Source organism: Idiotropiscis lumnitzeri, chromosome 8 (assembly GCF_059441095.1).
Source record: "Idiotropiscis lumnitzeri isolate Australia: NSW breed Sydney's pygmy pipehorse chromosome 8, RoL_Ilum_1.0, whole genome shotgun sequence".
Taxonomy (NCBI): Eukaryota; Metazoa; Chordata; class Actinopteri; order Syngnathiformes; family Syngnathidae; genus Idiotropiscis; species Idiotropiscis lumnitzeri.
Window position 1 is genome coordinate 14,549,832 of NC_142398.1, and position 53,017 is coordinate 14,602,848.

Below are 53,017 nucleotides of genomic sequence, written 5' to 3' on the forward strand. Positions count from 1 at the left end.
CCCCAGGCTCATTATTTGTATACAGTGGGTGTAAAAAGTCTACACACCCAGGTTCAAATGCCAGTTTTTGTGAAGAGAAAAAAAAAAAAAACAAATCAGTCATTTTCAATCTGTTTTCGCCTTAAATGTTTATTTACGGCCGCTGCCATGTTCCTCAGTCAGGGCGCTTCTTTAGTTGGCTACATTGCATTCCACCTCATAATTTACAAAGTCAAGACTCGAGAGTAGTCGACTTTCTCCACGCATATGAAGATTTTTTTTTTATCATAAATATTGAACAGATTCAATATTTAATATTGTTCAACCCATTTTGGATGCTGTTACTGGGATCAATTTAGGAAAGAGACAAAAAAAAGCCTGATTAGCATTATGTCTGGGCAAGATGCTCCGTCATCCGGGAAGGGCTCAGAGTCGAGCTGCTGCTGCTCCACATTAAAGGTGCCAAATGATATGACTCAGACATCTATTTAGGATGCCTCCTGATCATTTCCTGGTGAGGTGTTTTCGGTACGTCCTACAGGGAGGAGGAGGCCTCGGGGAAGACCAAGGACATGCTGGGGAGACTCTAGTCCGGCATCACCAATTGGACCTCGGAAATCGTTCGGACCGGACCCATGGCCTATCTATGATGAATTTTTTTCAGGGCGCATTCCCAAACGTTGGCGCTGCAATTCTAGTAAATACGGAAAAGGCGTCACTGATTTGAGCCAATCAAATCTTTTGTTTACGATCCACTGCCGATTGCGCAGCAGACCGGAAAAGAGTGCTGCTGACAGTATGCCTTGCTAAAAAGTTAGCGAGGTCGATGCGTCTTGTTTTAAATGAATGGACGGAGAAATTTAGTTTCGATCTGGCTGCAGCCAATTCAAAACCAGTGTGCATCATATGCTCCGAAACCGTCGCAACATTGCGAAGCGCCACAACGAAACAAAGCACCGCCCTTTTGTGCACAGTTATCCGCTGACGTTTGAGGTGAGCGCACGCAAAAACATCGAACTTCGAGTGCAGTATAACAGATTTTTACATTTTCGTTTACATCGGCATGCAAACGAATATTCAGTAAAAGTATCATGGATTTTGGGGAAACATAAAAAAACGTTTAAGTGATGGGGAAGTTGTGAAGGAGTGCTTAAATGTGGTTGCACAAAAATTATTTGAAGGAAAACACTAAGCCCAGATGTGTGAAATAATCTACCAAATTCCAATGGCCCTGACTCCGTTCCAACCCAGATTTAAGTCACTGGCAGGGCAGTCACAAACTCATTTTTCTCATTAAGAGAAGTTAAAAAAATATTCAAAGGAAAAGGTGGTGTCAAAGCCCATTTTGAATTAGTTTTTCATGAGGACAGCCATTTTTATTGATTGTGTACTGAACATGTTGACCTGGTTTACTCGGATAATTAGGCTTTCCGTTTTTTTTAGGCTGATAACTCTTTGATTTAAAAAAAAAAAAAGATAAAAGATGTTAACTCAATGCTTAGCACTGGATATATTTCTGCAGGAGATATTTTACAGGTTTTTTTTCTGGAAGTGGCACCCTTAAATTCCTGGAGCCACATTTTCTTGAATGTGAAATAAATGCCTTATATTTGTTTGATTGGCAAAGGTGCTTAATGGGAACATTGCTAAATATTTAGTATATAAGTGCGCTCTGTTGAAAATGACTAAATATTGAAACTATATAAAAATGTGACCCACACACTCACTCAAACCATGTGATTCAGGTCCAATTTGTAATGAATCAAATCGCACACAGCAGGACATCAAAAGATCCCATCAGGTACCCCCTGGAGTTGGCGAGGTCTATGATGGTGGCTGTCCTCATCACCCACTTTTGCCAGAATTAGCGTAGAGCCAAGAGAAAAACATTTTACTACTTCAGATAAGTCAAAAAGCGTGCTTACTGAGCCAGATTTTGACAGAGCCTTTTTATGACAGGTCTAAAGAAATTTGCGAATAAAACCCAATGCGGCCTTGCTCTTGTAATTCTGAGTGTGCTCCAAAATGGATTTATATCTTTATTTGTCCCACCTCAGAATTCGAGAAGTATTTTTGCATGATTTTGCTACACCTTACCTTGATGGAAATAATCATTTTTCAGTATGTAGAACACGCTTTGTTTAATTTTCGTGCCAATAATAGCACCAAAGCCAACAATGTAGAATGTTACTTAAGTACACTCTAGATTAATGGTGGACAAAATTTTTGATTCATGGGCCACAACGGTTTCTAAAATTTGACAGAGGGGCCGGACCAGCAGCCGATGGATGGGGTGTTTTGATAACCTCACCTCATTGAAGAAAAAAATACATATAGTATATAGCAAAAACATGTTTTAATTTTAAATGAAAATCAACAAAAGCATTACAATAATATATCCGTCTTAGAGTGTGTCTCCTAGTGGGCACACATCAGACTCACAGAGAAAATAAAACATTAACAAGGTTTATTCATTAAAAAAAAAAAAATCAAGTTTGGCGGGCCGGATTAAAACGTTTAACGGGCCGCATGTGGCCCCCGGGCCGCAGTTTGCCCACGCCTGCTCTAGATGTGATTTCACTCCAAAATTCACTTGAGATATTGAACTGTCAGTGAGTTGCTGACAGGTATCACACACTCAAGTTCATATCGAAAGTTGTCACTTTCACGCTTCTTCTTCATGCAGAATTTCATGAGTTGACTGAAGGGGTGTCATAAGTGGAAGAAAGGTGATAACGATTTTATCATCTCTGGCAGTGCCCCTGCAAAATAATATTTTCAATGTGCAGCATTGATGATTTTATGTAATCTTGTTTTTTATGTGTCCGCAAATCCCTGAGGATGCCTCTGGTTGGCTTCAATTTTCCCTCCTCTAATCTTGCACGCTCACAGTTCTGAGGTTCAGGGTGTTGAATCTCGTTTTCAGGCTTTCCTGTGTGGATTTTGCACGTTTTACCCGAGCTTGTGTGATTTTTTTTTTCACCCCAGTTACTCCAGTTTCTTCTTTCATAAAAAAAAAAAAAAAAAAAAAAGACATTAAGTAAATAGAGCGTGTGAATGGTTGTTTGTATGCATGTGCCCTGCTATTGTCTGAGTACCATTACAAGGTGTAGCAGTGTTAGGCATTAACTTACCCCGGACCTTAATAGGGTGCTCAAACCAAAAATCTAGGACAAGGTGTATAAAAAAGGGATGGATGAACTCTTTTGCTGTTCCGTATTATCGTCACCTTGAATTCACACATGCTATCTGTCACCCTCATTCATACTCACATGAATGCATAATGTCTTTTAGTGTGCACAGCCTGCTCAGAAATGACCCATCATGGGAAATTGCAGCCATGAAACACAAAGTGAACACTCAACCTCAAGGGGAGAATAAAGAATACACGCTGACACATAAAATGAATTGGATTCATTCTCTGCTTTGGTTACATCATCGCTCTAATTGGCAGCGCTTGTATCTTGACATGCCCACGTTTTTGCGGCCCAAAAGTGACTGCAATTGAAATAATGAGGATCAGCAATCCAATGCAGAATAATTAATGTTTGCCACTTGATAAGTCTTCGTATTCTCTGATGTCTAAATGGTCTGCCTCATTCCCGCATGCAGTCTACGCAGTGTTTCATTCATTATGAATTAGGGCCTTTGATTAGGCTGCATCGATTTAATAATTCGTGTGTTCAAACTTCTTGGTCTGACCTGTCGAATAACATTAATTAGGAATTCTAGAGATGCTAATTTGATCTCTGATCTACATTCATGTGTGAAAGTTGGAGGAACATATGGAGGCTTGTACAGATCTTTTCATCTATCTGCACCTGTTTGGTTTTCACACACTGGACATAAAGTAGTCACTTATATCAGCACCAGACTGTCTGAGTAAAATGGGAGGATGTTTGCCAGAGCACAAGTTGACACTTTTATGGTCTAGATCCTTCATAAATTCTGCTTGCAGAAACACTATTGCTCTTGGAAATCAAACACTCTCAACATTTAAAATTTGTACAGGATAAATGACCAAACTCTGTTTTGTTGGGGAAATATTGAATGTTACGTGGCCAAGAAACATTTCTGTTTGATTACTGAAGAATGAAGATGAATGTAAGACAAGAGATCAATGTATCAGATTTTTTTTTCCAGGTAATTAAATCATTCTGAGCTTAGAAGGAAATATTTGTAGCAAAACAACAAATTCTGAGGTGAGCAAAACTATTGAATTGATTTTATTGGTGGAAGTCAGTAATTTGGTTGCAAATTCATTGTCACAATAATTATGTCATTTCTAACACTAAACTGTTGCATTCTTCATTTTTTCACGTTTTTTCATGCCTTCACCAAAGCAATCAGTCATTTTGTGCATTCTTAAAAACGTGAACTCTCTGCCACAAAATGTATACATGGATATGCGCATTGTGCAACAACAGAGATTGAATTAGCTTTTTAGGCCCCTTTCCCCGCTCTTAAACTGCTGCACTCTGCGGCTCATATTTCACTTCCTGCTGCTTGAACATGCTCCGCTCTCTATTTGCTTTTAGTGACCTGGATAGTCGGTGGCCTCATCTCACCTGTTCCTCCACCTCATTACCCAGCAGCACATTTGGCAGTCAGCAAACTTGCAGCTCCAGCTTGCTGCACTGATGCACTCAGTCTAACAACAGCAGCAGTATATCTGGAGAGTGGAAGTTATGGCTCGTTGGGTCTCCGTGTTAGTACATGTTCGTAAGCTATTATGCAGGGTCCCGAAATATTTACTGATCAACGTGCAGAAATGATTATAGTCAATGTCATGGACGAAGATGCATGAATATAAATCCTTAGGGAAGTAAGAACCTTTTTGTCACACTGGTGGTCTAAAGAAGCACAAGTAGCGATTTTAAAATGGTAGTGGTACTTTCATTTGCCCATAAATTAGGTACAACTACAAAATCCAGTCAGGTTAGGAGATACAAAAAAAATAGAATGATGTTGTTATTCAGTGACTTGTGTTGAGATTCATGGCTGGTGAGCCAGATTTACACATTTATAAGCCGAATAGAGCGGTCTAATTACCATTAGATTAGCAGCCAGACATTTAAAAAACATTCAAAAATAACATTAATAATCATATCAGCATTCTTTTTACACACATTTGGCCACAAAGGTTAATTTGTGGGCGGCACGGTGGGCTACTTGTTAGCAGGTCCGCCTCACAGTTCGGAGGTGCAGGTTTCGACTCCAGCTCTGACTTTCCTGAGTGTAATTTGCATGTTCTCCCCGTGGCTGGGTGGGTTTTCTCTGGATACTATGGTTTCCTGTCACATTCGAGAAACATCCAAGGTTAAGTTAATTGAACACTCCAAATTGTGCATAGGTGTGAATGTGAACGTGATTGGTTGTTTGTTGACGTATGCCCTGCGATTGGCTGGCAACGAGTTCAGGTTGTACCCTGCCTGCTGCCCGAAGACAGCTGGGATAGGCTTCAGTACGCACGCGGTCCTTGTAAGCAGCGTGGATAATGGACAGATACATTGGTACCCACACATCAGTAAATTTGAATTTATTCTGTGGTGTCTCCCAGGGTTCAGTGTTGGGCCCCAAACTATTCAATCATTCCATAGCTGATTGATGATTTAAAATAGTTTTCTTTCTTGAGGACGCCAATATGTTGTGTTCTGGGATAACCTTGATCAGCTGTTAGATGTGACCAATGTGGGAGTCAAAAAGATAAAAGTGTGGTTTGAGTCCAACAAATTGAATGCGAATTTGAGTAAAACTAAATTGATATTTGGTTGGCATTCTAAGCAATCAAATGAACATGTACAAATAGAACTGTCATTAAAGGAGTGGAAATAATCTAATTTCTTGGAGTAATAATCAAATACGATAGAACGATCATGTGGAACACATTGGGATCAAAGCGTCACATGGATCGCAAATCACTGTTTATAATCTAAACCGCTTTTCTCACAAGGGTCAAGGGCACACTTGAGCCAATCCCAGCTGTCTTTGGGCAGCCGGTGGGGTACACCCAAAATTCGTACAATATATAAAAACATTTTGTCCTCTTTATGTTAAATATAAGATTTAATTTTTTTTTCATTTGTTCAGATAATGTATTAAGTTATTTTTATTTTTTACCTTCCTAGGCAACACTCATTTTCTGAACAAATGCTAATACAAAAAAATCAACTATTACATATAATTTTGGAGATTACATTATTTTCAACCGCAGTCGTATGGTGCATTCGACGAGACTGGGACATCGGACAAATCCCACTTGGATTGTGCGAGTTACGACCGCAAAGTATTCGATGTGAATGTAAATAACAAAGGTGGTTGATTCCTGTAAAATTTTCGTTGTTGTGGTTCCTCACAACACATTTTGACCTCGAGTAAACCTTCTTCATAATCTTGTAAATTACATATTTTGCCATTCGCGGTCTGTGTCTTCATGACGTCAGATTGAAGCCGGTCGGTGTCATCAGAGTCCTTTGTTTTGTCCGATATTGCAACTCAAAGGGACGTTCTTGTTTACTTTTCCAAGTCGAAGGTGTATTCAAAATCCCATTTTCATCGAACGCAGCAAGAGTAGTGCGATACACACGCACAGCCAATGGGAGGCACTGAAGTGTCAAAAGTTGGGTCACCGTCACCTTTCAACCACACCAGAAGAAGAAGTAAAGCAAGCGAGACGGAAGCATCGCAAACGCAAACAATTGATTAGCTTTATTAAGTTATTCACGAAAGTCATACAGACATTTAATTTGTGACGAAAGGCGCAGCAGCAAATTGCTGTTTCATTTCAAAGGGACGACTTTTACGGTCGTCCTCCCGGATTGAACCCCGGAGAGCAGCAGTATAGTGTCTGTCTGGTAAGCACACTAGTTTGCTAATGTTAGATTGAAAACAATTTCAAAGTGACTGACAAGCTATTATCGTTCGCCGAATTGGTGCGTATCGTTTGCTGGTCATTTAAGAAACAGACACGGTTAAACGGTTATCTGGGGGGGGGTGGTTAGATAGCGCGGTATTCGCAAAATGTAACACCTATTTGCAGCTAGCTACATCTCCTTTTGTAACCGGATTATTTCAGTCATATTTGAGCTCACACATTGGCGTGGACACCCTTTTTTAATTTGGACTAATTTAATGTTTGTGCTAACCGTCTTAAACATTCTTCGTTTTATTTATGTTGACATAATCTCTTTTTTGCATGCAGTGTTGCTTGAAAGTCATTCGTGTCAACAATGGGAGATACCACGTTGTTCGTAACTTTAAATGAACCAAAAGCATTTTAAAGTGTCAAATCTATTGGTGCTCAACGTTTTATATTATATTTTAAATTGGCCATATTATTAGATTCATTGATGCCCCATAGCAGTATTTGGGTTTGGAGCCTGGAGGGTGATGGGTTGAAATCCAAAATATGATAATTGGGTCGGAGTTGGTTTAAGTTTACGTCCCTGGTACTGTTAAATTGCCAATAAGTAAGGTACCCAGCTCTCAAACGCTTCATACCAATTAATTCTCGTGAATATTTCTGATTTGTAATGGTATGTATAAAAAGTGTATAAAATGCATGCGTCCCAATGATCCTATGTGGAAATTAAGCCGCTGCTTGGGTCACCCAGCGAAAACGAGTTCTAAGTGAGGTAAAAAAAAAAAAACATTGGCTCAAACTCCCTCTATAATATTACAGACAACCTTTTGACCTCAGAGTACTCAGCCTCTTTGGGACACTCTTGGTTGTGAAGGGATGCAAGATATGGTGAGAAGCTTGTTAGTCTCAGAGGAGGCTAGGAGTAGAAGAGCTGCAGAATCTGATGAAGTGACTCCAGCATCTAGTTAGGAGACCTCCTGGACGCCTACCTCATGAGGTGTTCCAGGTGTGTCTCCCCAGAAGGAGCCCCTGGGGAAGAACCAGGACATTCTAGAAAGACTGTCTCTTGGCTGGCCTGGGAACCCCTCGGGATCCCATTTGAAGATCTGGACCAAGTAGCTTTGGAGAGTAAAGTCTCTTGCTTCCCCTGCGACTTGACCCAGGATATGGGGAAGTAGGTGGATGGAATGATGCTTATGTAGGAGATGAAAGCACAATACAACTAGCGTGGAAATGACCAGAAAAGCTTGCGAGTTTCCTTTGGTCACTACGTATAAGGGTTCTTCAAATGTTTCGTAACTTTAATTCATTTTGATTTTATTTCTAAATGATTTGTTTAAAAAAACTGAGATTTGCAATTGCCCATAAACATGAACATGAGTTTGACTTAATTTTGTTTTGTCTGATATGTTCTCTTGTGAGCAGTCCAAGATGTACCTTGCCTCTCGAGCAAGTCTCCTAGGATAGGCTTCACTTACTAACGAGCTAATGAGAAAAATGTGTATGTATGAATAAAAACAAATGCATTTCACTTTATTCCGTTCAGATATTTCGTTCAGAATGGATCCTGCTCTACTGAGGGAAAGGGAGCTCTTCAAGAAAAGAGCTTTGTCCACGCCGGTTGTTGAGAAGAGACCAACTGCATCAGATTCTGGATCACACAAGAAAAAGAAGCCCAAAATAGAAAAGGAGAGCTCATCGGGTTCTAAACAAAGTGCTGGTGAGTTAATCATGAGACTTGTGTTTTAAACTTTTATAACCTTCAGTTTTGTCTGTAAAATGACAATTTATGCAAACCCAGTTGTCATGCAAAATGTATATATGGATATTCCTTAATGAAGTTTATGAGCTTGGATACCAGCAAATCAGAGTACTGAATAATACAACGTCATATAATAGTACAGAGAGAAGACTTTTGAAGGGCTCTTTTTGAAAGGTCTCAATATTCAAGTGCACGTATGTTATTCTCGAGAAATTATGGTAATAAGATTGTTGCCATGCTCAGGATCCTTCAGATGGGTATCTCCTCTTTTAAATCTGTCATCTGGAGTACAATGGACCACCGCTATTCCTGGGATAGGTCGCAGGCCACCCCGCAAATAGAGAAAAAAAATTCAGATTTTTTTAAATTTTTTTATTTATTTTTTTTAAATCTGCGGATAGGTGAATCCGCAGGTGCCGAACTGTGGGTCTGTAGGCGGGGGTCCACTGTAATATCTGGGACCAAAGACAACACTTTGCTTGTTGTTACCATGAGATGTTGTCAGCATCAAACAGGTTTTAACTTGGTGCTTTTTCGCTCCCTTTGTGATCAATTTGAAGCTAAAATACAAATTCACTCAACTAAATTTTTCATAACTTTACAAATATGTTTACAGGGCCATTTATCATCATAATAATACATAAATACTGTTGAAAATATGATTCTTGTACTATTGCTACAGGGTACTGGTGAAAATGGGCATTTCGGGATCGTGCGTGTAAGAAATGTAGACAACTTGTCCGTGATGATTTTTTTTCTTTATCTTTTTATTGTCCTTTGAATTCATCTTGACTTGATATTCAGCAACCGCTTAACCATTTGGTAGTTTTTGGAAGGTTTGTGTCCCTTCCCCAATTGCTGCTTTCCCTGCTCTATGTGTCTTCTATACCACCTCCGTGAGCGGTTCAGGTTCATTGCAAATTTCGGTCATCAGCGTGCTGCAGTTGCCTGACTCCACTGTACGTAGTAGTTGTTGTTCTTGTTGTTGTATTTCTTGTTGTTGTTCTTGTTGCTGCTGCTGCTCTTGTTGCTCCCCCTGATGCTGCTCCTGCTCCTGCTGCTGCTGCTGCTCCTGCTGCTGTTGCATTTTTTCTTTGGCAAAGCAGCCGCAGTCTAGCAGCTCATAGAGTAGGGCCAAGGCCGCCAGGGAAAGCACGGTTAGGATGAACAGCATTATGATAACGAAGCAGGCCACATTCCAGCCTTGGTGCAGGGGGACTTGGGAGAGAAGAGAGGTTTCTGGTTTCCAGGGCTGATTGTTAGTGGTGTTCGTTGTTGTAATGTTCGCCATGATTCCTGGTTGGAAATGGAATAAGCAGAAAGAAAGTTATAATTATTGATTGTTTTTTTGCGGGGGTGGGGGGGGGGCTACAAGACATGATTTCTAGATGGGCCAAACAATCCATAAACCGCAATATCGACCAGTACGTTGGCATTTTATTCATTTTGATCAATAGCTGTGTCATGAGGTCATCTTTTCTCTCCTTTCATGCACTGCTGCAGTTTTATTTAAGGGCTAATTTCGCTGAATGTTTTTTTTTTTATGTACAGTGCTTCTCACTGCAGGACTACAGCTAAAGTGCTGCTTTGGGTGGCCACGGTGTGGAGCAGACACACTGCACCTGCTCCTCTTTAATAATAATAATAATAATAATGCCTTTATTAGTCCCACAATGGGGAAATTCGAGATTCTAACCCAGGCCTCCTGGGGAGACTGGGTCCTGAACGCGGCGCCTTAGACCACTCGGCCATCCTGGCAGCCACGAGATTCGAACCCAGGCCTCCTGGGGAGACTGGGTCCGGAACGCGGCGCCTTAGACCACTCGGCCATCCTGGCAGCCAGTTGAAATGTTTAGCCACCCATCATGTCGCTCAGTGGTTCCAGATTAATAAGCAAGTAGGTTTGACCAACAGCATACAAATATGAGCAACGATGTAAGATGGACCCGAGTGTTGGCAGAAAGGAAAAAGCGTGCCATGTGGCCACGATCTGCAATAAGGGGGTAAATAGTGTGCATAAATAAGACATTTATTCAAACGGTTGCCTGTTAAAAAACGGAGCTGCAGAAACGGAGAGGACTGTCCCCCCGGTTCAGGACTACAGTAGAACGGAACATCAAGCAAAGTTTCCCGTTTTGCAAAAGAAAATATATATTTTAATAAGAAGAAATTTCATCTACAGATTGACCTGTCGTTATTCCTTTTGAACTAAAGCCTACTGTCGAAAATCCTCAATGGGCAGAATGCCAGCGTCTACACTAATACACACACACACACACACAGACATTGTAAGCCACGTACTGCAGTTGACCCAGTTTCGTCAAGCACGTTTCCCTAAAAAAAAGAGAAAAATATGAACCTCGCGGGTGCTTCTTGTTGAAACACATGTTTTTCATTATGGTGAGATCATGCTGTTTGAGTGCCTTTTCATTGTTAACTGAAATGGTGACATGATAACCTTGTGGTCGGGGACACTGTTGCTTTTTTTACGAGGTCATATACGCTTTGGCCTAGGAAAAGATTGATACGCTCTGGCCTAATTTTCTATTTCTAATATTCAAGTTACTCCATTGTACATAAACGAATACTATTGCTAGTTAAAGCATTTGATGCACCCACAATGCCGAGTGTATGAAGTTAATGTTTTTTATGTCAGTCAAAACTATTAATCAGTATCAACGATATTCGTAAAAACAGGTTTACAGTACCCAATGAGGTGGCTTTAAAGAAAAGCTGTGTGATTTTAGAAAATAGTTGAATTGCGATGATTCTGACAGAATCATGAGTGCGATGATGAGGGGTGCGTGTGTGACCCTGGGGAACATGCTATTTTTCCGCCGTACTACAATAAAGTGTAATTGCACAGCCACTCCTGTCGTTGGCAGTGGTGCGCTCATTGCCTATTGTGCGCAGCAAGTATTTACTCTACGTCTACGCTGTAGGTTTGTTTTGCAATTTATAATTACGGTGGAGAGTAGGTGGTGGGATGGGGGCGTGAATTGTTTTCTTCTTCCTGGGGGGGGCGTAACATAAAACGATTGAGAAGCACTGGTGTAACCTGACCACAGTAGCATTGGTGATCTTAGAAGATGAGAGTGCTTTAAATCGTTAAATGGCGTCGTCTCAGATCGCAGTTTAATGATATATTGATGAGCCCTACTGGCATTATTATATTATCCTACACATATTACGAAATAGGAAGTGAATACTATAGGTAACTCATTTTCCATTGGGCCCGTAATTGCTTTTGATTGATGTGTAAACAATTTATTCATTAGTTCTGATAATAGTATGTTTTTCAAATCTTTGCCAGAGAAACCCATAAAATATAATGTTACCAAGCTAATGCATCTACTGACTCTAAGTGAGCCCCACCCCAGTTCCCCCAAAGGTGCTGTAAGACCAGTTCGCTGGACACACACGCGCACACACGGCTGTTGTCTCACACTCCTGCACTGTTCCCCAATGACTTGGCTCCTCACAGCTGTCATTCCATCATTGATTTGTCTGTGAGGGCTTTAGTTTCCTCCTCCGACTTGCACACGAGTGCGCGTTAATGCTTGGCAGCCTCGTAATATGGTTCATGTTTGTTTTATAGTACGCATGTTTCGTCTTGGCCTAAATGTGCGCTAAGCATGGCTGGCTTCCATTCTGCATCCATCTTTGCTAGTACATATATGTTAATATTACCCTGGATTTGAAAAGATGGATTATGAAAGCTCTGCTGCCGCATAGTCTGAGAGCAGCCTGCACGCCTCACATTCCTCTTCCATGTTTATCTAAACAGAAAAAAAGAGAGAAGAAACCCACCTGCGTATTTGGTCAAGCGAGGACGCAAGTCGGTAGATGCTCTTTCTTCCTTTTGCTGCCCCACCTATGTCCTCGCCTCCGCTGCCTCCCTCCCTTTGCGTTCACTCATCCTCAGTGCTCTCATGCAGCACCGGCCGCCACTCCTCACCGAGCCTCATGGCTGCGAACCGTCTCCTCTCAGTCATTGGCTGTTTTCGCCTGGCTCTGTCTCTGAGCCATTTGTTACCTAGCCTGTCACAATTCCAGCGGCCTGCCCACTGAGCAGCTCGACATTCGGAGTTGCTCCCGCCCACTCTGTTAATCATTCATGAATCAGTGCATCTCTCTGCTCTGATTGGAACGTCTCTGCAGTCTCCACGGGCTGAGTTCTCTCATTGGATTCCCTGCATGTAAAGCGATGAGTCGAGAAGGCTTAGGGTTGTTTGATTTGCTTACGTTACTGCTTTGCAAGTACACACAGTATACATTATTCTGAGTGTAAAATGGATCGTAGCTTGATATCATGCATTTTCTTGAGGCAGCACATTTGTTGCGATTGAATCAACACGTCTGCTGGTTGCGTCAAATAATGACTCCCATTTTGCTTCAATTGCCTGGGCTGCAATTACGCCAAAATAAAAAATACTTAGATGTCAAATTAATTGAATTTGCAACATAACTTATTTCTCATTTTAGTTCAATTCAAATGCACATTGTTCCTCATTTTTAGCTGAACTTTACTTAAAGAATAATTGAGGTGATAAATACATTTCCATTCAGAGTAATATTCTAAGTTTCGTGTTTTCTCCACAGCCTTTATCTAATTTCCTGACTCCTTTCTGAGATTTTTACTACACTTGGTGTCCTTAAATCAACTGGTTGTCACTTCTGTTTTACTGTTAGCGATACTGTTACTACTTTTGAGATTCTAGTAATTAATATTGTATGGCGTTTTATTCAATCTCATCGAGTTTTTTCTTTCTCAACTTTCTTTACAGAGTCTAGCAATGGCAGTTTCAACATTAAGACGAGCTCCGGCTACAAGTTTGGTTGTCTTGCAAAGATAGTCAATTACATGAAGGTAAGGTGGAAACTGTTTGATCTCCTCTAACGAGAGCTACTCTCTATTCAAGAGGCAAATATACTCACACCGAAAACATAAGGATTAAATGTGCTTGCTCAATCTAATGAGAGCCTGCGAAAAAAATTGCCAATAATCAAAATGCTGTACTTGCATTGCCCATTTTGTGATTGATTGCCGTCAGATATATATTCATAAATAATGTGAATGAATGAAAACTTCTACTGTATTTTTTAAATCTGCGATAGAGTTTGCGTTTGCACATTTTGCTACTAAACTGAATGTATCGTTCAACTTTGTGCGGATCTGTTCGGGTTTCACAGACAAGACATCAGAATGGCGACACACATTTCCTGACATTAGAGGAGATTCTGGATGAGACCAAACTTCTCGACATCAGCATGAAACAAAAGCAATGGCTCATGACTGAGGTCTGCATACGCCAATTATCCAAACTATTGCCACTCCTCATTTGTCTTTGCTATGTTCTGCAAGGGAAAATACTAACGCCGCTTTTCCTTTTGAATCTTGGACGCGATGCACTTTCTCCTCACTGCAGGCTTTGGTCAGTAATCCAAAAATTGAGGTCCGGGATGGCACATATGGCTTCAAGCCCAAATATAACCTGAAGGACAAAAAAGCTTTATTGAGGCTGCTGGACAAACATGACCAGCTGGGCCTGGGAGGAGTGCTGCTGGACGAAGTCGAGGAGGGGCTGCCCAACTCGGCCAAGGCCATCAAGGTAAATCCAATCAAACATCCCCCGTATTTTGGTCATTTCCTTTAACAACAAATTACATCGTTACAATGCTATGTAGAAATTAATTCTCAAGTGATGGTTTTTAGGCATTGGGGGATCAGATCACATTTGTCACAAGACCAGATAAAAGGAAGATTCTGTTCTACAATGATAAACACTGCCAATTTCTGGTGGATGAAGGTCAGTCTTTACATGAGTCTGGGTGTGTCGGTCAGTCACTTTTTTTGTTGTTGTTTTTAATATGGCATAAATGCTGATATTTTAGTGATTGTAGTATAAAAAGTAACATTCTACCACAAAATGGTAAACTCTATTTTAACAGTGCTTCAGCCCTATCAATGTAAGATGGTTTATGACAATGGTGAAAATCTCTGTGTTTCAAATCCCTCATGGTAGAATTTCAGAAACTGTGGAGGAGTGTGCCAGTGGATTCCATCGATGAAGAGAAGATTGAAGAATACTTGAAAAAGCAAGGCATCACCTCCATGCAGGAATCGGGGCCAAAGAAGGTGGTCAGTGTCTTATTGGTTTCGGATCAATTTGATTTGCACATGTAGATGAGAATGAGAATTTTCTCTCGGTCCCAAAGAACTCAATATTGTCCCACATTGTAACATTTGAAACGCGCCACCAGAAATGGCTTGCTTTAGGCTGCTCCAAGAACTGTTTTGAAAAGTGCAACTCCGATAAACAGCTTCAACGTCATGATCTAATCATTCAAGTAACACATTGTATAATTTGGCAGTAAACTTTTCTTGTGATTGGAAAGTAATTAGATAACACAATGAAAAAGTAATGCCATTAACTTATAAGTTATCACCCTTTTATTCCATCGCTAAAATTTGCAAATGCACACCCGCTAAGATTACTAAATAATTTGGACTTGGAGCCAACATTAAAAGATGCTGATTGGCCTAGTTAGTTTTTGAGGGGACACGATCTAATCAGCCTGAAGCTCAGAAAGATGGATTCCTATAAGTCCATCTGCCTTTGAAGGTTTGGCCAAGCTTCTGCTAAAGCTTTAATTGTCGCTCATATTTTTGCTGGAAATGCATGAACAACAAATGTTTGTTGTTGCCAAGCCTGCACTGACTGTTATGTGCTCCCTGTAGTTACCAGTTCAAAAGAGGAAGAAGCAAGCTGGTCAGCGAAAGAGACACTTCAAGACCCACAACAACCATTTGGCAGGAGTGCTGGAGGACTATGCAGATGGCGTGCCAGTCAAAAAGTGAAATTAAACACTTGGAAGACGGATGGCTCAAATACTGTATTAGCTTGTTTTGCTCCTTTTATGGTCCTTGTGAATAGTGACTACTTTGCGGTATCCAATTTAGCCGTTGAGCCAGAAGGACGTTTGAAGACAGGATATCAATTTTACCCAAGATCCTTTCAGAAAAAGCCATCATTGAAGGGGCGAACACCACTTTACAAACAAAACCAGCCTGACGTGTGTAAATAGTTTTTCTTAATTAGCACAAAAGTGTGCATTTTTTGTTGTGCGTCTCAGATGTCATCCAGCATGGATCATATTTGATGTCAACATGAGTTCATATTTCAGTTGTTTTACTTTGCGGGGCCATTCCATCCTGCTTTTAATAAAATAGCATCAAACTTGTTTGACATTTCTTTGTAAGTAAGGTCTTCTAAAGTGTGTCTACTATGATGCATTGTAGGTTTTGCGGAATTATATGCAGTAAGATACATTTGCTGCATTGCCTGTATATCTCTTTAAACTGCAGTATCATTATGAATTGTGAATTGCCATACTAATTTTGGTCAAAATTGATTGGTATTTATTTCCTACAGTGGGTCTGATGAGTAGAAAAAAAAATATCAAGTAGCCATAGCAACAATGTACTGTTATACAGTCAGACAGTAATTTAGTAGGTAAATTGGGTTTGAAAACTGCTAACATTTATCACTAAATTAATCTTAGAAATGAAATCAATGTATACATGTTGTAGATGTACAATACACCATGAGTTCAAAACTGAGCATATTTACTTTATTAGATTATATTAGCACAATAGGTTAAAGGTGTTGTGGTTAGTAGAAAATACACGCAAGGAAAAGTACAGGTGAAAACAAAGTTGCCTAATATGTACATGTCATTTCATCTTGAGCTACTTCATATGTTTGCTTTTCACAATTCCAACGTTGGGTGCTTAACTAGCAGTGTGGCTGGCTTTAATAGTTTTCTTCAGGTGATGGTAGTTGGGCAAAATCTTCATTAGGAAATCTAGCTGAAGTGTTTGTGGCTGTAAGACAAAATAGAAGAAATGTTTATGCAGAGGGATGACTTTTCTTCCTTTTGTTTTTAACAATTTGACCAAAATTTTTAAGGCAAGCATCCCTAGCCATCTACCAGTATGTGCACCCATGTACCTGTGGTCTCTCAGTCTGCACCCGCCTCATGCAACCAGAGCCATAAATGACTCTGTTCTCCAGTATGACCTCGCAGGTGTTCACCTGGCAGAAGGCCCCAATGATGCAGCCACTGGTTAGGATCACGTTCCGACCTACATCAGCTAGACAACACAATCAAAGACAGTAGTTATAATATGCTGCAATAAAACCAATGCTTCTATGTCCAATCAATGGAAGTAAAACTCACCTTTTGATTCTATAACATTGTTGTCTCCGATTTTAAGGGCTTGTGACACTGGGGAATCAGTTAAGGCAAATGTGTACTGTTTGGCCAGGTGAAAAGGTTCACAAAGGTAAATTATTCGGAAAGATCATGACAAAGAAAGGATACAACAGCCAACTTCAAATACATTATTGATACCAATGGTCATCGTCTTTGGTTCTACTTCAACATCTGGTGTGATGTTTTCTGGGTAACTGTTAAAGTAGAAAAAAGTACAACAGATGCTTACGTGGGTATTTTATGATATGAAAAAAAATAACTAGGTGACTTTGGCAATCATTCACTCATTCTCTTATCCCTTTATATAATTGTATCGTTTGTTAATCAGTCAAATGGAAAGTAATTTTGAAAACAAGCTCAACGAAAAATCAGCTTTTCCTTGATAAATCTTCTCACCCGATCCATATCTGGTGCCACTAAACAGTAGAATTAGACTGAAGTCCCTCCGAACTGTATTCTCGCAGCCAAACACTTGACAAGAATTAAAATATTTTTTTGTCATTTGCTATCAAATTGTTCAATTAAAAAGTTCAATAGGTATCACAAGCAAACAATTTGCAGAACTCCAGCACGGTGATTGCGCATGACATGCCTTGTATTGTATTCTTACATTTTAATAGCACAATTACATATGTAATTCAGATATCTATAATGCGGGTTTGCCTAGTCAAAACATTTTATATCGAAACTACATTGTTCCTATTCACAAGTGGCATTTCAAATACATGCAAAGTCCTTTACCCTACGACAAAATACGTAACAGTTGCCCAACGTGTGTATGGGCTTCGTCCCTACAGATCACCCATCCATTATCCTGTTTTTATTATATAGTTATATCTCCTACGTAAGTATGGCTATCTGGAAATGGAAAATCATCTGAAAATGAGATCTACAATTCGGTATAGCACAACTGAGTAGACGGGGTGACTGCGAGCAGGGGGTATTTGTCAGATTAACAACTTTTTTTACACCAGTTGTCACTGACATCTCGTGTCACCTGTTAATGATGACAGCTTGTTCCTCGATCAAATTGCCTTCTCCGATCACAATGGGTCCCGCTTCTGCAATAATTCGTGCTTTTGGGTGAACCACTGTCCTTGCGCCTGAGCAAACGAAAAGGAGGAGGGGGATACAGAGCAGAAACTGTAGTTGCTTGTTGTGAATCGTGAGCTAGCTTGTAAAATATAAAGCGAAGCATCATACCTATCGTAACATCTCCCTTGATCTCACTTTCAACACACACCACAGCTCCTGCTGCAATCTTAACGCTGTAAAAAAAAAAGAAAAAAGAAAAAAAAAACACATTCCAGACACGTTAGCGAAAAATGACGAACATCATAGCACTGCTAACAGGCTACATAACGTCGCCGCCCAATTTAGCTACAAGTCTATTTATTCGTCCGTTGGTTGCTCACGAGCACCAAACAAGCCCGGTCGTGGTTTAGGGGTACCCTTTTCTCTCCTCACCTTTTCTGGGAGTTTTGTTTATCCGTCATTGTGATGAAGGAAATCAGATGGTAAATTGCCGTACTCGACACTCGACTGCACAACAGCGTTCGATAATCGACTTGACGGCCTTAACCATTAAAGGGACATGCGCAAAATATTCCGCTTCTAGGCATGTAACAGATTTCCTTATCGCTCTTCTTGATGTTGTGTAATCATTGCACATCTCGGATATTTTTACACGCACCGGAGATTCAATGCCTCCATGTTTTTTCGCGATTAGTACTTTACAATGAAGGTAACAGAAAGTGTTCACAAAAGCAATGAAACGTTAACCAAATGCCTTTCCGTACGAAATCCCGTTGTATTGTTGTCCAAATGATTAATTTACCAACACAAACGTATTCACCATCGACAAAACGCAGTTCACAGAGCAGTAATGCCAGGTTGTTGGCACTGCCAATGTACTTTGACCCTTCTCGCTTCCACTAATACCGAAAAACAGGATCAAATCGGAAGTGATATCTGTCTGCTATGGCCAAAAGGAACCTAAACAAAAATATTAAGGAAGTAACTTCAGTCGCCTCGGCAAAAGAGACACAAAAGAGCGAAATGGCGGACTCGAAGAAATATAGCATGTTTTATTATTCGTTTATCGCCTCACTAATGGCCATTTGTGTAGCACCACTAAAAGCTGAACTGTCTTCCTGTAAGTATATTTGGTAAAAGTGAACTTGCGCTTTGACTTAATTGACAATTAGCTTGCAAGCTAATAGCTAATTAAATCACAGCATTCCCCACGGGTTAATTTTGCCCATCTTGAGAGATGATTTCATTTCATTCATTCTTATATATTTACTAATTGTATGTATTTGATTCAACCACGTGTGATCAAGATAACACATAAATGTTAAAAGTGAGCAGCGTCACTCCATGCATGCATTCAAGCAAATCCTTAAAATTGACCTTCAGACTTTCAAAATTCCCTCTCGGGGGTATTTGTCAGATTAAACGAGCATGTGACTGTGCAGCCGTCACAAAGCCAGCCCACTAGCTCACATGCTTCTTTCTTGAAGGCATTAGCATGAACACTGTCATTTCTCTGTCTTCTCTTTTTGTTCCACATCATATTTCACAGCAGTCTCATTTTGAATATTAATCTAATAATGCTGATAGGAAGTCAATTTTGTGAGGTAAGTTGCAATGCATTTGGTTTCTAATCGGTTTTAGTACTCCAAAATAGGCTTTATCTGATTTGTGCAACATGTAATTGATTCTGCACGTTTCAGTTTGATACATGTAATGGTTTGGATCAGATTTGATTGAAGTAATGTTCCTGTTGTTGGGGAAAAAAACTAAGTGGGTGCGGTCAATTGCTAAAGAAAAGGAGGAACATCATCATTGCATACTTGGTACACACAAACATACACGCAAAGTAGATGGTGTTACTCATTATGTACTTCTGTTTCTCTCAACAGTTGAATTATCTCAATCTAAACAACACTCAAACCTAAAAATGGATGAAGCTTTTTTGACAGTCATCAATGAACTGGATACTGACGCGGCAGTGTCCTGGGTGTCACAGCGATGCTATCAGGTAAATGCACAACCGCATGCACCTAATTGTCCAAAACTGTACGTAATTGTTCTTGCTTTTTTTCTTTGTCTTAGTGTCTTTATCAACATCTTGGGGTTGTCCTTGCTGTGACAAGTCCAGGTCAGCCAAGCTCACAAGAGTTCATTGTAAGCACACAGCATGAAATTACCCTCCAGGTCAACAGCACCCCTGTCAGCCAGGAACTCTGCTCGTAAGTTGAAGAAACCACATTAATAATGTTGAACCTGACAAAGTGGAACAGGTCCAGATTATACTGTAGCACCGTCCTCACAGGATTGCAAAAAGACATAATGACAACATCAATTTAAAACTACATCTTTTCTTCTTGATACAACCCATTTACTCCAGAACAAAATATCTGGACTCATTTGACGGTTTGAACCTGTCTATTAGACCAGTCCAAGCCCAACTTTTTTTTGGGTGGTTTTATCCATTGCTCCAAAGTAGATCTTGATGCTTAACATTCTCCATTCATTGCTCCGTCTGCCAATCTTTATGCTTTCTTGCTGATTTAGGCCTTTTTGTGTCGCTTAGTGTTTTTTTTTTAAGAATAGTCACCACCAATTGTTTTGAGTTCTTTCTGCATTATGTGACAATCAAGTTTTCTTTCATCTGCAGAGTTCCGTTCCACTTTGGGGAACAAGGCAACTATTCTCTATGGCTGAAAATTATAAATAACTCTGCGGTCAACTGCTCCATTGTGACTGATGCTGACCCAGTAAATACTTACATGCGTAAGTCCGTCACACAAAATGTACTGATAAGCGTGATTTTACATGTTGACTTTTTGCAGTGTAAATAATGTCCTAAAATCTCCACAGCCATTTTGGTAGCATTCCTCATCTTTGCTGGAGTGGGATTATTGTCTGCTTTGGGAAGAGCGATATTAGCGTAAGTCATGGCATGAGCGCAAACATAAATGATGGCCTAATATGAATAGTTTTGCCTGTGATATGGATTTTATAACCAAATACGTGTCTCTTCAAAAGACTTGATTTAGTAAGGGGTGTCCTCTTCCGAATTGGTGGTACCATGGAGACAGAGAGGCTGATCAACTCTGTGAGTATTTAAGTACTTTCATTTTAAGAAGCACTTTGTGTGTATTCTACTTTACTCACTGAACGAGGTAGCATCTACTCAGTGTTATTATTAGCTGAATCTTGTTTTTTAGGAGCTGGGCTCCCCTGGCAGGATAGTGATGCCGGTGACTGACAACATCCTTCCGCCGGCCCCCAATCCCAGCAAGAGGCTGCGATCTCTCGACACATTTAGAGGGTAAAACTGTCTTATTTTGTGTCACGTGGCCCACTCAACTACTGTTCTTACTTGAGGTGTGCTTGGCAAGGAGTATACACTACCTTCTGTATTTTTAATTTTTAACCAGAGTTAGCGAAGTGTTGATTTGTAACTAATTTGGCTCAAGGTGTCGTGTTAATTACTTGGCAGGATCTCCTTGATTATTATGGTGTTTGTGAACTACGGAGGAGGGCGATATTGGTTCTTCAGACATGAGAGCTGGAATGGTGAGGATTTGTTGCATTGTCTTTAAAAACCTCTCGAAAAGAGAGCCTTACTCTGAGTATTCCTCTGTTTTTGTTCATAAAAGGGATTCTTTGCTCTTTGTCTCATTCCAGGCCTAACTGTTGCAGATCTGGTCTTCCCTTGGTAAAGATCCAAGTTTCAACTGTCATGTCCACTTTTATACAGTTCCTATTTATGGTTGTCATGATTTCTAAGAGCTCACTTCTCTTTTTAGGTTTGTTTTCATAATGGGAACATCTATCGCACTTTCAATCAATTCCATGCTGCGCTCAGGCTCCAGCCGCACTTCCCTGCTGAATAAAGTAGCGTGGAGGAGTCTACAGCTTTTTATTATCGGCATTCTCGTCATCAATCCCAACTACTGCCAGGGTTCTTGTGAGTTTGAGAGTGTCTTTGCTCCTCAACTGTCTTCAGCTCTCTAAGTAGTTATACTCCATACTGCAGTGTCATGGGACAACCTGAGGATCCCCGGTGTGCTGCAGCGCCTCGCCTGGTCATATCTTGTTGTAGCCTGCCTGGATCTGTTGGTGGCAAGGGGTCATCTTGACATCCTACAAACGGTTAGATACTTTTTATACACTAGAGAGCTACGGTATAAAGGTAGACATTCCATCCCGACTGCAGTTTTGTTAATGTCTTTGAGGAAATGTATGGCTATGTCTTTTCCCCAGGATGCATGGTGGTCTTCTTTCATTGATGTATTGCTCTACTGGCCAGCCTGGGTATTTGTGCTCCTTCTAGAAATCCTTTGGCTCTGCCTCACTTTTCTGCTTCCTGTGCCTGGCTGCCCAACGTGAGTCAAAGATGGTGGGCTGTTTGTATATACAGAATGTGTACATACGGAATGTGCCAAGTAATTAGCAGAAAAGATGGATCACCACCACTAAAGGTGTGGGTTATGTTTTTGACTGGTTGGTTTGTTACCCGTATAAACCAAAAAGTTTTCCATAACCAAAGCGATTTCCATATGGTGTAATAGGAATCAGCGTGAAATTAGAACACATATTAAAACTTTTTAAAGGCCTTTCTATTGTTTTGAATCCATCCTCTCTTGTGGAACAGCGGCTACCTTGGTCCAGGTGGGATCGGTGACATGGGCATGTATGCAAATTGTACTGGCGGAGCTGCTGGTCTTGTTGATCGCTGGCTGCTTGGAGAAAACCACATCTACCAGACGCCCTCCGCAAGGGTTAGTGACTGACAAATACAACTGGCTAACTAAATTGTACCCATGCCAGACACATGAACATTGTTGCTAACTGTGATGACTGAAATTATCTTCCATTGAAGGTCATTTATGCCACTCGCATGCCATATGATCCCGAGGGTGTTCTTGGGAGCATCAACTCCATCATGATGGCCTTTTTGGGGTTACAGGTACATCTTTTATGTCTCTGTTTGAACCATTTTGGTCTTATACACAAGTTCATCCAAATCATTGTGTCACTGCTTTTAAAGAGTGAACAACCCACAATGGTCGCTGACAATATTGGAATTTGCCAAAATGCATATTGACAGGCCACAAAGCTACAGATGCAAACATGAAGCATACAAGGAAAATAAATATCCTACTGTGAAGCAGAGAGGTGGCTTGGTTATGTTCTGGGGCTGTATTGCGACACCTGTGTCTTGATTCTGTGCAAGATGCAATGGAGTGTCACATAAATCTGATCAATTGCTTGCAAATGCTTTGCAACAAAATATTACGTTGAGTGTACCATAATTCATGTCCAGGCCAGTTTTAAAAAGATTATTTTAGAAGATAGTTCAATGTGTGAGTTCCATTCATTAATTTTCAATAAAATATTACAATATCCCCAGCCCCTCAAGTTACTTTTGTGACCATTGTGGGGTTTTTTTCTTTCTCAACGGCAAGTTTGTAGCTCATTAGAGCAAAGAGGAACTTACTGCAAACGTTTTAACCATTGTCTATTTCACTTTCTCAGGCAGGAAAGATTATCTTACACTACAGAGATCTTCATTCAAGTATTTTATCAAGGTTTCTCATTTGGGGTCTCTTTTTGGTGAGCACATTTTCTGTCCATTTTTACTGGCCAATTCTAGGAGTAGCGGAAAACATGTAATCGCGTTATGTAAAGTGGATACACTAAAGGTAACTTTAGTTTGTTATAGTTCCAGAAAAAAAAGCACAATCAGAGTATCGGCGCATTTATTAAACCTTGGCATTCCGGAAAACGATTAAAAAAAAAATTAATTCATTAATTAATTTAAAAAAAAGTGTACATTCATTCCAAAATATTAATTGTCTGTTACAATGTTTTCAATAATCATGTGGTAGTTTTGACATATTCCCATAAAATAGTTTTCGAAGGTCAATTTTTGTGGGGGCAGTACTTAAATATTATAGTACAAGTGCACATGAAAGTAGACGACTGACTGCAAAGTATATTGCCATATAAACACTTATCTCAATGTCAACAATATTCATCGTTAGTATCTCTCTGAAGGCTGAATTTGTGTATTTTATCTTCCTAGAGAGCACAGGTTAAACTTATTTTATTGGTGGTAAATATAGATCACATTGGCTTTTTTAAGTAGCTGTAAACATGTTTCCATCTTCAGGACAATCTGGAATAATATAACAATATTTTCTGTAACACACAGGGCATTATATCAGCTGTTCTCACCAAGTGTTCCACAGACCGGGGATTTATTCCTGTCAATAAGAATCTATGGTAATTCTGTAATTCTGATGTTCTATGGTCTTTCAAGCTTTTGGCTGAAATACTTACAGTATACCGTTTATTTCTAGGTCGCTATCCTATGTGACAACACTCGCTTGCTTTGCTTTTGTACTGCTTGGTTTGGTCTACTACACTATAGATGTGAAAAGGTGGTGGTCTGGAGCGCCGTTCTTTTACCCAGGTGAGAACATTAGAATAGACTAACATTGGGTACACCGGCATATTCGAATGAAATTTAATACATTAGCTTTGTCACATATTCCGCCGTTATTAAGATGGTGTGTGTTCCAGGAACTAAAAAACAAAAACAAATGTAAACAGTTTCACAAGCATCATTTGCTTGTGTTCAACCTCCGTTTTTTTTTCCAGGCATGAACTCAATCCTTGTGTATGTGGGTCATGAGGTGTTTGAGGACTACTTCCCCTTCCGCTGGCGCATGGTCAACTCTCAGTCCCATGCTGAACACCTCACCCAGAACCTGGTGGCTGTTTCCTCTTGGGTTCTCATCTCCTACGTGCTATACAGGAAGAAGATATTCTGGAAAATCTAAGAGGTGCTGTCATTTTGCACTCAGCCTTGCTGGATTATCTTCTAAAATGCTCGGGAATGGAAACAAGTGGACTTCAACACATCTGGGCTATTTTTCATAATGTGTATTGCTGTTCTGTTTTCATGATCTTGTTTCTTCATGTTTTGCTATTTTGCTCACGTGTATACTGTAAAAAGGACACGGAATGACTTTCGACATAGCTTTACAGCAGCTGACTTATGCTAGATATCTTGTGACTCAGGAAGAACTGGGACCAAAATAGATTGATATACTGGGAATATGTTGACGGTCAGATTTAAGCTTTGTTTTCCTTAACACTAAGAACTAATTTTGAATTCCTCATTTTGCACGGCCTGCAAGTATGGGAGTAATCACATGTAGCTGTCTAGCCCCTTTGTAGGCCACTTGGACCTCCCAGTCGCCACCTAGTGTATTTCTATTTCATGGAAAATTTAAATTGGTTGAATGTATAGTAAAGAACCAAGTGCTATTTCAGATCTCCACGATGCAGTAAATTCTCTATTGATGTTATTTTTGTATTAAAGCTCTTTCTTCCCCCCCTGTTTAAGTTTTACAGCTGTGTCAGTGTTTGCGCGCGTGTGTCTTTTTATTTTGTGTTTTGTTTTGCTCAGGTATCCAAAAATAGTGACCACAAAATATTTTTTGTGCTGACTCAGTTTCTCAGTTAGTTTCTGTTTGAGTAGCACATTAAAAATGTATCTTAAATTGAGTGACTTGATTTTGCCTTGACTGATTTTTTGTTCGATGTGTTTGCCAGTGTCTTGTCAACACTAGATTCACTGTGGCCCCTTCCTAAATATTGCTTGGTCATACACAAATCCAATTGCTGTCAATGACATGATTTAGTTTTGTAATCTTTATTTTTACTGTTCATCTATTGAAAGGATGTTTATGTTAAAAAACTATTTTTTTTTCTAGTAAAAGTTGATGTTAAAAGTGGGTTTCAAAAATGTTTGCGTGTTTACAATGTACAGCTAAAGAATTGATACACCGGTCATATCTATGTTGTTCAGATGTATTTGGCATGTCTACATGAAAGTACATTTTGTTTGATGAATTTGATTTATGTGTCTGCCGACTGTGTCAATTTGCAGAAAGAACGCAGGTTGCTTTTTGTGGAACCTGTTGACGTTTTGTGTCTTTATACCAAAATAAATGTAAATAAGAGTTTCAGATCTCATCATTGATTATCAGACGTATTTCCTTTAAAAGTGCGAACAAAATAACCCTGCCATTTAGCAAAACATTTGTGCATAAACCTGAGTGCACGATATATATCTATATATATATATATATATATATATATATATATATACATATATATATATATATATACATATATATATATATATATATATATATATATATATATATATATATATATATATATACATATATATATATATATATATATACATATGCAGTATGCAGGTGGTTTCATTTCGTGCAACCACTTGATTCAATAAAATGATTAAATTCTAGAAAAATCATTTTCTGTGTACGACTGTGTATTTCTATTTGAAAACAAATTGTAAACCTTTTCTGAATTGAAACGAATATGGTCATTTTGTTTTGATTGCACCCCCCATCCACAAAGTACAGTGGCGGTGTAGTTTTCTTTGCACTAAAACTTTAAAGCAAAATGTTTCATTTTTGTCCTTGGATTTGGAATTGAATCTGCTTACTCGGATTGTTTCAGGCCAGTGAGAAGTCGTGATATATAACCGTCGTCCAGTGTTACAACACATCTCCATTCTTCATTGCTCAACACACCGTGGGAATGTAGACTGTAACGTCCTTGAGTCCGGGAAAAAAACAGATGTGTGAGTGCTGGTTGATCTCGCGATAGCACCGAGCACTCTCAATGGGTGTCTATTGTGAGAATTTTCTTGTTCACGCGCGACTTTACAACTTTCCCACGCCTGTTGTTTGGGCGGCTCGTCGCGGCTCCTGCCTTCCCCTCTTTCTCACCATTTGTTGCCCTCCTGTCTACCCCGAATTTGAACCGTACTCCTCCTCCTGCCACCAATCTGGTTCCGTTGGCCCTGGTGGTATGGTGATAGTAGGTTCGGTCTGTGGTGCCCTCAGGAGGGGTCTCGCGATTGTTCGGGGAGGGAGGGGGGCGTTTTTTGGAAAATGGCGCCCGTCGTTACCGGGTAAGTGGTGATATTATAGTGTAAATGGTTGTTTCCTCAATAGTTGTGTTGCACTCATTGGTTTGCGTACTTTCGAAAAGATTGTGCGTCCCAGAGAGGCGTTCAAAAAAAGTTCTGGTGGCGGTACCTTTGCATTTGGACCTGCCTCCTATGGACGCACCGTGTCAAACTATGTCAGCAAAGCTTGTTTTTCGATACACTAACGTGGGTCGTGCTTTCCACGATCTTTCCCTTCGCGAAAAATAATTATTTTATTGTTTACAGTACTGTACTTTCCAATAAGTAATTTCACCAACTTTTGCCATCTAACCAGACTCAATTCTCTTCTGTTTACCTGACAAACATTTGCATGATTCCCTGAATGTATTTTTTTTCCTGTAACAATACTGCCATTACATGCACAATTCACAATTCACCTTGCTTTCTTCTTTTTTTTAGCAGGAAGTTTGGTGATCTGTGTCAACCTCATCGTTTAACAAGGTAAACATAGAACTTAAAAAACAGCATTAGGGTTATTTATTATTGCTGCAGTGTTCGGCTCGACGTACAACTAAACTGCATAATATTGAGATTTGTGTCTAATTCTATAATATTTTGTCTTCCTCGTGAGGTTACATGATTGGTGAGTGTATACATGCGTTAACATGTTTTTCTTTGCAGGGAGGCTATGAGAGCATACTTAAAGGAAAAAGATGATCAAACAGTTCTCATTCTGCATGCGAAAGTGGCACAAAAGTCCTACGGCAATGAGAAAAGGTACGTGTGTGTGTGCGTGCGTGTGTGTGATCTTGGTTTGACAAAGAAAGTTTTTTTTTTAACAGTATGTGGCATTTTATAGGTTTTTCTGCCCTCCACCTTGCGTCTATCTACTGGGGAGCGGTTGGAAGAAGAAGCTAGAGAAGATGCAGAAGGAGGGCTGCACAGAGCAGGAGGCTCAGCCCTGCGCGTTCATCGGGATTGGCAACAGTGAAGTGGAGATGCAACAACTCAATTTGGAGGGGAAGGTGAGAACGCTGTTGTGCCACTGAAGGTGGTGTGATCTATGAATATAATGTAAAATACTTCAAGTACATTACTGCATTACATATACACATTGCAATTCTATGCTACTTCAAACTACATTCATAATAATAAACATGGTTAGATTTTTGTCTGTGTGAAGCAAAGTGAAAGTAAAGCAATATTTTCCTTGTATGAGTCTAAAGCATTTCCATAGATGGTACATCATTGTCGGGCTGTGCAATTAATCGAAATAAAATAAAGATTATCATCATTACACTCAATGGTAACAGAATTGGCATAATTGTAAAAAAAAAACTATTATTATATACAGTTTATATTTTACCTAAAACATTGTTAAAATAGTACTCATTTATAATGTCTAATATTAATGAGTATACTTTTTTGGGCGTATTAAAATTGTTTTAGATGTTACAACAGTTCAATGGCAATTTATGATTATACAGGAAGTAAACTTTTTGGGAAAAATATTTTAAGATTAAATATTGTTTCCATATATACATTTGTTTTTGTTATTTAGTAAAATAATAATTTGAATAATCGTGATTTAGATTATTACAAAATTGATCGTGATTGGTGTTTTTTTAATTGAATTGAGCAGCCTTACATCATTATGTGAATAGTTTTTTTTTTTTTGTTTTTTTTTTTTTAAAGGAAACCAGAACTAAAACAAACTTCATAAATCAAAATTTCCCCACTGCGGGACTAAGAATGTCATTCCATGTTTCACTTCTACTGAAACAACTTTGTTGTTTTTGTTCCCTGCCTTAGAACTTCTGCGCTGCAAAGACTTTGTATATCAGTGACACAGACAAAAGGAAGCACTTCATGCTGTCTGTGAAGATGCTGTACGGCAATAGCGCTTCCATTGGAGTTTTCCTCAGCAAGAGAATCAAAGTAATCTCCAAGCCTTCCAAGAAGAAGCAGTCCTTGAAAAATGCCGACTGTGAGTATAAACGCATACACAATATTCTGCCTTTGGAATGAATTCCTATTCTTGTGTTTGCCTCTCCGTCTCGCAGTGTGTATTGCTTCGGGAACAAAGGTAGCTTTATTTAACCGCCTGCGATCACAAACAGTCAGCACCAGGTATCTTCATGTGGAGGGTGGAAACTTTCACGCTAGTTCCTTGCAGTGGGGGGCCTTCTACATCCACCTCTGTGAGTCCTACTATACACTTCGAATTGTCAAATTTTGTCTAGTTCCCTTTCCTGTCTCCCCTCACTCTATTCTAGCATTCTTTTATGTCATTATGTCACACATCATAATGATTTTTTTTTTTCTTTCTCCTTTTGTTCAGTGGACGATGACGAATCTGAAGGGGAGGAGTTTGCTGTGCGAGACGGTTACATTCATTACGGCCAGACAGTCAAACTGGTGTGCTCAGTAACTGGCATGGCACTTCCCAGATTGGTATGCATGTGACATCTCATACACTCGATGAACAAAATAATTGGGTCAACCTTGTGCAAGGCAAACTGGAAGACAAATCATTTAGGATTTTTTCTGCCTGGTCATTTCTCTGCATTCATTCTGCATCAGCGTTAGGAGCGTTGATAGAAGATAGGATTGTCGAAAATATAACGCTAAGATGAGGATTTAAGCACTAGTCGCAAGTCAAGTACCTGATGAATTCATTTAATAGGTGTCCCAATAGTTTGGTCCATTAACTATCATCAGAATGACGTTCCTGATTCAGAAGAACTACTATTTCGAATATCAAGTCCATTCCTGATCCAGAGAGGATTTTTATTTTATTTTTCAGGATAATTTAATAGTTAGTAATTATACTATATGTGTGTGTGTGTGTGCGTGCGTGTGTGTGCTTTTTAAAATTATTTTTACTTAAGTGCTTTCTGCAGTAGTGAAGCTCTTCATTGGACAAATTGTTCTAGTAGTAAAACAATCAAGGAAAAAGAGGTTACGATATGTACCGTATGCCTCAATCCTTTTGTCCTAGCTGTACTGTTTTTAAATCAGACGTGCTGTTTCTACAATGTTCCACTGATGTGCCATGATGCTTTCGAGCAGGAGTGTGTCTAATACTACTACAAATGTGCCCCCCCCCCTTAATTTCTAAGGTCATACGTAAAGTGGATAAGCAGGCAGCTTTGTGGGATGCAGATGACCCGGTGTCGCAGCTCCACAAGTGCGCCTTTTACCTGAAAGACACAGAACGGATGTACCTCTGTCTCTCTCAGGACAGGATCATTCAATACCAGGTAGGCAGATTAATGCAATGCATTTGAAGTTGTCCAGGGATAAAAATAATTGTGATAATTCAATGTATTTCCAATGACATTTGAATAAAATGGAAGTCTGTATTTAATGGTCTAATTGTAATTGCTTCTAATGCAAGAGTGGTATTCCATTTTGTGCAGCAAAATTTGGTAATTGAAATGGAAGAAAAAGCTCTCAGTATGGGGCTTTTTTTTTATCACTTATTTTTAATTCGTAAGGTATTGGGGCATATTCAGGCTTTTATACAAGGTTACAGCGCCATCTTGTGGCATCTCAAGATATTTTCAAGAGCACATGAAGCGGATAGTTCTTTTTTTTTTTAAGGCTAATAACAGGATAGATAAAAAAAACATAGATACCAAATAGGTAAATTTGTAATTACGTAATCTTGGGCAGGAGGACGCTGTATTGTTAAAATAATGCTGCTCAAAATAGAGCCGGAATGTCTCGAGCCACTCACTCTCTTCTTTCTTTTATCGCCATTTCCCTATGAGTATTATCATCAACTTCACTTATCTCTGGAGCCATGTCGTTCAAGTAGCAAATTACCTCTGCAATGTGGCAGGGGGGAGCAATTAGATTTAGCCTCAAGGCAAGGGAGCTTACTGCAGTGAGTTGAACTGCCCCTTGTGTTTATATGACATAAAAGGGCTCAGAGTAATGTTACAAGTGGTTGTGAGTTGGAGTAGGCTGACTTTAATTAAAATTTCGACAAAGTCTGTTGCCTTACCTGCCTCTGCTCGCGGGACCTGTTGTGTAACTCGAGCAAATGGGCAGCTTAATGCTTATTGACTGTTGTTGAAAGGAAAAAGGTGATTCATTACAGAGGGAAACATGTCCATGGCTTTTTTAGAATGTGTTGCAGACATCAAATTCAAAATGAGTGATTATTTAGGGTAAAGAAAATGTGATCATTTTTACACGTCTTGTATTGAAATTTTGTTTTTCTTAAATCATTGTGTTCTGTTTCGACTGTATTTACGTTTTACTCAAGTTTCCACCTTCATTTAAATTAGGGTTCGTACAATGACAATTTTTTTTTTAGTTTGTTGTTTTTTTTTTAATTTGGCAGACTTTAAGTTTTCAAGGTAATCTTAGAGATACTTTATTTCACAGTGTGGGCTTGTTGCTTTACATTCTGCTCGTTAGTTTTAAGTATATTTTTGTTTGCAATCATTAAGTGTAAAATAATGTGTTGCTTCAGGCTGCGCCATGCATCAAAGAAGCAAACAAGGAGATCATTAACGATGGCGCCTGCTGGACCATCATCAGCACAGACAAGGCCGAGTATACATTCTATGAGGGCATGGGCCCCGTTTCCACTCCCGTTACTCCTGTGCCTGTGGTGGAGAGCCTGCAGGTACGCACACACAAACACACAATTTGGACTAAGTGCTTCTTGTTGCTTTTAAATAATCGTTTTCTTTTTTTTTTCATTTCAGTTAAATGGTGGCGGAGATGTGGCCATGTTAGAGCTGACTGGGCACAACTTCTCCCCCAAACTAAGGGTGTGGTTTGGAGATGTGGAGGCTGATACCATGTACAGGTATGTGAGTTATGATTTATAAATTTACATTTCTCACCTAAAAAAAGAAAAAAAAGTGAAAGCATAAAACGGGACTGCAATTTCACCTGAAAGCGCAATATCCCTAACTCTTTGTGAGGAGTGCACTGTATGTGTGTGTAAATACGGAAAGCCGTGTGACAGTCATGTCACGTGTCTTTCAAGATGCGGCGAGAGCATCCTGTGTGTGGTGCCGGACATTTCGGCTTTCAGAGAGGGCTGGCGCTGGGTCAGGCAGCCGGTGCAGGTCCCGATCACGCTGGTCCGTAACGACGGAATCATCTACGCCACCTCCCTCACCTTCACCTACACCTCGGAACCAGGCCCCCGACCTCACTGCAGTGTTGCTGAGGCCATCTTGAGGACACACACCACCTCCTCATCATCTGCATCAGCATCCCAGACCTGCGCATCTTCACCTTCCTCCTCACTGGATGCACTCACAAATGGCCAGGTGGCTTACAGTAGTCATGACTCAGGCATGTTGTCAGGATCATCGGCCGTGTCCATGTTGTCATCGTGATACTCATTTGCCAGCGTGTTGTTTTTAAACATGCACAATGACTAAAGCCTTTGCGATTCTGAGAAGGACTTTTGAGGCAATTGTGGAAGTTGTGCGTTTAGCTCCATCTAGTGGAGTATTTTGGACCTACATGCCCCATTGAGTCTGATGAACTCAAGACAAGGATGTGCCTTTCAACTCATTTAAAACTGCAAAGGCTAATGCCATTGTTTAAGCGTTGTATTTTGTTGCGTACAAGGAACCGCTACTGCTGCGTTATTTGTGTAGGAATAGAGGTAAAAAAAATGTGACCGCATTATTTGTATTCCCATTACAAGTTTCTCCTGAGGTACAGTTTACATACCATTCACATAGATATTTCACACTTTAAGTTAATTGGTTTTGATTACATTATTTAGCAACACGAGCAGGACAATATATTAGAAATCTCTCAGTATGATGCAGTCACTGCACACCATAAACATTAATAAACATGTTGTTACTTTGAAACCTCCGTGTCACTTACTTCACCTAAAAGTGATGATCAGGGAAGCCGATCACCTATGAGTCAGTCTTTCCGAGACCAATCACATGGATAATCTGTGTTCGGCAATGAAAGTCAGTGATCGACATGCAGATCGTACTTTTCCACGGAAATCATCTGATAAATCACCATCGGTGGCCGATCAACCTATTGGCCCACCATGAAATTCAACACATTAGAATCATTCTAAAGGCAGAACCCATCCAGCTCTGGTAATGGGTCTAACTAATTAGATTTTGCATGTGTTCCTATTTAAGCACCCAGTGCACTCTGCTGCAGCGTCCCTGTTGGGCATGGCTGGAGGTCAAAAGCTGTGCCACTATTTTTAAACTAAGAGCAGATTGCTGGAATGAAACCTTACACTTTGTTAGGCTACTGTTAGCGCGCCTGCGAGTCTGTTTGTGTCCTTTGCGCTATTATTATCTTTCTGCATAATCATTTGAGTTCTTCAGTGAGCCTGGCTTGTGGACTATCTGTACTTAATTTGAGCAAACACACACACACGCACGTAGATAGTCTCACCAACATGTAGACAGTTAATTGGCATAGTTTGACAAACTGTAGCGTCATCCGAGTATCCGACGCGGCAAAGCTTTGACATGCTATTCCTGTCCTGATCTTAAGCAAAAGTTTCAAAGGCTGGCACCTAAGCCAGTTACGTAATCTTAAAACAAATCTAAAACAGGAAAAAAAAAATCTAATCTGTATATGGCGGTCAAGGCATCAAATGTTTACGGCATTTTTTTGCACCCTCAACATATTTGGAATGGGGGTTGGCGTGTGCGGAAACCTAATAATGTGACGAGACCCTGTTACTGGACCGAGACACACACAGACAGAGTGAGAGGGGCTTCTTGAGGTCTTTATACTGCTGGGAAAGAAGACTCGAGTACAAGATTTGTGTTATCCTACAGAATACATACCAAGTGAACACTTGGAAATGGGATAAAAGACATCTGGATGTTATACTGCTGTGAAATCGCCACATTTAACTTCAAGATGGAACTATTTCTGGACGCGCCATCATAGGCTTTTTAATTTGGTCTCTGGAATATAACTCCAATATTTTTCTGGAATTACACTGGGCAACATTTTAGGGACTGTCGTGACGTGAACATTTTGCTAATCCTGCAGTCTGTGTTTGATTTTGGTTTTCAGGAGTTTTTCAATTTTCGACAATGCTGCCCCTTTTCCTGTTTTTATTCCTCATTTTCCCTGCTGCTCTTTTGGTCACCGCGCAAAGTGCCGCTGACCTGCAAGGCGTCAGCTTCCCAAGTGGGGGCACGGGTTTCAATCCAGGGGGTAAGTTGGCTGGAAGAATCACACAAGTACCATTCTAGCACACACAGTAATTCAGCTTACTCCAAATTTGGACATTTTTATGTAACGACAAATTTATTACAAATGTATTCACATTTTCCAGTCAAGTAATCAAACTCCAGTTACTTTTCTCACGCCACAAAGAATAATTTAGTAGAATATATCGACTAGAATTTCTGAAAGTCGCACCTTTCACCACCATCACTAACTAGTCACTTTTATCATCAAGTCATTGGTTCAGTCACTGAGTTACTTTTTAAAGTAAACAACCAAGGTGAGTGTGGCAACACTGCTCACACAGAACATCGCTAACAGTGTGTGTGTTTATTACATGGGCCAACACTTGATAAAACTATAAATTACTAATGCCACGTCTATATAGACCCCCAAAAAATATAAATTACACTTCCTTCCTCACAATGGATTCCCAGTAGGTAGAGGTAGATAAAACAACTTGTGTCCCCTACCTGAGCACCAAGCATGCCCCGCCCCTCTATCTATTCCCATCTCCTTTTTATTTGATTTATCCAGAAGATATCCAGTGGGATACTTTGTTGTTGTCCATAGCCATGCATTCCCAGCCTTAAGTTATTTTGAACATCCCCTTGGTTACGATTGCAATGTAAGAGGCCTTACCTGTATTGTGTAAACATCTTCAAAACAACCACAAAAAAAAAAAAAGGATATATGCTGGATGAGCAAAAACACACACAAATAGTTGAAAGGTTTTTATGTATACCCAATTCATAATTGATAGCCATCCATCAGAAAATAACTGAATGTGCGATTTCATCAGCAACCAAGGGAACAGGATTCTTTGCTTTAGTGTATGATGTCGAACAGATGGGATTTGATTTAGCAAATATTTTCGGTAACCTCAGATCATCAAGCAGTAAGTTTATGTTTGTCAATCTTCACTCTCCGAGACAGCCTTTTTATTTGCTTATTTGAAATTCAACATAGGGAACAGACAATGGTGATATTCGCACAGAGAGGCAAGCATCTCTGGCGCATGGTCCCATTTGACAAACAGAGCTTTTGACTCGTTGTCTCTTGAACTCCCCCGTGCTCCAAGATGTCGGAGTCACGCAGACAAAAATGGGCCGTGACTAACAGACCTGGAAAAACAGTAAGCTGTCGGTCATTTTCCAGTACGGTATATAAGTCTTCTGAATTAAGAGCCCAATTTAGCAACATGCTGTACAGTTCAAATCCAATCCAAAATAGTTTCTTTTCTTATGTTGAAGGATTTACCAGGTCAACATTCAGCTCGTATTTTTTAGCTTTAGATTATAAGACAGTTGAACTTTTGTTGACTTACTACACCATGTATTATAGAAATTCCCGCGTGACCAATCTAGAACACTAATGAACTTCTCACAATTAAATATTTACTTTACAAAAAAGTCTACAAGCTTGCCCCTCACTTGAGTTTTTTTTTTCAGATGGCACTCTATTGTTTCTCTATTGTAAAAATAAATAAATAAATAAAAATACGATTGTCTTTTTGGTTGACATGGAAACAAAAATTGACAATTTTATTTTATTTTTTTTTAATGAAAAGAAAAAACAACAACAAAAGAATGAGCCGTCTGTTGGAGCTAAAAATGATTGGAACGATTATCCAAACAGTGCTGTTAGTTTCACTGTAACTGTAATTTCACGAACAAAAGCAAGGCAAGTCCGAGCAGCACAAAAAAAACTTCCAAATGACGCATGACTTCATGAATGGATTAAATTATCAATGTACACTAAATAGTAATTTGTGCTTTGGTCTCATGTAGACCCATGCATGGTGGTGTCTCCGCCATGCATAAGCGAGGCCGATCGTTACAGCCTGGAGGCCCTGCAGAGCATCCATCAGATGATGGACGATGACAAGGACGGAGGGATCGAGGTGGAAGAGAGTGTGGAGGTACAATGTTTTATTCTTCTTCCTCAAATATGTCCTCATAAGTTACAAGAGACTTCCAGGATAAAATCAGACAACAGGTGCATCAAAAGCTACTTCAGGGATAGCAACAGTTTAAATTGGCTTTTGGCATTCTGACAAATGTGGTTCGCTGCCATAGACTTGCACGAATAAGATATTGCAGCGCATGTAAATGCAACGTGAGCCATCTGCATTTCAAGATGTCAATTTATTTGATACAAAACGCATTGGAGATCCATATACCCGAATGTGTATTTTGCAGGGTAACGCCTCCGTTTTTTTCATTTCATGATGCACCTTGCACGTCTATATCTGTGACTCTAGTGCTTGCGCGTTCACCTTCCGGAATGCACTTCTCAGCTACGTTATACAAGGCCTCGAATTACGGTTGCCGTAGAGACATCAAGGGAGTGACATGGGCTCATCAGAGCGCAGTCCCAAGATCTCTTCCGTCATTAAATGAAGCCTTCCACTTTATCCAAGGCATGATTTCGAGACACTACTCACACACAAATGTCTGAATCTATTTTAAATACATAATCAGATGAGTGACTACTTCTCTCTATCGTACAAAACACCCCGAATAGTATAGTCTATTTTTGAAAGGTTTAAAAAATATATGATCCTATGGTAAAATTGTGTTTTCCAGTGATTCAGTATCCCCTCCCTGAGCTGTCACCTTTTGATGATGGAGGGGGTCTCTGTGTTCCAATCATCCTATTGGAGCTAAATTATGTGAGACTTTATGACCCAGCCAAGGTCACCCGGGGCAAACAAGTCATAGTTGAGGGACCGGACAAAATCCCTCTGAGTCAAATCATAAATCGACCCGTGTCACAGAGGTTCCCCTCTGGAGCCAGACTTGGAAGTGGGGCTCGATGGCAAGCACCTGGTGGCCAGCCGGGTACATGCAAGGTGGGCCCCACTTCCCATGGGCTCGCCATTTGTGGGAGGGGCCAAGGAGGTTGAGTGCGATGCAACTTGCATTCCGGCCCGCTGGTCCGAGCCGTAGCTGCAAAGCAACAGCTGGCTCTTGGGAAGTGGAATGTCACCTTTCTGGCAGAGAAGAAGCCTGACGTTCCTCAAGTTACGACTGATCCTCAACACACTGGCTGGGTTGTCGCATAAATCCTCTTGAGAGGCGTTGGACTCTTTGCACTCGAATTCGATGAGTGGCGACAAGCAATTGCAAATTGCAAAAATCATGGGTTGTGACTGCAGTTGTTGTTCCTCCGCATCAAGAGGCTCTGGCATGTGTTTAGGATGCCTTCTGGATGTCACCATGGTGATGTCCCAGGTCAGTCCTACAGGGAGGAGGGCTCAGGAACAGTCCAGGGCACACTGGAGACACTATGGGCCCTATTTTGTTAGACTGGCGCCCGTCCACTCAGCGTAAAAATGGGCGTAACTTCATTTTTGTGAGTTTGGGGCTGTGTTGCTCCTGCATGCCGGTGTGTACCGCAAACTAGCAAACCGAAGCACCTGCTAATGTGGTGACAGAAAATCTGCACCCGGCGTAAAAATGTGCATATCATAATTTCGGGCAGGGGCATTAGTGGAGTTCAGCAAGTTTGTGAATTTGGCAGACACGCTCCGCATCACTGCAGCGCCCCCAAAAGCATCTCGCAGTTTGATGACAAAAAACGTAGACTAAATTTTCGACTTTACGACTGCAGTTTGGCCTGGGAATGCCTCAGGATTCCTCCAGGAAAGCTGGACGAAGTGGCTTGGGAGAGGGAAGTCTGGGCTTCACCGCTTAAGGTGCTGTCCCCACTAATGAATTCAATAAATCACCGACCGACGTAGTTAGGAGTATAACTTGTGCAAAATGGTCTCATATTAAAAGTGCAGCTGGTTACTCTGTAGCCGAGAGCGTATTTATGCGGTGATAAAGTGCATCGTGGTTGTCAAAAACATTGATATGTAAATTATATGACTGATAGCTCCCAATTTGGGTAATACACCGTAATTTTCCAAAGCATTTTTTTTTTGGTATCCCAATGTATTTTTATTCTGTTGCTGCTGACTCCAAACATTTTTGTTTTTATCATTGTTTTGTTAATATAAATTCCCTCTTCCACTGCTGCAGTTCATAATTGAAGACATGAAGCAGCAGCAGACCAACAAACATAGCCACTTGCACCGAGAAGACCAGCACATAACAGTGGAGGAACTTTGGAAAGGCTGGAAGTCATCTGAAGGTGTTTGTCCAGTACATGGAATGTGTACAAAACCAAACATTTGAAACTTTACCATGTCTCACTCGCTAGTTCATAATTGGACCCAAGATGACGTTATCCGCTGGCTCAGGGAGTTTGTCGAGTTGCCTCAGTATGAGAGGAACTTTAAAGACTTCAAAGTCAATGGAAACACACTCCCAAGGTGATAATAGTCTGTGTCCAAGTAAATGTTGGAAAACACACTGATCTTAATTTAAAAAAGAAAAAAAAAATCAGCTTCCCTTTGTCTTTTCTGTAGGATTGCGGCCAATGAGCCTTCATTCCTGAGTGGCCAGCTGAGAGTTCAGGATCAGAGGGACAAACAGAAGCTTAACATTAAAGCTCTTGATGTCGTGCTGTTTGGACCGCCTACGCGTAAGGACCGTTAATGAATGCTTGTCTCTTTTAACACAAGTTTCTCTACACTTGAAGGACAACTAATGACAATGATGATGCTCTGATTTAATTTATTTACTCTCAGAGAGCTCCAGAGATCTTGCAAGTCTTAAATAATCAATAAATCCCCTAACATCAGCTTGCAAAATTGTATTAGTATTCATGGTTCATTTCAGCTGATATTGATTATGACGGCGTTGTGACGAAGCAATCAACCACTTATCTATGATACATGAAAAATACATTATTTTTAATCATCACCATTCTTTTTGCTCACAGGCCCTCCTCACAATTATATGAAAGATTTGCTGCTCATCGTGTCAGTAGTGATGGGAGTTGGGGGCTGCTGGTTTGCTCAGGTCCAAAATAAAAGCAGCAAGATCCATATAAACAAGATGATGAAGGATTTGGAAAGTCTGCAGCGGGCTGAACAAAGCCTCCTAGACATGCAGGAACAGTAAGGATTGAGGGAAAATTCCGTAGTCTTCATCGCGGAGAACTGATGTTATCAAAGTGACTATGTGACTTGTCTCATATTCAGACTGGAGCGAGCCCAGGAGGAGAAACGTAATGTTGCAGAAGAGAAACAAAATTTGGAGGAGAAGATGCGGGATGAGATCATGGGAGCTCAAGAGGAGGCCCATCGCCTGCAAGAGCTGAGGCAGGGGGCGGTCAGTGAACTAAGCCGTCTACGATATGCAGAAGAAGAACTTGTGCAGGTACGGTTCATGCGTCGGCTATATGTACAAAGGTCGGTCAAATTTATAACAATTTAAAGCTGGTAAATATCGCCTCAGGTCCGTGGAGCACTGAGGCAGGCGGAGAAGGACATGCATGCTACTTGGACTGCCTCAGAAGTCCTCCAGCAGTGGCTCCAGTTGACACATGAAGTTGAGGTCCAGTACTATAATGTCAAGAAACACAGTGCTGAGTTACAGCTTGCTACTGCCAAAGAAGAGGTGATCCATGGAAAAATACACTAAGTAGAGTTCCAGGATTGCTGTCACAAATGATAAATTTCAAACCTAAACTATAAACTTTCCCCTTCAATCTGGTCCAACACTGAGAGTAGCTGCTTCACCTTGACAACACATCTGCATCACATTGCCCTGCGCCTCCGACAGTTCCTGGCCGACAATGAAATCACCCTGCTAAAGCAGTCTCCCTACTCACCCTAACTGGTTCTGTGTGATTTTGCCTCCCCCCTCCTTCGCAAGCTCAAAAGGGGCGTCAAGAAATGGCAGACATGGCCGAAGAATCCTCACAAGAGGGCATTAAGGCACGGCAGAGAAGGCCTGGAGAGTTCGTTAGACTCCAAGGGGATTGCTATATTTGTGACACCAGTGCCAGAACCTTTCTGACATACATCTTACGCATAACAACTAACAAAAATATTCAATCTAAACATCTGCTTGCATACTTTTATTAAGGCAGAAAAGATTAAGAAGAAGAGAAGCTCAGTGTTTGGCACTCTCCATGTTGCCCACAGTTCATCGTTGGATCAGGTTGACCACAAGATTCTCGAGGCAAAGTGAGTCTCATCGTAACTATAGTTAGGTTTTACTTGAGTCTCCCAAAGTGAATATGTCCAGCCAAGATGAGATAAATATAGCGCTGTCTATTTCCAAAAGGAACGCCTTGTCAGAGGTAACAGCATGTCTGCGGGAACGTCTTCATCGCTGGCAACAGATAGAGCGCATATCTGGCTTCCCCATCATCCGGAATCCTGGCCTTACGAACCTCACCGCTCTGCTCTACTCAGACTCACTTGCTGCGGGTTTTCCCCGAGTCCCTCAGCCATCTTGCTTATGCCACAGCTCAATTCATGGGTCAATTGAGGACCTGTTGGAAGAGACTCCCGCGGCTATGCTATCTCAAATTCCAGGTAGGTACTGGAAGATTTTGATTTGTGTTTTTTGAAAGGAAGCAGAGTGCCTCCAGCGGCGCCACAATAGTGCAGGAAAATCACGGAACTACCGATGGCCCTGAGCTGAAGGGGGCCCTGAGAAATGGCGACATTTATCCTTGTCTCATGTGGATAAACGGTGAAATTGATTTCACATGGGAATGGCCGGGTTTATGTTTTGATTCGAAACTTCGTTTTCAACAGCTCTGTATGGCCAATCTTGAGTTTTTCTGTGTGAAGTTTGCAAGTTCCAAATGTATTTTCTCCAGATTACTTTGATTTCTTCCAGAGCTAAAAATGTATGTTAGTTTATTTCCAACCTTTGATCAAGGTTATAAAACAAGCAAAATTGTTGCACCCTAATAATCCTTGGGTTAAAATTAAATGTATACATTTTTACTGAGTGGTTTACACAATGACTTCCTATCGTTCCAGGTTCACCACTTAAGAATTCACCTCGTCCCCGAACGTCTACTATACGACGGTCACGTCGTCACGGGGTCATCCAACCACCAACCACTCTAATTTCGGCAGATCCTGACCTTCTCATCCCAATTCGAAATCCCTATCCTTGTTTCGATGAGGATGATGGTGTCTTTCGCAAAACCATCAAGAAGCAGTAAGTCTCTGTTTTGTTCATGGTCCTATACAATATTTTTAAGGGATTGATTGATTCAAACCGTCATCGTTATGTTTCCTTGTTTTCAATAGAGACTCCCAAGAAAGGTTCTCAGATTCTGATTATTCTACTTCACCTCCTCATAGCAAAATGTACCCCTGTTCTACTGCTGATGCCTCCCACAGAAAGCTCTATCTTGACGAAACAGAACCTCTTGCAGAAAGGTCCGTGATAAAGCCTGTGTGTAAAGAACTGGATGCTGACGTATCTTCGGTTCGAAAAATGTCTATGGAAGATTTTGAAACTCCTGTAGATATTTCCTGCAGGAAGATGGCAAAAGAAAAGGCTCTGGACAGTTCTTTGGAAAATCCCCCGCTGATGATGTCAAAAGATGGGTCTTTAATTGAGGCGTCATTCAGAAGGAGATCCAGAGATAGGAGTGACATTGCGTCGGATTTTGTCATTAGAAAGGTATCGTCCAATGAATTAGATGCAGAATTTCCACTGGGCAAAACAGACAGAGAAATAATAGAGGACATTATAGACAATCCTTCGAGAAGTATACCTAAAGATCGAAGTGATTTACCTCATGAATTCAAAAAGCTTGTTTGGGATGAAGTCGAGGCATCAGAATTTGGACAAAAGACGTTATCAAGATCTATGATGGGGGCGTCGGTAGACAGTTCCTCAAGAAAGCTCCAGGACGGTTCTGAGTTCCCATTTGACTTAGGAGCCAGAAGAATTACTCGAGACTCAATGGGAATGTCCTTGGAGGGAAGTTCGAGGCAGCGTGATTTCACTGTGAGGGGGATAGCCAAAGACAAAATGCTTGAGGTGCCTACAATACCCTCAAGAAAAAGCTCCAAAGAGGGCTATTTTGCAGACACTGTTTCTATAAAGGCTGTACCCAAAGAGCAAACAGAACATACGCATCACGCATCTTCAAAAGAGAAGCAAGAGTTCGGTTCCGAGCCATCAATAAGTAGGAGACAATGTAAAGAGGAGTGTGAAGTATCTCTAAGAACGAGAACACCTCGAATGCAAAGAGATGAACAGCTTCCACACGAAAATACCTCTTGGGATGGAGTTGAATCAACTCTAGACACACATCGTCCTAAAGTTGTGAGGCAAGAGTCTGAAGACTGCGAATTTAATCCAGCACCAGGTGAAATTGAACAGCCAGACTTTACGGTGACCTCCGACGTGCCATGGAAGTCATCTGCAGAGATTTTTGCAGGTGGTCCGTTGAGCCAGCTCGTTTATGATGGAATCCTGGAGAAGTCCTGCAACTCCATGGCAACAAGCTTTTCTGCCTCAACTCCCAACCTTCCGCAGAGCTTTCCAAGGTTTCTGGCAGAATCGGAGCCACTGATGGTACCAGCAAGAGGAACCTGCCATTCCACTTCATCCGCGACTGAAGCTAAAGATGACAGAAACAGGGATAAAGAGAAGAGCAAGAAGTCTTTGAAGCTGAAAAATCTTTTCAAAAAGAAAAACGAGCCAACCACAGAGAAGACGGATAAGATACAAAGCGGTCTGCAGAAACTCTGAAGATGGATTGAACCTACTTTTCTTGTATCAACTTTTCTCTTTTTTTTTTTTTTAAACCAATGATCGCGTTATTTTAAGGTAGTAATCCAGCAGTGATTTGCAGAGTCACCGTTCACGAAACATGAAAGCGATATTATCATATTGTCTCAAATAGCGGCCTTCAGGTAACAGCTCGAGATTTGAAACAAATAAGCACCTAATCCTCCCAAAACGCTTCCCTTTTTGCCCCTTGGAAAAATGTACGACTTTGACTATGATGACTTTTACCGTCTGACACGTTTCAATTGGATATTTCATAGATGGATGTTAATGTTCCTCATATGGACCATAAAAAGTTAACCACTGAGCCCTCCATGTTGGGTGCCTGGGGTGCTTTCAGACGCTTGGGGGCAACGAAAGTGCTCATTGGATTACCTGGGGCAACTCTGTCACTGCCCCAAGAAAAAGTTTTTTTTTTTTTCTCATTTCATATGTGTGGTTTATACCAGAGAACTGTAAACACACACTACGATTTAGGCAGGCTTTTCTGCAAAGTCTCTACCCGGCCGAAAAGATAAACCCAGTGCTCTCTGTATTTGAGTAAGCTGTTGTGGCCACTATTTGAGGAAATATCATTTATCTTTAAAAATGACAGAGTCGATTGTAGTTGGCCAAAAGAATCTATAGTATTCCAAGCAAAGTATATCAACGTTTTTCTTTGTCTTTCTCTTATGGTTGATACTACATTTAGCGGTGCTCTTTTTTTTTCTGAGGCCAATGCTTTCATTTGGTTACCACTTCCTATTAAGCTATCGATATTTTTAATTCAGATTGGAAAGCACATGTCAATTAATTTCTTCCTGAGTTCATTCTAGCACTCATGATATAGTATTTGAAAAGGAGTCCTATTTGTTTCTTTATATTTGTGATTAGATTGTAGGAGTAATTCGGGTCATTTAAAGACATTATCTAATTGGGAAAAGAGATTTTGTTTGGGTTTGCAGCATTTTTAATGCTTTAAAGATTTTTTTCTGTTGCTAAAATATGCCCCTTTATAAAACTTTTATTAGATGTCTTCTGAGAATGTTTTGATATTTTAATAAATGTTTTCTCGAGTTTCACTGCGGTGCTTGAGTCCATCACCCAATTTTACAAGGGTGTGGTTTGGAACAAACCATAGGCAGAGTAAATCCCGTGCTTTTTCAATGTTTTATTACGCTTAGGGTGATAAAGTATCGAATGTGAGAATAAAAATGAAAGCAGTTGGGTGCCCTTGAACCACACCCACTTAGGTCACCTAGTCCCTCCCCCTCCCAAAATAAAATGCATTGAAATTCATTTTGACTTATTTTGGTTAATTTGTTGCTTTATTAGTGAGGACTTTTCTGGGATGACGTATTTGCTGTTTAATATTCAAGTAAACAGATTTGATGACACAGAAGTCTTACAAATGGGCAGAATATGTGATCATCCACAGGTGCCTTTAATATTATCTACAGATGAATACACAATTATGTAGATAATCTTTTCACAATTCAATCAATCTTTTACTTCATTATGTTTTAATGCAGAATCTCCAATATTGTTTTGTATTTTCATGAGAGCATTTGCATATTTGATGTTTTCTCAGTGCATTTCTCAGCAACCTAAGCACTTTTGTTGTTTTATCTGAAAAAAAAAACAACTACTTAAATGGACACGTCCAGAAAGCATAAATGAATGCAGAAGGATCACCCACCCTTTGTAAAAAATGAATTTCTTTGTCATCACAATGTTATTTATGTTTTGCTTATGTAATAATAATGTAATAAGCATCAAATGATTGTGTGTTTATTTGAAACTTGAAATATTTATGTAAGTGAAGGATCGATGTGACCCTCATTGTTTACAACTTGAGCAATGTATCTTAATTCACAAACATGTTTATGAGACATGTCATTGTGATATTGAATTGATTAATTGTTTCGAAACAGATTCAAGCATTTCTTTTCATTATAAGATCTTTTTTTTTTTCATTATTTGAGCCTTACAATTCTGACTGAATTGAAGAAAGCCAAGACTACTGATTGTGGATTTCTCACATTTTCTTCATAATAAATAAAGTAAGTAAACATTGTTAACATTCTTGCCCCCTGGTGCATTTTTTCCAACCCGTTTCAAGTCATGGTGTTTTTTTTTTTTTTTTTTTTGTGAGCATTTAATGCAGTGAAAATGGCCTATATAAGTATTGAAAATAAATAATATAAATAACTATGAATTCATTAGTATAGCATTTTTTTTAGATATTAAATGATCGTTTTTTTAATTTTTAAAAAGGCACGTATGTATAGATTTGAGTCAGAACCGTACAGTACATTTCAAATCTTGATTAGTCCTGCATTGTTTCACCACCAGGGGTCAGGAGTGCTTTATTGAGATCGGTTAAAAGTTGACTGTCTAACTTTATTTCCACTATGATATTCAGGTCCAAAATAATACTGAATAGTAGTACGATAAATAGTATGATTAATGTGTTTCACTAGTGAGTCAGTATGTATAATTGTGAGCAAGCTAGCACTGGTTAGAAGTTCAAGTTCAAACCTTGACATTTTTACTCCATGTTCTTCTAAAGTATGCAGATTTTCCTTAATAAAAAACACGTTTTTTGGGGCAGAGGGCATTTACATAAATTTCAGTGGGGAAAGATGATTCGAGATATGAGTCTTTTGTATGACAAAGGTGATCATGGACCAAATTAAACTCAAGGCACCTCTGTCCTGTACAGTTGGAAGTTTCCTCATATAGGTATTGAATTGCGATTAGATGCAGAATGGTTGTGCTCTGGAGACAAATAAGTGCCTCCGTTTGACATCAGAGGAATGAGCAGTAACAGTAAATGCGTTAGTTCATTGTTCATGCATGAACATTTTAATATTACTTCCTGGTTGCCTTGGTGAAATTTAAAATTTGGATTTATGGATTAAAATCTAATTGATAACGACCTACTAACAATTAATCCTCTGAAAAGCCTCTTGGAAGGTTTTGTTTTTGCGTATCTTGGTGGCTTATTAAAGAAAACAGACTAGAATACAAACTGCACGTAAGCTCCTTATTTCCTCATTTTCTTTGAAGTCAGCCTTGGAAAGGCAAATAGTTTTGTGATGTTTTTCATGGTTGAAGTGGGACCAAGTTGAGATGTCCACATACATTTTAGGGCTGGTTGGCTCTGTTATTTCAACATTATCAATCGTGGCTCTATGATCCTTTTAATTAAATTTCAAATACCACATAAAAAAAAAAATAAACAAGAAAACCTGCCGTGCAAAAGATTATCTTTTTATTTTTTAGACACAACGTCACGCCAATATACGCTCCACAGTGTTGTATGTGTCAATGTTATTGGCTGCGGCCACAAAATCAAGATAGCTTCCACAATCAGAAATACGAGAGTGGCTTTACAATGATTAGATACATTAAATCCTTTTCGGCGTTCACTGACACTTCAATTTGTCCTTGATTGTGGTTATTACATTGTCATAACGCCTTAGTATGTAGCATTTCTGGTTCAAGAAGGTGAGTCATTCTAAACGTCAATATACACGATCCAGACTAGTTGAACCCACCTAAAATAAATGGGAATCAATTTATGGTTAACATGTGTGCCAAGCGCAGTGCAGCTAAATGGAAACTGACAGGCCAGCTACCAAAGTCCAAAGTGATCCAGTGATCTACATTGATGGCTTTGATTCATTAGTACTGACCAAACAGTAAAAAGTGGGACACACAGATGCCATTGCTGGCCGCACTTCAGACACACACACAGACGCGAGCGTGTGTGTGGCTTTTAATGATGCTTCCTGATAACAAAATAGATTACTGGGTCCTCACACACAGGATGTTCCAGGCCATCTAAATCATTTGACTGACATATTCGCCATGCCCCCAAAGCAAAAGTTGGCAGAGACTCGACAGCTCAGTAACTAACCTTGAAGTCGGCTTCAATTTATGATGAAGAATGACGATTTTTAATACGACTTCCAACCCTGGCTCAATAAAATAGGTCCCATGGTTCTTGCAGGAAATATTAAACTAAACTTGTTTTTCTGGCAAAATATAAGCTTGTTCCTCGTTTGAGTGTTTTGCTCCTCTTCAAGGACACTTTTGTCCAAACATGTCCTTGAAAATTCAACAAATTTAAACCCAAATAATGAGCTCTCCTTGAACACACGCTGTTCTGTTTTTAAGCCTCAGCAAACCTGAATCACACAATGATTCATTGTGGAATGTTACCAGTGGAAATTGTAGCTCTTTGGAGCTACAGTGCTCTCACAGTAAGATTACATCAATACATAATATTATATTTGCTATGATACATAGTATTTTAACTTTCTCTATCTACCCTTGCGAGAAAGCACTTTCACTCGAAGTCAATTCCAAAGAGGGAGCTAAACAAAAATATTGCATGACTGAGTGGAGCCCGGAGAGCCATTGGATGCAAAAGCTAAACTGTGTTAAAAAATAAATGAACGTCAGCAATGAAAGGGAGGCTGCAAAGGAGCTTTTTGTGTGAAGAGAAACAGATCTTTAACGATAAAGTGCAATTGTCTTTGCATGCCGGTTGGCATGTCAGTCCATCATGTTATTGAGTATATTTGCAACATTGCTTTTTCCCCCTCCATTGAAGTCTTTGCAGCAACACAAATACAAACAAGGGAGTGGAGACATGCCATAAATATTTCCAGCCACTTGTCAAATGTCAACCGCATGGTCGACCACTGGAGCCTCGTGTTGGTGAGTGTTTGGGATTCACATTGTTTCCTGAAACGGCACAGGAAATTGAACCTTGTCATATATTTGTTATGCCCGTCAGGTAATCTTTATATATCTACGGTACACAAGACAAGACAAGATGTATAAAAGCTAACAATTCTCAATATTGATTTCGACTGTCAGAGATATTTTTCCTTATATAGTGCCTAGGTTGACTTCAGTGATGCCATACGTCTACAAAATTAGTCAATTTTCACATTGACTAATTGTAATGTAATATACTTTTATTATATAATATGCACTATAAATGTTCTCAAATTACATTAAACCAGAGATTTTTTTCGCTTCTAGTCAAGAAACTAGGTTTTTGCATTACCCAATGTGAATTTAAGCAATAAAAACAAACAAACAAAAAAACAACAACATTGTCATATTGTTATTGTTGAAAAAAAACCCTTGATTCAGTTTTCTGGTTTAACCTATGAAAAAAAGCTCTACAATATTTTAAAGTTTCGCCTCAAATAATTGGCATCATCATAAATCCTTCTTGTTCTTCTTCTTCTTTTTCTTCTTCTTCTTCTTCTTATCATTATTGTAATTAATGTATTATTAATATTATGGTATTATTATTATTGGGGTATTTTATTATAATAATTGTTATTACATTATTATTATTATTATTATTATTATTATTATTATTATTATTATAAATACTGTTGCTGTTGAGCAGGGGTGTCAATTTTGTGGATGGGTGATCACCCTACGTTATCACATACACACAACAAATTGTTGGAAAAGCCAGTTTTGAAATCAGAAGCCAGATTTTTCAACAACTCTTTAATTTATTTTAAAAGGGGATGATTGTTAACAAATAAATGGCAATATCACATAGCTCAATGTTGTTAAAAGTGAAGAAAATGTGCTCGAATCAGGAAGCTGACGCACATGATTTGCCCTTTGGGGGCCACATAAAATGAGGTCGCAGGCCAGATCTGGCCCCCGGGCCTTGAATTTGACACCTGTGCTGCAGAGCTAAAACAAATCTCTTCTGTGATTAAATACCAATCCCATCCCAGTGATGACCAGGAAAGTCCTGAGATCACATCACTGTTAGCATGGACGAGCGCAAAGATTGCAGCTGGCAAAGAATATCCTTCTAAATGGAGGCGAAACAGATGTGGAGTTGTCGTTGGTGATTAATTGTGGGACGCTCAGCACATATTTTCATATAAAGCACATCTAGGAGCGTCACAGCAGCCATCTGTAATTGATGATGATAATAGAGAATTGCGCAGCCAGTCTGCACGAGAGCGAGAAGATGGCACTTCCTTGCACTTGTTTAACAAAAAAAATGGCTTTAATTTCAGTTCTTTAACAAGGAGAGCTTTAATGCAGCCCAAAGGTCGTTAAGCTTGGAATTTCAAATAAAAAGCCTTTAGCTTTGTGCGTGCGTGCACTTTTCTGTTAATCGTGTGTTTCATGTGCAGCCACTGAGCAGCATCACCGCTGATGCATTCCTCTCCGGCTACATGCATCACCTCTAGTTCATGTGCTCATTTTGTCTGTGTGTGGGATATTTCAATTGCTGTTTATGTCCTCAATGACATGCACAAGGTCAGTGCCTCTTGCTGCTAATGTAACTTTAACTGTCTGCTTTACAGCTACTGTTGCAGTCTGCGTGTCACTAGATGGCGATGTGGAGCTATACTCAAAAGCCGAGCGTAATGATTGGACTCAACTTGAAGTACCATTCTCTGCCCTTCAACTTTGTGTATGCTATTGATTCTATTTGAGAAGTGTCATTTCCTTCTTGTCATTGTGCCCCGCCGAGATTGTTTTTTTTTTTGGGGTGATACTCGACTGTGACACGATATAAATGCTACTTAGATCACCTTCCTCTTGCACGCTTAAATGACTCATGCATTATTCACAGAAAAATTGTGCAAATAGTTTTACCAATGTTAAAGAATGTGAAACAAATGTGACCCAATTTCAGGTAATTAATACCTCTCTTGGCAATATTAATCAATACCAAGCTTTTCTTCACGGCTATTTTCGTTCATATTCTACTGAAGCTACTTCAGTACATGTAAATTGCATCAAAAACAATCCAGGGCTGTTTGTCACCAAGGTGCTCCAGCAAGACAATGCTCTTCCCGCTCAGGAACTGTCTGGTGTTCAAGGCGTTGTGAGCATGGCTTGTTGTCCTGCCACAAATCTCACCTCTTCTCACGCACTGAACAAAACAAATGCAGCGGGATCTTTTTGGAGCACTGCTCGTTGTGAATCTGGCCTACACTGAAAGAGAAACCTTGCAGTATGTTGTTTGAGTTTGAAACATGTTACTGTTTTAACACCAGTCCTGGGACTTATCTGACACATCTTATATTACAGTACTTAGTTACTTGTTAAGTTACCAATACGAGTTACACAAATACCCTTCTACAAAACGACGCCCAAAGTAAGCCGGGATAGGCTGCAAAACACTTTGAATGAGTGGTTATAGAAAATAGATGCATTGATGGATAGATTTTACAAATTCCAACTGGCTTACAAACATCAAGAACGGTGGAAATTTTAAAGCCATTTTCAGGAAAAGTATGCCTCTGAACTTCAAATTATCGTTCATCTCAAGACTTCAGTTCAGACCAATCAAAAGATTGCTGTCCTGTGTTTTGATTGATTGACTGATGGATTTTTATTTGTTTGTGAGCAGGCCAGCTCAAATATCTCATTTTCTAACCAAACAAAATGGGGCAATACTTTTATAACAAACAACAAACAGAAATAAAATGATCATGGCAAAAAAAAATAAAAATAAATCACCATGCCACCAGCAGCAACAGCGTAGCCAGTGCTGCTCAAAAAAGGAGTGAATAGAATTAATAATTAAATCCACCCTCATCTCACATTTAATGTAAAAAAACTGATTATAAAAGGACTGTATATTACATATAGTTTCTATCAACATTATGGTCTGCATAATTTAAAGTACAGGAAGTCTTCAATATATAACCGAGTTCCGTTCCTACGGTGGCGATCTAATGTGAATTTCCGTGTAAAGCGGAATTAATACATACCCTTTAATACACCCAAAATCTCAAAAGAAAAATCCCAATACACGTTCTGTACTTCATATTAATGAATTAAAATTATTCAAAATAAAAAAAAAAAAAAAGGTTTTGGTGTAAGCGTTCACATTATATTACAAATGCGACCTTGCATATGCATCCCGGTGACCCGAATGTAACTCACAAAGTGAATGTGGTCCAGCGTGTCCAGCGATTCTGTCAGACTCTGATCATTGGAGGTAGAAATCCAGTATTTGATGGTAAGGATGAGGCAAGACTTTTCTACCCCATTTCATAGAGACGTCATGTCATTGCGGTGCGTAAAAACCTAGTGGCTGAATTATTACCATCACAATAAATGCCCACTTTATACTTCATGTTTCAAGAGGGATTAAATTTATGTAAAATATAAAGTCAAAACTGTTACTCAGAGCAACTTTGCAGAATTGATCCCTTCGCCCGTGTGTATTTTGGCCCTCGGATGACGTCAATGACAAATACATGCGACCTGGCTGTTTGAATGCAGATACAAAAAAAAAAAAAAATCCGGCGTGTCTCCAATCCAGGACCACTTACGAAAGTGGCCCTAGTCAGATTTGAAAAAATATATATATTTGAGCCGTTCAGACGGTTGTAAAATAAATATATTAAAAAAAATGAAAATCTAATTTTACAGGTCGCATATGGGCAAAAAAAAATCTGATCTGGGTCGCATTTTCCTGCAGTGCGAACCTTAAATGTCACACGAGGTACAGCCGTCGTAAAGTCGAAACGTCGCAGGTTGAGTAAGTCATAACCTGAGGACTTCCTGTATAGCAGGGGTGGGCAAACTTTTTGATAGGTGGGCCACAATGAGCTCTAAAATTTGACTGAGGGGCCGGACACAGATGGATGAAAAAAAAAAAATATTTAATATATTTAAAATGAACAAAAGCATTACAACAAAATATATGTCTTTGAAACACCACAGTATTTAGAAAATAAAACTTTAACAAGGTTGATTCATTTAATTTTTTTCAAGTTCGGGGGCCGGATTAAAACATTTAACGGGCCGCATGTGGCCCCCGGGCCGTAGTTTGCTCACGCCTGCTGTCTAGTATATTTCATCATTAACATATCAACAATGGTAATAGAAATAATATATACCAACATGGTAAACAAAAAGCACATACCAAAAATGATAAGAGAGAAACCGTCCGTGCCTGAGTAATTGTTCTGCTTCTGGTTTTTGAAACGCCAACAGAGCCTCAATATGGCGTGTTAGAGAAGATGAATGTTTGAAGAAATTTAGAAGGACATCCTGTCCAGGAGACCAGTCCAGGGTGTACCCATCACACACACAATGTCAGTTAGGACGGACTCAACGAGAAAAAGCGTAGTCGAAAATTGAAGTATTCAATAGAAAGACGACAAATTAAACACGGATAATAGCGCTTTTTTTTATTTTTCATGTGGCCATGCCTCCTTTTAAGGGTTGCCAAGGTGATCGTGAAGGTTACACAATGAACTCCTGTCAGACTTTTTAAAGGTCTTCAAATTAGAATACAGAAGAAGTCAATTTAAAGTTGAAATGATGCTTTACAGTAAAGTGTGATTCAGTAAGGAGCTTCCATCGAAGTGCATTTGATCTTTCTTTGTCCAATTATCTCGTCCAGTTGCCTAGCAGACATTTGTTCAATCACTCAAAATACCAAGAAAAAAAATCACTAGCAGTAATTGCATTGCTCGGAAGAAAAACACTGGCTATAAGGCAGAAAATGATAAATGTGATTCATATGTGCAATGCACATTATTCTCGGATTCCAGGTGTGTGTATATTACGTTCCTTCTGCACACAAATTGACTGTCGTACATAGTTCACACATCCAGATGGCCAATATATGGTTGCGTATTCATTGTCGATTAATGAGAAGCACAACATATTGTCGGTATAGACAAATATGACGTTGACAATCTGCTCCCCGTGTACAGAGCTGAAACCAAAAACAACGCTCTTATTTATTTTACGTCTGCATCTTGCAGTCAAGGTCTACTTAAAGGAAATGCGGGAAGCATTTTCTACACTCACACCACAAGAGTTTTTCATGTCCTTGTATGATCCAAACAAACTCATTAAGATGTTGCTTTACGGTAGAGGTTGTTGACATGCCTCAGATTCATCCCAAGTGGTTACGTGTCATTGAATAGCATCTGTGGATGTTTTGGAATGTTACTTCGACGCTTTCTGCAACTGCAAAATCTTGCATTGCCAAAAGACATCACGTTTGCAAAATGATCTTTGCTCCACATATAGCAGTTTCTTCTATACAAAAAACAACTAATTACTTCTTACAAAGGAGTATCAAAAGGCCGCACTGCGTGTGTCTATGAAAATGAACATATTATAAAGACTGTCAAAGATGTTGTCATGCAACACTTTTTATTTTGCAAAGGAACATTTTTTCCTGCACAGGTGCTACAGTTTCACAATGACGTCACATG

General features: G+C 39.8%; 6 protein-coding genes across 11 annotated transcripts; 4 read left to right on the forward strand and 2 right to left on the reverse strand.

Annotated features, from left to right (window-relative positions):
• The first annotated feature begins 6,603 nt into the window (after positions 1-6,603).
• Positions 6,604-15,848, forward strand: gtf2e2 (general transcription factor IIE, polypeptide 2, beta). 2 transcript variants are annotated; one of them, XM_088303783.1, is made up of 8 exons: positions 6,604-6,833; positions 8,388-8,561; positions 13,391-13,473; positions 13,797-13,904; positions 14,033-14,215; positions 14,320-14,413; positions 14,630-14,745; positions 15,346-15,848. In XM_088303783.1, the coding sequence occupies exons 2-8, from the start codon at positions 8,402-8,404 to the stop codon at positions 15,463-15,465; spliced, it is 864 nt and encodes a 287-aa protein (XP_088159909.1). In that variant the 5' UTR covers positions 6,604-6,833; positions 8,388-8,401; the 3' UTR covers positions 15,466-15,848. The 2 variants fall into 2 exon arrangements, with proteins under 2 accessions (XP_088159909.1, XP_088159910.1); XM_088303784.1 differs by having other exon boundaries at positions 14,630-14,742.
• On the reverse strand, positions 8,391-12,665 carry smim18 (small integral membrane protein 18). Its single transcript, XM_088303785.1, has 2 exons — positions 12,414-12,665; positions 8,391-9,899 (listed from the first exon to the last, which is right to left on the reverse strand). Exon 2 carries the CDS (start codon positions 9,892-9,894, stop codon positions 9,487-9,489), a length of 408 nt encoding a protein of 135 aa, XP_088159911.1. The 5' UTR covers positions 9,895-9,899; positions 12,414-12,665; the 3' UTR covers positions 8,391-9,486.
• Positions 15,849-16,224: 376 nt separating the features above from the next.
• Positions 16,225-18,886, reverse strand: dctn6 (dynactin subunit 6). Its single transcript, XM_088303107.1, has 7 exons — positions 18,351-18,886; positions 18,087-18,151; positions 17,881-17,986; positions 16,992-17,077; positions 16,848-16,895; positions 16,619-16,761; positions 16,225-16,491 (listed from the first exon to the last, which is right to left on the reverse strand). Exons 1-7 carry the CDS (start codon positions 18,377-18,379, stop codon positions 16,399-16,401), a joined length of 570 nt encoding a protein of 189 aa, XP_088159233.1. The 5' UTR covers positions 18,380-18,886; the 3' UTR covers positions 16,225-16,398.
• On the forward strand, positions 18,265-25,946 carry hgsnat (heparan-alpha-glucosaminide N-acetyltransferase). 4 transcript variants are annotated; one of them, XM_088303104.1, is made up of 18 exons: positions 18,265-18,400; positions 19,808-19,926; positions 20,001-20,137; positions 20,566-20,681; positions 20,769-20,838; positions 20,937-21,006; positions 21,119-21,222; positions 21,394-21,470; positions 21,582-21,612; positions 21,704-21,864; positions 21,934-22,049; positions 22,161-22,282; positions 22,552-22,678; positions 22,780-22,866; positions 23,436-23,513; positions 24,115-24,185; positions 24,263-24,375; positions 24,564-25,946. In XM_088303104.1, the coding sequence occupies exons 2-18, from the start codon at positions 19,846-19,848 to the stop codon at positions 24,743-24,745; spliced, it is 1,743 nt and encodes a 580-aa protein (XP_088159230.1). In that variant the 5' UTR covers positions 18,265-18,400; positions 19,808-19,845; the 3' UTR covers positions 24,746-25,946. The 4 variants fall into 4 exon arrangements, with proteins under 4 accessions (XP_088159230.1, XP_088159229.1, XP_088159228.1 ...); XM_088303103.1 differs by having other exon boundaries at positions 18,348-18,627; XM_088303102.1 differs by lacking the exon at positions 18,265-18,400 and adding an exon at positions 18,828-19,038.
• A 661-nt stretch (positions 25,947-26,607) lies between these two features.
• On the forward strand, positions 26,608-32,759 carry LOC148332312 (recombining binding protein suppressor of hairless-like). Of its 2 annotated transcripts, none has more exons than XM_088303721.1 (11): positions 26,608-26,922; positions 27,364-27,402; positions 27,583-27,678; positions 27,761-27,926; positions 28,714-28,888; positions 28,965-29,102; positions 29,243-29,355; positions 30,024-30,164; positions 31,388-31,543; positions 31,626-31,729; positions 31,913-32,759. In XM_088303721.1, the coding sequence occupies exons 1-11, from the start codon at positions 26,903-26,905 to the stop codon at positions 32,268-32,270; spliced, it is 1,506 nt and encodes a 501-aa protein (XP_088159847.1). In that variant the 5' UTR covers positions 26,608-26,902; the 3' UTR covers positions 32,271-32,759. The 2 variants fall into 2 exon arrangements, with proteins under 2 accessions (XP_088159847.1, XP_088159846.1); XM_088303720.1 differs by having other exon boundaries at positions 26,609-26,922; positions 27,361-27,402.
• Positions 32,760-33,956: 1,197 nt separating this feature from the next.
• On the forward strand, positions 33,957-42,938 carry LOC148332313 (uncharacterized). The gene is made up of 12 exons (XM_088302962.1): positions 33,957-34,095; positions 35,898-36,028; positions 38,136-38,247; positions 38,317-38,428; positions 38,525-38,640; positions 38,941-39,118; positions 39,203-39,380; positions 39,459-39,620; positions 40,092-40,192; positions 40,293-40,546; positions 41,003-41,186; positions 41,279-42,938. The coding sequence occupies exons 1-12, from the start codon at positions 33,972-33,974 to the stop codon at positions 42,735-42,737; spliced, it is 3,111 nt and encodes a 1,036-aa protein (XP_088159088.1). The 5' UTR covers positions 33,957-33,971; the 3' UTR covers positions 42,738-42,938.
• Positions 42,939-53,017: the final 10,079 nt, after the last annotated feature.

What these genes read in the sequence shown, in the direction of transcription:
- gtf2e2 (XM_088303783.1), top strand. Translation starts at nt 8,402, where the DNA reads ATGGATCCTGCTCTACTGAGGGAAAGGGAGCTCTTCAAGAAAAGAGCT. An exon ending in AGATAGTCAATTACATGAAG is followed by an intron (nt 13,474 to 13,796) that starts GTAAGGTGGAAA and finishes CGGGTTTCACAG; the next exon opens with ACAAGACATCAGAATGGCGA. An exon ending in CCAATTTCTGGTGGATGAAG is followed by an intron (nt 14,414 to 14,629) that starts GTCAGTCTTTAC and finishes CCCTCATGGTAG; the next exon opens with AATTTCAGAAACTGTGGAGG.
- smim18 (XM_088303785.1), bottom strand. Translation starts at nt 9,894, where the DNA reads ATGGCGAACATTACAACAACGAACACCACTAACAATCAGCCCTGGAAA.
- dctn6 (XM_088303107.1), bottom strand. Translation starts at nt 18,379, where the DNA reads ATGACGGATAAACAAAACTCCCAGAAAAG. An exon ending in CAAGCTGTCATCATTAACAG is followed by an intron (nt 17,078 to 17,880) that starts GTGACACGAGAT and finishes CTACTTTAACAG; the next exon opens with TTACCCAGAAAACATCACAC. An exon ending in TGTATTTGAAGTTGGCTGTT is followed by an intron (nt 16,896 to 16,991) that starts GTATCCTTTCTT and finishes CTGATTCCCCAG; the next exon opens with TGTCACAAGCCCTTAAAATC.
- hgsnat (XM_088303102.1), top strand. Translation starts at nt 18,864, where the DNA reads ATGGCCAAAAGGAACCTAAACAAAAATATTAAGGAAGTAACTTCAGTC. An exon ending in CAGACATGAGAGCTGGAATG is followed by an intron (nt 21,471 to 21,581) that starts GTGAGGATTTGT and finishes GTCTCATTCCAG; the next exon opens with GCCTAACTGTTGCAGATCTG. An exon ending in ATCTTGACATCCTACAAACG is followed by an intron (nt 22,050 to 22,160) that starts GTTAGATACTTT and finishes TCTTTTCCCCAG; the next exon opens with GATGCATGGTGGTCTTCTTT.
- LOC148332312 (XM_088303720.1), top strand. Translation starts at nt 26,903, where the DNA reads ATGGCGCCCGTCGTTACCGG. An exon ending in TCCTACGGCAATGAGAAAAG is followed by an intron (nt 27,679 to 27,760) that starts GTACGTGTGTGT and finishes GGCATTTTATAG; the next exon opens with GTTTTTCTGCCCTCCACCTT. An exon ending in AACTCAATTTGGAGGGGAAG is followed by an intron (nt 27,927 to 28,713) that starts GTGAGAACGCTG and finishes TCCCTGCCTTAG; the next exon opens with AACTTCTGCGCTGCAAAGAC.
- LOC148332313 (XM_088302962.1), top strand. Translation starts at nt 33,972, where the DNA reads ATGCTGCCCCTTTTCCTGTTTTTATTCCTCATTTTCCCTGCTGCTCTT. An exon ending in AGGTGGAAGAGAGTGTGGAG is followed by an intron (nt 36,029 to 38,135) that starts GTACAATGTTTT and finishes CCACTGCTGCAG; the next exon opens with TTCATAATTGAAGACATGAA. An exon ending in TTGCTACTGCCAAAGAAGAG is followed by an intron (nt 39,621 to 40,091) that starts GTGATCCATGGA and finishes ACTTTTATTAAG; the next exon opens with GCAGAAAAGATTAAGAAGAA.